Source organism: Salmo trutta, chromosome 33, assembly GCF_901001165.1.
Source record: "Salmo trutta chromosome 33, fSalTru1.1, whole genome shotgun sequence".
NCBI classification, from domain to species: Eukaryota; Metazoa; Chordata; class Actinopteri; order Salmoniformes; family Salmonidae; genus Salmo; species Salmo trutta.
In genome coordinates, this window is record NC_042989.1 from 13,269,366 (window position 1) to 13,339,865 (window position 70,500).

General features: G+C 41.7%; 6 protein-coding genes and 1 long non-coding RNA gene across 11 annotated transcripts in view; 4 read left to right on the forward strand and 3 right to left on the reverse strand.

Moving 5' to 3' along the window:
* The window catches only part of stmn4l (stathmin-like 4, like), a 5,037-nt gene extending 143 nt beyond the window's left edge, over positions 1–4,894 (forward strand). Inside the window, exons 2-7 of one of the 2 annotated variants that reach the window (XM_029729847.1) lie at positions 1,791–1,851; positions 1,997–2,086; positions 2,303–2,508; positions 2,763–2,954; positions 3,351–3,368; positions 4,253–4,894. In XM_029729847.1, coding sequence (XP_029585707.1) covers positions 1,839–1,851; positions 1,997–2,086; positions 2,303–2,508; positions 2,763–2,954; positions 3,351–3,368; positions 4,253–4,261 — 528 coding nt within the window. In that variant the 5' untranslated portion in view covers positions 1,791–1,838 and the 3' untranslated portion in view covers positions 4,262–4,894. Of the gene's footprint in view, positions 1–1,790; positions 1,852–1,996; positions 2,087–2,302; positions 2,509–2,762; positions 2,955–3,350; positions 3,418–4,252 lie in introns of those variants that run through there. The other variant, XM_029729846.1, reaches the window with a different exon arrangement.
* il17a/f1 (interleukin 17a/f1) lies at positions 4,884–6,647 on the reverse strand. The gene is made up of 3 exons (XM_029729848.1): positions 6,302–6,647; positions 5,768–6,006; positions 4,884–5,420 (listed from the first exon to the last, which is right to left on the reverse strand). The coding sequence occupies exons 1-3, from the start codon at positions 6,332–6,334 to the stop codon at positions 5,180–5,182; spliced, it is 513 nt and encodes a 170-aa protein (XP_029585708.1). The 5' UTR covers positions 6,335–6,647; the 3' UTR covers positions 4,884–5,179.
* A 14,116-nt stretch (positions 6,648–20,763) lies between these two features.
* Positions 20,764–22,458, forward strand: LOC115172421 (interleukin-17A). Its single transcript, XM_029729849.1, has 3 exons — positions 20,764–20,912; positions 21,442–21,617; positions 22,013–22,458. Exons 1-3 carry the CDS (start codon positions 20,880–20,882, stop codon positions 22,233–22,235), a joined length of 432 nt encoding a protein of 143 aa, XP_029585709.1. The 5' UTR covers positions 20,764–20,879; the 3' UTR covers positions 22,236–22,458.
* A 1,128-nt stretch (positions 22,459–23,586) lies between these two features.
* On the forward strand, positions 23,587–25,086 carry LOC115172422 (membrane progestin receptor beta-like). The gene is made up of 4 exons (XM_029729850.1): positions 23,587–23,897; positions 24,095–24,333; positions 24,421–24,636; positions 24,741–25,086. The coding sequence occupies exons 1-4, from the start codon at positions 23,621–23,623 to the stop codon at positions 25,074–25,076; spliced, it is 1,068 nt and encodes a 355-aa protein (XP_029585710.1). The 5' UTR covers positions 23,587–23,620; the 3' UTR covers positions 25,077–25,086.
* A 5,667-nt stretch (positions 25,087–30,753) lies between these two features.
* si:ch73-204p21.2 (uncharacterized) lies at positions 30,754–43,933 on the forward strand. 4 transcript variants are annotated; one of them, XM_029729854.1, is made up of 8 exons: positions 30,754–30,905; positions 32,165–32,228; positions 34,198–34,345; positions 41,459–41,525; positions 41,780–41,849; positions 41,956–42,063; positions 42,177–42,266; positions 42,860–43,933. In XM_029729854.1, the coding sequence occupies exons 3-8, from the start codon at positions 34,209–34,211 to the stop codon at positions 43,741–43,743; spliced, it is 1,356 nt and encodes a 451-aa protein (XP_029585714.1). In that variant the 5' UTR covers positions 30,754–30,905; positions 32,165–32,228; positions 34,198–34,208; the 3' UTR covers positions 43,744–43,933. The 4 variants fall into 4 exon arrangements, with proteins under 4 accessions (XP_029585714.1, XP_029585713.1, XP_029585715.1 ...); XM_029729853.1 differs by lacking the exon at positions 30,754–30,905 and adding an exon at positions 31,981–32,061; XM_029729855.1 differs by lacking the exon at positions 30,754–30,905 and adding an exon at positions 31,981–32,005.
* LOC115172424 (uncharacterized) lies at positions 34,087–36,966 on the reverse strand. Its single transcript, XR_003871434.1, has 2 exons — positions 36,564–36,966; positions 34,087–34,336 (listed from the first exon to the last, which is right to left on the reverse strand). It is a non-coding gene; the product is annotated as an uncharacterized LOC115172424 (long non-coding RNA).
* A 1,202-nt stretch (positions 43,934–45,135) lies between the features above and the next one.
* LOC115172425 (uncharacterized) lies at positions 45,136–50,917 on the reverse strand. Its single transcript, XM_029729856.1, has 3 exons — positions 50,029–50,917; positions 47,577–47,632; positions 45,136–47,179 (listed from the first exon to the last, which is right to left on the reverse strand). Exons 1-3 carry the CDS (start codon positions 50,563–50,565, stop codon positions 47,077–47,079), a joined length of 696 nt encoding a protein of 231 aa, XP_029585716.1. The 5' UTR covers positions 50,566–50,917; the 3' UTR covers positions 45,136–47,076.
* Positions 50,918–70,500: the final 19,583 nt, after the last annotated feature.

Sequence of the window (70,500 nt, forward strand, 5' to 3'; positions counted from 1 at the left end):
AAAAATATGAGATGTTGCATCCAGGATATAGTCCTATTATATTCATTTCAAAGCTGTTTTCTTGTATATTTTGCTAATTTAAGTGTGTATGTTGTGCATTCTCTAAAGATTGTTCTGTTTCATATCTGAAAAGACTTTAGCCACAGAAAACAGAGTGTATGCATGGGATGCCTCTCTGCCACAGATGATGGACATTCTCTGTGCAGCATTGACTATGACATCACCCGAGTTGCACAGGGAGTTTACCTCACCTCAGTTGTTCAAGTGTGTGCACGTGCACCGTGTCAGGCTGCACAGATTATCCACAGATAGGTTGAAACGTAGTGAAACAACAAGAAACAGTCTGTCCCAGATGATTTTGTAAAGTGGCTTCGGTTCACAGACGTGCAGTTTATGCAATTCATACAGTGTGCGTTACTAATTATGCATTTATTACAAAATGATTTACTTGTTGAAGAAATAGCTTAAAGTGAGAAAGAAGATGCTGATGATCAGTACAAGATGACTATGAGATGACTTTGGTTATGCAATGAGGAGATTGTGAGTCTAAGATTAGGATCGAGATATCAGTGATAACTATGGGATTCCTTTTTTATTGGGATTGACTGGTGATAATGAAATCTGTACGATGTGTGTATTCATCTACACTGTGGGAAGAAATGTGTTTGTGCATGCGTTCATGGTGTGTGTGTGTGTGTGTGTGTGTGTGTGTGTGTGTGTGTGTGTGTGTGTGTGTGTGCACGATAGTGTGTGGGCCTTTGGTTCCCTCCTACTCCTCCTACTCTCTCCCTGTGTGGTGCCTTCCTGTTCTTTCAACACGGCATGAATACTCACTCAGAAATATTGAGGAAACAAAATAACAGGCAACACACTTCATAGAAAAATTAAGCCACTGTAAGTCATAAAAGCATGTTGAATTCAAGTAGGTGAAGGATTGAATATATTGCAGACTCTTTCTACAGTCAAGCCTCACAGTAGGCAGGTTCAACAACAGCAATGTTCAATGTGGAACAGTAGTCCTGCAGTTAGTCATGACTGAAGGTTTTGAGTATGTAAGGGGAATGTATTGTGTGGCCTAGTGGCCTAGCTACTGTTGTGAGGTAGCTTTGTGTAAGTGTGTGAGATTAGGGGCCAGTGAGAAAGGAGTGGATGGAGAGAAAGAGAGAGGAGAGAAAAACAAAGAAAGTGCGAGAGAGAATATTCATATTCCCTGTGGGTGGATTCTTTTGTTGTCTTTGTGGTGAAGTGAATAGGCCACAATTGAGTCACAGCGATTGCTTGAAGAGCAGGAGCTAACACAAATGGAAAGATTATTATGATGCTATTATCAAGTATCTCTTTTTCTCTCCATCCATCACTTTCTCCTTTTTGCTGTAGACAATAAGGCCTGTATTTTATGTGAGCAGGATAGATAGGCCCTGCCTTGTTTAATTATATAACAAAAGCGTACCATCATGCTCTGGTAATGTGTGATCTGTCCACCTGATTATCACGAGGAGAGAGAGAGAGCTTAGTGGTTAGGTCACTTCTGCAGCAGAATGCAGATGGTGCTCTCACCCAATCCCCATCCTCCTCTCTATCTCTTCCTCACCCCTCCCTCTCTCTTTTTGTGACAAGCGTAAGGGCTCAAATGCTCTCTATGAGTGGGTTTGAATAAAGGCTTTACAGTAGTTCACAATGGCCCGTTTTATTGTAATGGTAATGGATTCTGTTGCTGTACAGGGATTTAACATGTGTTTGCAGATTGCAAGGTCTGATGTTAATCAACTTTTTTTTATCTCCCCTTTTAGGACTATCTGATTCACCACAGTGTCTTTAGAAGATCAACAAGAGGCAGAATGACTCTCGCAGGTAATGTATGTGTGTTTGCATGTGTGTGAGAGGGAGAGGGAGAGGGAGAGGGAGAGGGAGAGGGAGAGGGAGAGGGAGAGGGAGAGGGAGAGGGAGAGGGAGAGGGAGACATAGATTCATGCTAATGGTCTTCTCTCCCCTGCAGCCTACAGAGACAAGATACGGGAGCTCCCTCTAGTGTCCATCTTCTGTTCCTGCATCCTACCTGAAGCCAAAGAAAAGCCCACCAAGAAAGGCAAATATCTTTACACAATTTTACCACAATCCACCTGCAAGTCCCACAACACACCATAGAAGCCATTTCATTCAATGAGCCAGCAATCAGCTTACTATAATTATTGTTTTTGATGCAGCTACACAAACGGAACCCCGCCCCCTCATTGGTATTCTATTTCCTTTGGGTCCTTCCTTTATACAATGTCACACTTTTCTTAATCTCTACCCTCTGCAGATGTGGTGGACCTGAATCTGTGCATCATCAGGGACATGGAGGTGATTGAGCTGAACAAGAGGAGGTCCGGCCAGGCCTTCGAGGTCATCCTGAAGCCCCCCTCGTTTGACGGGGGTCCGAACCCTCTCGCCACCACACCTCCACGCAGGGAGCCCTCCCTGGAAGAGATCCAGAGAAAGCTGGATGCCGCTGAGGAGAGGAGAAAGGTGAGGGGTCAGAGGTCAGGGGTCAAGAGGGAAAGAAGGCCAACATTGACTGTTTCTAGATTTGTATGGTGGAGATGGGAATGTTCACAGAATGTTGGTCAGAATTGAATTTTTCCAGTTTGGTGGGGAGATGGAATCCTTAGAGTCAGGTGTACAGAGTTGAGCAAGACTGCTTTGCATCATTGAAGAGATAGGGACTCTGGTCTCTGATCATCCACTCACCCCTCCCTCTACCCTTCTCTATCGCACCCTAGTGCCAGGAGGCTGAGTTGCTGAAACACCTGGCTGAGAAACGGGAACACGAGCGTGAGGTGGCCCAGAAGGCCCTGGAGGAACACAACAACTTCATTCGGCTGGCCAAGGAGCGCATGGAGCTGCGCATGGAGCACAACAAGGAGAAACGGGAGGCACACCTGGCCGCCATGCTGGAACGCCTGCAGGAGAAGGTAGAGTTACACTCAGCTGATACCCAAGGCAGGATTGGGGTCTATTCCATTTCAATACAGGAAGTGCATTGATGAACATTGAAATGGAATTAACCCCAACCCTAACTCTATCTCCTTTGTTTTTTGTTTGTTTTTCATCTGTCATGGATAATATCATCAATATTCTGTCAGAATAGTTCTATTTGGTTAAGATATTTTCTTTTTTGTGATGTTAAAGTTCAGAGTGCTGTGTATTACCTCTATGTAATGGAGCTGGTTTGAAAAACAATCAAGACACATTTGAGATACACTCTACTGACTAGTCATCCATAGAATATCATTACCTCTGACCATTATTTTGTTGATATGAAACGGACGGGAAGTCTAAAGAGAGGTGTCTGTGTTTCTCTCTTTCAGGACAAGCACGCTGTGGAGGTGAGGAAAAACAGAGAGCACAAGGAGGAGAGCGAGTAGAGAGAGAGATGGAGACAAAGAAAGAGAGCCCGTGGTGCCTTTGTTTTGTTGCGTGAGAATAGGAGGGAAGAGAAGAGACAAAATAAAGAGACTAGCATGACAGGTTCTTAAAATGGACATGGGAGTTGAAGTAGGAGAAGTGCACAGAAGGCGGTTTCCTGGAGAGACAGAAAATCAAGTTGTAGTTTTGTATTGCTCTTGAGTGTAGCGGATTATAAGAGCGCTATGCATCATTTAGTAGCTAATTACACCTTCTGTAGGCTTGGTATTTATAATAGACCTTGAACACATCCTTATTTTCAAGAAATCAAAACATAGTTTACCTTTTTAAAGTTCTGGTCAATAAAATCACTGACACATACACTTCAATTTAAAGCATTCTACACATCATGTTTGTCACACTTTTCGCCACTTTTTGGCATGTTAGCTTATGTACAGTACATAAATAGTCATTGAATGGGATACTGATGCTACCGGCATCGCAATTTATATCTATTTCAAATAAGAAAGCTCCTTGATCTGAAGTGTTAATTATCTCCGTCTTTATTCTGTAGTCAATGGCTGTTGTGTTTCACTGCGGTGTGTAGTGTAGTGTTGATTGTGCACGGCTAGTTTCTTTGGTGTTTTTTCAGACATAGTAGATTTGAATATTAGAGGAATAGACTGTTTGCACTAATATGTATCAGTTACAGATGTATGTGATGTATCACTCAATATCAATTTAAAAAAGTACAACATCTGTATATGAGACCCTTGTTGTTTGTATGTTTACTTACATGTGCACTAGTCATGTGTGTGCGCTTGTGTCTTATCTAACTGTCCTATCTCTGAACTCTGTGTTGTAGGTGTCATGACGGCCTGATCACAACACGAGCTGAACTTATTTTGGAAGCCATTTTGAAGGGCGTTCGCCAGCCTGTTCAGACTGTAGCCCTCTGGGTTCAGTCGTTTGGAGAAAAGACTGAGACTATGAGATTCTAATGATGACACATGAGAGAGGTGGTTAAGTCAACGACTGAAGCGGATTGGTCAGTGTGCCCTGCTTTAGGAACTGATCAGTACAACCAAAAAGATATTAAAAGATCGAGCTGAAACATATGACAAAGGATGACGTCATTGCTACCTTCTTCAGTGTTCTGCTCAGGATTCTCTCTGTGCTTTGCTGACGTGCCAACAGTGCCAACGGTGGGTCTGAGTGTGAGTGTGAGCATTTCCGTAAGGATGAGCGTGAGCATGAGCGTGTATGCTTCAGTAAAAACACTTTGAGATCACACATTTTGCTTTGAGCTCACACCTGCAGGCAAGGTTTTAACTTAAATGTCCTTATGAGTTTGGTTTGTAAACTTGAGTCTGTCAGAGCCAACATCATTGTAAATCTACTGAAACGAATGGAGGTCAGGGAATGATGTGGCTGCTTGTTGATGTACAGAAATTGTGCTCTATTTTAGATGCCAAAAGAGAATTAAAGGAGTTCTGTTTTGAATTGATCATGTGAATTTCTTTATTCAATAAATACCAAAATATCATTCAATACATTAAATAACCCAAAAATAAATAGAACCACATACTGAATAAATACATAATTAATTTTGTGATTTAAAGCTCAATAGAAAATATATCCATACTAGATTATTCAAATCGATCTTTCAATGACATAGAGTCAAAGCTCCATAAAACGAACACACAAATACTTTCAATGAATGTGGGGATCGAACCTACAACCTTGGTATTGCCAACACTCCACCAGGTTTGACCTCACCACAATGATATCATTACTGTTGGTGCTCAATGCTAGGCCTGACACATGTGCAGCCCACCACAATGATCTTTGACTCCAGCCGGTAGTAGTATCTGTCCACGCTCCCCATCACCTTCCTCAGGACCAGGATCTGGTGGTAAATGGGTTTGGACTCCAGGCTCCTGTCCTCCTTACCCGCGACGTTCAGACAGCCCTCCAGAGAGCACCTGACCTCCGAGATGGTTTGGGGAAAGCGGGACTCATCATAGGTGGTGCTGGAGAGACAGAGAGAGAGAGAGAGGAGATAGAAAGAGAGGGGGAGAGGATGATATTAGAGATCACAATGTATTCAACAGAGCACAGCTGGGAATTCAGCCTTTTTTTAAGCAAGCTTCCTAAAGGTATGAAAGGCATATTTCATATAAGCATATAGCATGTTCCTATTTTATTTTATTCCTTACTCTGTAAGTGTTTTTAGGTATTTTGAAAGGCTCAAATAAAATGTATTATTATTATTATTTTGAAAGGCATATAAAAATATATATATATATCAAAAAAATGTTTGTCTGTGTGTATTGTGGTATTTCTATTGTGTCTATGTAAGCTCGTTGCAGGTCCTCACTTGGTAGTCCATGGGGAGATCGAGTGGTTCCCAATGGATCTGACGAGACGGGAAGGAATCAAGTCGCTAGGGTCCAGGTGCAGGGGGACAGTTATTGTGTTTGGAGCTGAAGGCTCTACAGGCTTCTTGTGTCCCTGAAGGTTTCTCTGTGAGCATCTCCCTGTCATCCCTGGATGGACGTGGGGGGCTGCCTCTGCACCCATCATCATCATCACCAATAACCCCATTAAGCACAGCACCTGAGGAACAGAGGGACTGTTGGTGGCCTGGTATCACCTCTGAATGAAGGCATATATAGGACAGTTTTGCTAAATTTGTTGCTAAATATGTTTGCTGATTTACACTATGAGCCAGGCAAATTCAACAGCAAAACATAAAACATAATCTTTACTCAATTATGAACCCAATAAGGTAAAATGGAAAATCAAAATGAAAGAACTGAACTTCAAAACAATTTCAACTTCTTGCTCAGCAGATACAGACACCAGTGGCAAACTCCGCTGATATCTTGAAGATACTCAAGTAATCACTTACCATCAAAAAGTGTACGTTTGAAGTAGAACCCATGATTTGTTTGTTAGTCTTGTCGTCCTCAGTGGAAGGTCGTTGCTGTGTTGTAGTCTTGGTCTGGTTGTCTCACAGTGTTCTGCTCGTCTTTTTCTGCTGCTGTGTTCTGGTTCTGTTAAGGTTGTCTGAGGTGATGCTGTAGGTTATATACTGTAATGGCTGTGTGTCTACTCAGGAGTTTCACTTCCTGTAATGCTGCGATTGCCTTTCATCCTCTGCTTAATGCTTACTCGCCAACCACACAGCGTGAAAAGTAGTACACGTAGTTACTGCTGTCATCTATGGAAATCTTGGTAACAGTTTACTTGACACCCAGCGTCATAAAACGTTATGGCACTGTCGTAACCATGTCATAACAGCTGACATAACTTGTCATAACCTGTTTTAATATGTTCATAATACTGTCATGACCCATATCTTTAGACCTGTTGTGAGATACTGTATATTGCGTTATTTTATGATTGGTTAGGACACACACCTACATAAGAGTGTCAAAACCCAGAAAACCTACCACACAAGGCAAAACATGGCTTTACACCATAGCCTACGTGTCAACAATACATTTATGTCATATAAAAAAAGTATTAATTGACCTAATTAAATGATCATTGTAATTGCACACACCCCAATGCTCTGTGGCTGATGACTGGGATGATCGCAGGAGCAGGAATCAGGAATCAGGAGCAGGACATGACACCCTCTTTTTGACTGATGATTGACATAAGGGCATGTACATGATAGACCTATCTGGCTTATATGATTATATGATGGTCATAATACTTAGTCCAAGTAAAGTGACACAGGATGGTCACAATGCTTCATGACAGTGTCATAAAGTGTATTTCCTACAAGTTATTTAAAATAGGATGAAAGAAAACCTGACTGTAAATAATTCATTACAACAACAAGAAAGGATTTAAGAAACAAACTTGCAAACAAAAGGGAACTTCTTGGTAGGGAAACATATTATTTAAAATAAATGTGGGTTTTGAAAACCCTTATATAGGTGTCATAACCAGACATTAAATAACGCAATATATGTTACAACAGTTGTGAATATATGGGTCATGACAGTGTTATGACCATATTATGATAGTTTATGACAAGTTATGTCAGCTGTTATGACATATTATGACATGGTTATGACTGTGTCATAATGTGTTAGAATACTGAGTGTCAAGTAAAGTGTTACTGAAATCTTATTGTCATATTCTGGGAATTTCACGTCCATTTTGGGGTCCATAATAGGCCAGATAACTTTGTTCCATGACAAAGTCAGTTGCAAATGACTGTTAATGACAAGTATTATCATTATTATCATTAGTGTTATGTAGGGCTCAACAATGCGTTTGCCAAGTCATTTGATACTGACATTAGCCAACCAGCCAGCCGTGGGAAGCTGTATGGTTATGGGCCAGATCGTGTCAATAGTTCTGATAGGTAGGAAGATGTCTATGTCACAGCAACAGTATGTCAGTTTAAACAGCCATTGTCAAGCCATGTGATTGTCATGGCCATAGGAGTCTACTGACTTTATGTTGTTGATTATATTATATTAGATCAACTCAATTAATTTGGTAATGTGCTTAAAATGATGTGTGTGGCAAACTGTGTGCTTAAAACAATGTGATTAAAATGATGATGTGTGTAGATAATGTTTTTCTGAAATTTGACATCAAAATCTTTGTGAGATTTTCACTGTCCTGGGAAAATAGCACACCCAAAGTTAAAATCGTATCACAGTAATAATACTACTATATGTATATAGACACTGCATACTTCCTCGCACTTGATACTCCCACGCTTCAACACTCAGAACCCAATAGAACCAGCAACTGGCCTGGATTGTCATGCCGATCATTATGTAACCATGGGTTCAGAGAGACAGCACTGTGAATTTTCAGCCTCACATTTCTTGCCTTGTCATGGTTTTGTTTTTTCCTCTTGAGATGATGAACATGACATCGAGACAATGCGGTTACATTTTGTATTATTTGCATTTACACAATGGCAGCAAGGGTAGATTCCCAACTATTCATGGTATATTATATCTACTAAAGGCATAGGATCCTAGTTTGATCACTCTTTTGTTGCTGAGAATTTCCCTGGACAGCAGGAAATGCACACTTGTAATATATTTGAGGTTTAAAATGGCTTCTAAAGTTTGTAATTCCCATTTTAAAATGTCAGACTTGATTTTCCTTAACGAAAACCCCTGCAAAATATGTCCATTAATTATAATCCACATTATAATTCACATTTCCTGTTGCTGCAGGATTATTTTCCTGCTTTAGAAGAATTGGCTCAAATTTAGATCCTACATCGGTAGATGTGTCTTGAATGATTAATTTCACCGTACAAGGTTGAACACTGACACAGTACGTCCCAAATAGCGGGCCTGGACATGACTAGTTCCACTAGGGTCACAGCAAAGAACTGAGTTCAGGCCAGTTACATTGGTTTGATTCATTTTAAGAGACAAGAAAAATCTTTAGGTGGGTCATTTACAGCCCTTTCTGAAATAAAGGGTTATATTCTCTTAGTTGCAAAACAATTTGATATCCAGTTCGTGATACATAAAAAGCTATGCTACGCTATCTCAGAGCTGAAGCAATGGAAAGCGAGGGATCTCGGCGCGAGTTCAGGTACTTCAGTAAGGCTTGACTGGCTTTGATGTGGCTCAGATCTTCTAGGACTTTGTTTCCCCCCTTTGTTCTGTCAACACAATCTAGGACACCACTGTCAGTCAAAATGTGGATGTCAGGCACAGGGTTAACCTACATGGGGTTTTTTAAACATCCAGGAATCTCTGAAGTTGTTTCCTCCTCTTCCGCTAACAGCCAACCAGTGTGGGCTAAGTAATATCCAGGAACCACGGGGGGAGACCCAAAAACATTTTATCGATTAACTTTTTACTGCACTGGGCTAAATCAGGGTCACACAGAGTGTTTATTGGTAGTCATAAACAAACCTACTTTGAAACAAAAGTATACACCTCACACACATGGTTATGGGCTTAAAAAAAGAAGACACCTATACCATAATTTTGAGTTTACATCCCAATTTTACACTTTATATACATCACAGAAGACTGAAATTTAACTAAACCGTTTGACATAAAAACACAGTTAAAAAAAATAAGTTTGTTAATTGTGAAATTATGAAAAATATTAAGAACATTCCACCCATAAGGCTACTAGGTCATTTGACTGCAGGAAAAGGCTACACGTGTGTATCTGTGGTGGACACTGGTCAATCAAGAGCTTAGAACAGGGCACAAATATATTTGCACTTTCCTGACTTTTGGTTAGAAACTGAAGATCTCGTACAACGCTGTGTACTACTCCCTTCACAGAACAGCGCAAACAGTCTCTAACCAGAATAGAAAGAGGAGTGGGAGGCCCCGGTTCACAACTGAGCAAGAGGACAAGTACATTAGAGTGTCTAGTTTGAGAAACAGACGCCTCACAAGTCCTCAACTGGCAGCTTCATTAAATAGTACCCGCAAAACGCCAGCCTCAATGTCAACAGTGAAGAGGTGACTCCAGGATGCTGGCCTTCTAGGCAGAGTTCCTCTGTCCAGTGTCTGCATTCTTTTGCACATCGTAATCTTTTATTTTTATTAGCCAGCATGAGATATGGCTTTTTCTTTGCAACTCTGCCTAGAAGGCCAGCATCCCAGGGTTGCCTCTTCACTGTTGACGTTGAGACTGGTGTTTTGCAGGTACTAAGGGAGCAGTACACAGCGTTGTACGAGATCTTCAGTTTCTTGGCAATTTCTCACATGGAATAGCCTTCATTTCTCAGAACAAGAATAGACTGACGAGTTTCAGAAGAAAGTCTTTGTTTATGGCCATTTTGAGCCTGTAATCGAACCCAGAAATGCTGACGCTCCAGATACTCAACTAGTCTAAAGAAGGCCCGTTTTATTGCTTCTTTAATCAGAACAACAGTTTTCAGCTGTGCTAACATAATTGCAAAAGGGTTTTCTAATGATCAATTAGTCTTTTAAAATGATAAACTTGGATTAGCTAACACAACATGCCATTGGAACACAGGAGTGTGTCACGGGTGTCATAGGGATTGGACCAAAATGCAGCGGGAACGTGTAAACTCATCTTCTTATTTTATTAAAGAAGGAAAACAAAAGAAACACGTATGCAAAAACAACAAATTACATTAAACAGTCCCATCATGTGCACAAACACAAAACAGGAAACAACTACCCACAAATCCCATAGAAAAACACCCCTCTTAAATAGGACCTTCAATTAGAAGCAACGAGGAGCAGCTGCTTCCAATTGAAGGTCAACCCAATAAACACCACATAGAAATAGACATACTAGAACTAACATAGAAATAGACTAACAAGAACATAGCCCAACAAACCCCGAAACACTCTAAACAAACACCCCCTGCCACACCCTGACCAAACTACAATAACAAACAACCTCTTTTACTGGTCAGGACGTGACAGAGTGATGGTTGCTGATAATGGGCCTCTGTATGCCTATGTAGATATTCCATTAAAAATCAGCTGTTTCCAGCTACAATAGTCATTTACAACATTAACAATGTCTACACTGTATTTCTGATCAATTTTATGTTATTTTAATGAACAAAAAAATAGCTTTTCTTTCAAAAACAAGGACATTTCTAAGTGACCCCAAACATTTGAACGGTAGTGTATATCATATTATTTTTCTATGTTGTGTTTTGTTGTATCATGGGTGGCAGTTATATCAGAAGCATTGTATTTGTCTACATACACACCTCCTCTCTCTAGATAGAATGGGGTCACAGAAGTGCTGATACACTTCCCACAAATAAGTCTCTCTTGAGTCACAGCAGCAGACTAAGAACGAAACCTCGACACCGTCCGACCAGACCACATAAGAGGACGCTTGGAACCACATCACACAGATTGTGATGTAACAGTTAGAGGCGGGGCCAGCAGGAGAGACACAGAAAGTTGGTAGGTCCACAAAAGGAAAGCAATGTAATGTACAGTACAATACTCGTCAGCTCCAAAAGTCCAAGGATAATGAACAGTAATATGCTGCTTTGTCTGTTTTAAAAGGTTGTAGTCAGTGGTGTAGTGGTGCCTGGAGAAGTGGGTATACTCAGATTTTTCCCAAAATGTCCTAAATGGCCTGCCCGGTGAAGGAAATGCGCCCTGTGTGAAATATTCTATGAGAAACAGTGGCATACACTCTAAATTATCTAAAATGATGAATCCCATATTGGTTTTTCACAGTCAGGCCAACCCACTTCTGCAAGTAGTGTAATACTATTGAAACAGATAAATGAGGTTATCAACTGAGTCGGAAGGTTTTTACTCTCAAAGTCACACTTCTTTATATAGAAACACAACACAATTAGATTAGTCCAATGTTTAAACCACATCAGGAGACCAGTTTTGAGGTCTGGGAAAAATCTAAGAAATGTAGATTTTTTTAGTGTAGTTACCCTTTAATTCATGTGTGCAGGCACCTACAGTAGCACTGTTGTTTGGTTAGCGTTTCTGTAGCACATCAGATTAAGTTTGAAAAACAAATGGCCACTTGGATTGATGCAAATGCCAGGTAGATTATATAATTTTGCCATGTAGGCATAGGTTACTTTGTAGCCAGTTAACATTTAATTGGGAAGGTTTTACCAGGTTAGGACTATCATTAGCATTTCTATATTTTTTATGTCCTTAATAAATTGTTTGAAACCTGGATGTTTTACTTCATATTATGAAGCATGTGTTATCTTGCTCAAAGTAGTCTATAGCCAAAATCCAACCATAGAAACGTGGAGGCAATTACTTTACGAAGACATCCTCATATGCGTTCTCCTGTTCTATTCTTTCAAATGTACTTAATTGTCTTGCAGTGAAAGGCATTATCCTAATCATATGAGCAACCCATGATAGTTGTTGCATCTTTATCTCTCCTCTTTCTACATTTCTAACCGATATTCCCATCTCTGTCCTCTTGCATGTGCGGAACGCATTTTAGAACTATGTTTTCCTGTGTTAGATTCTGGGTTAAACTTGGAACATTGTTATACTAGAGACATGATACATCAGGAGTAATACTACAGTATCTGAGGAGTGATAGAGACTGGTTTTTACATCAGAAGTTAAATGGTTATCTGTCGGAGCCAGATGCTTTGGAATGTGCTGGGTAGAGGGGAGGGTGTTAAGGGAGTGCTATGGGTGATATGGGTGGAGAGCTTTGGATTAGGCATCAAGGGGGTTGAGGTCAGGTCAGGTCACCTTAAGGGATGAGGAACGGTTTATTACCCCATCACTTCGTCTTCCTGTCGAACCATAACAGATGTCAGGGTTGGAGAGAAGGAGGAGTGCATCTAAATTGGAGTATATATACTTATGTTGGTGGAAACATGTTTTGTCTAATGCAGCTGTATTGATCCTCTGGGAAGAATAAACTTGGTTAAGCTTTCATAGTGTCCGTAGAGTTTTTTACTCTGAGAATTAGAACCTAACACCTGCTAATTGCATTTTAGAACATTCTCTCATAGGCCTACCGCCGTGTGCACATTGCTGGGCCTAAAATGTGAAATAATACTTTATCAAAATTTTGAGCTAAGCATTATGATCTGTTTCATCCCTCTTATTTAAGTGATACACGTATACCTCCACTACACTACTTTGATAAGCATCATGGGGATTAAGAAGTGAGTATATGCAATGCCCACTGAAAAATAAGTGAGTGGGAGAATACCTGTGCATAGCCTCCACTAAAGCATCTCTCTCTCTCTCTCTCGCTCTCTCCCTCCATGGGACAGCATCTGACTGTGTGCATGTGAACGTTTCCCAGGTTGAGAGCGTGGTGTATGTAACCTGTTTTAAAATGGGACAGTGTCTAGATACAGTCAGCCTTTCACTCATCTGTACAGTGGTTGGGTAGTAAAGAGCACATGAGGATGGCCTATCATTGGAGGCATCTATCTAGAACAGAGTTTCATCTCGATGGAGAGATAGTAAAACTGTTGTGTAGTTGTGTAGTCTAGAGTGTACAGAATGACTAGACTACAGCTGGGTAGGAGGAGGTAGGAGTATCTCACAACTGCTGCTTCTCTGTTATCTGTTCAGCCGATGCGGTTGATCGCTGAGATAAGAGATGCATGCAACAGGCTACAACAATGATCAACAAAGGGGTGTAATGGGTTGCGCTATAATGTCTTACCAAGCAAAAAGGCAGTAACTGTTCATAGCGTGGAACTGAGAAAAATGGCTTCAGTTTTTAATTGTCCCTGACATCTGAAATTACCTTTGACCCTTAAACGGCAGTTACTGCCTTTTTTCTTGGCATGATATGTTACAAATTGCAGGTTAATACCAAAGCAAAAAGCAGCATCTGCCATTTTCATTTGTTAGTTTATTATACTTCTCATTTATGCTATTAATATAAGAGCAGTGGAGTTACTAACAGTGTAATAGAGTTGAAACTGCATCCTTTGTGTGTCTTCCACTAAGATACCAGTTGCATTTATATGGAGATGTAGGTTCTGGTCAGTCACATGACATACTATGTTTTACAAGTAGCCCATGTGTTGTTTATAATAATACATGTGAAAAGCAGTCCTAATGCACCCTCACATAGCAACTTTGATCCCCATAGATACTATAATCATCTAGGCCACAGGGATTGGTGGAAGTTTGGCATGCCAAAGCTTGTTGTGTTAATAACATACGCCACCAACAAAGGTGATGGATACAATTTTGGATTTTAACTTTCCTGACCAGGACAGTCACTCAATACTGGAATATAAAAGAGAACCAGAAACCCTGGACATGTGACTAGATATATTATTAATGAGGTAGCAATGCTGTGTGTGCGCTCAACTAGAAAACAAGGGTGTGTGGCTTTTGACAATTCAGTCTACTGACTGTCAGCTGGCTAGATATCGTGTGTGTGGTGTAACGTTACTGATTCAAATAACCCATATAATGTCAGAATACAATTATAGGGATTATAGTCATTATAGGGATAATAGATTGAAGCTAGTATAAAATGCTGATTGTCTCTTATGGGAGCAGGTATCACAAATCTATTGCTTCATGCTAATGCTAGCTAGGTAGGTTTTTACATTTTGGTAGGGGCGCGTCAGTTCTAGCGTGGTGGCTGTCACAGGCTAGGCATCGTGTGTGTGGTGTACTGATTCAAAGAAACCTTCAGATGAAATGTCAGAATATAATTCATTATAGGGCTAATAGATTGAAGTTAGTATCATTTGCTGATCTTCTCTTATGGGAGCAGGTAGCATTATTAGTCTATGCTCACTAGCTAGCTAGATAATTCATTATGTTCTCAGATCTACTTAGCTAGCTTGTTCTTACCAGTGTCTGGGTGTCTGCGTTTCAGAGAAAGTTCAACCATCATTTCCCCCCGGGAATGCTGTGCCATGTTGTTGTGTCCCTAGAGCTGTCAGTTAGTGTCATACAGGTTTGATTGTATCACTATCAGAATAAAATGATATGATACCAAGGTAAAAGGCAGTAACTGTTGCCAAGGGCAGGTTGAAACCAAGCTAAAAGGCAGTAACTGTAGCCAAGGGCAGGTTGAAACCAAGCTAAAAGCCAGTAACTGTAGCCAAGGGCAGGTTGAAACCAAGCTAAAAGCCAGTAACTGTAGCCAAGGGCAGGTTGAAACCAAGCTAAAAGCCAGTAACTGTAGCCAAGGGCAGGTTGAAACCAAGCTAAAAGCCAGTAACTGTAGCCAAGGGCAGGTTGAAACCAAGCTAAAAGCCAGTAACTGTAGCCAAGGGCAGGTTGAAACCAAGCTAAAAGCCAGTAACTGTAGCCAAGGGCAGGTTGAAACCAAGCTAAAAGCAAGTAACTGTAGCCAAGGGCAGGTTGAAACCAAGCTAAAAGCCAGTAACTGTAGCCAAGGGCAGGTTGAAACCAAGCTAAAAGCCAGTAACTGTAGCCAAGGGCAGGTTGAAACCAAGCTAAAAGCAAGTAACTGTAGCCAAGGGCAGGTTGAAACCAAGCTAAAAGCCAGTAAGTTCAGTTACTAATATGACCCCAACTTTCCCCAAACACAACACAATAGAGGCAGGATACTTGTCCACATGACTAAGCATGTATTTAATGTAGCAAAAATTACATTAACTAATTTTCGACCAAATAGCAGCTACTGCCTTTTTGCTTGGTAGGGCATTCTAGCTGCTTTGTGTGAAGGCCTATGTTCCAGCCCAGTACGAATACATGTATGTAATTCACCTAAGTAAGACATTGATTATGAGTTCACTAGTTGAATCAGGTGTGTTTGTGCTGAGCTGAGCTGGAACACAATAATGTACACCATGTAGGTCCCCGGGACCAGCAATGAAGAACATACAGAGCCACACATAAACAAAATGATATGCTCTTATAATCAAGAAATTATACAATCTAGACTTCACTTTTGTTGAGAATGCACAATGTCAGTAAACCAGTCTTAAAGGGACAGTTCACCAAAATTACAAAATTAGGCATTGTTTTTGTTACCCTGTAAGTAGTATATGGTCTATAAAATGGTGCTGGAGCGCCAGTAGGAGGCACTCTTTTCTCTGGTCTAAAAAAATATCCCAATGCCCCAGGGAAGTGATTGGGGACATTGCCCTGTGTAGGGTGCCGTCTTTTGGATGGGATGTTAAACGGGTGTTCTGACTCTCTGTGGTCACTAAAGATCCCATCGCACTTATTGTAAGAGTAGGGGTGTTAACCCCGGTGTCCTGGCTAAATTCTGATATGGCGGCGGAGGTGATGGCTGCCGTTTTACGGGCTACTAACCAATAATTTATTTTGTACATAATGTTTCTGCCACCATCTCTTATGACCGAAAAGAGCCTCTGGATATCAGGTCAGCAATTACTCACCTCGTACTGGGCAAATATTTTTTCTTCAATGAGTAGGATGCAAAGTATTTACTTCAGATAACCGACAAGGCCCAAATCCCTTCATTTGCATGAAGAACAGACAGAGATATCGGGGACGTAGGTCGGGGTGCCTTGTAAGGATCCGACGGCGAGTGAGTAATCTGCCTTTACCATCAGTCCTATTAGCCAACGTGCAATCATTGGATAATAAAATGGATGAGCTCCGATCAAGACTATCCTACCAATGGGACATTAAAAACTGTAATATCTTATGTTTCACCGAGTCGTGGCTGAACGACGACATGGATAACATACAGCTGGATGGGTTTTCCGTGCATCGGCAAGATAGAACAAATGCCTCCGGTAAAACATTGGGTGGCTGTATGTGTCTATTTGTAAGTTACAGCTGGTGCACGAAATCTAATATTAAGGAAGACTCGAGATTTTGCTCACCTGAGGTAGAGTATCTCATGATAAGCTGTAGACCACACTATTTACTAAAACAGTTTATCTATATTTTTCATAGCTGCCTATTTATCACCACAAACTGATGCTGGCACTAAGACGGCACTCAACGAGCTGTATACGGCCATAAGCAAACAAGAAAATGCTCTTCCAGAAGTGGCACTCCTAGTGGCTGGGGACTTTAATGCAGGGAAACTTAAATCCGTTTTACCTAATTTCTACCAGTATTTTACATGTGCAACCAGAGGAAAAACAACTCTAGACCACCTTTACTCCACACACAGAGACACGTACAAAGCTCTCCCTCGCCATCCATTTGGCTAATCTGACCATAACTCTATCCTCCTGATTCCTGCTTACAAGCAAAAACTAAAGCAGGAAGTACCAGTGACTCGCTCAATAACGTGGTCAGATGACGCAATATGCTAAGCTACAGGACTGATAGCACAAACAGGAATATGTTCCGGAATTCTTCCGATGGCATTGAGGAGTACATCACATCAGTCACTGGTTTCATCAATAAGTGCATCGATGACGTTGTCCCCACAGTGACCGTACATACATACCCCAACCAGAAGCCATGGGTTACAGGCAACATCCGCACTGAGCTCAAGGATCCTCTATGCCCTCGTGAAACATCAGACAGGAAAAGTGTCAATACAGGACTAAGATTGAATCGTACTTCACCGGCTCCAGCGCTCGTCGGATGTGGCAGGGCTTGCAAACTATTACGGACTACAAAGGGAAGCACAGCTGTGAGCTTCCCAGTGACACGAGCCTACCAGATGAGCTAAATAACTTCCCTGCTCGCTTCGAGGCAAGCAACACTGAAGCATGCGTGAGAACATCAGCTGTTTCCGGACAACTGTGTGATCACGCTCTCCGCGGCCAATGTGGGTAAGATCTTTAAGCAGGTCAACATTCAACATTCGGATTACCAGGATGTGTTCTTCGAGCATGCGCTGAACAACTGGCAAGTGTCTTCACTGACATTTTCAACCTCTCCCTGACCGAGCCTGTAATACCAACATGTTTCTAGCAGACCACCATAGTCCCTGTGCCCAAGAACACCAAGGTAACCTGCCTAAATGACTACAGACCCATAGCACTCACGTCTGTAGCCATGAAGTGCTTTGAAAGGCTGGTCATGGCTCACATCAACACCATTATCCCAGAAACCCTAGACCCAATCCAATTTGCATACCGCCCCAACAGATCCACAGATGATGCAATCTCTATTGCACTCCACACTGCCCTTTCCCATATGGACAAAAGGAACACTTATGTGAGAATGCTATTAATTGACTACAGCTCAGTGATTAATACCATAGTGCCCTCAAAGCTCATCAAGAAGCTAAGGACCCTGGGACTAAACACCTCCCTCTGCAACTGGATCCTGGACTTCCTGACGGGCTGCCCCCAGGTGGTACGCATCTGCCACGCTGATCCTCAACACGGGGGCCCCTCAGGGGTGAGTGCTCAGTCCCCTCCTGTACTCCCTGTTCACCCATGACTGCATGGCCAAGCACAACTCTAACACCATCATTAAGTTTGCCGACAACACAACAGTGGTATGCCTGATCCTCGACAACAATGAGACTTTAGGGAGGAAGTCAGAGACCTGGCAGTGTGGTGCCAGGATAACAACCTCTCCCTCAATGTGATCAAGACAAAGGAGATGATTGTGGACTACAGGAAAAGGAGGACCGAGCACGATCCCATTCTCATCGACGGGGCTGTAGTGGAGCAGGTTGAGAGCTTCAAGTTTGTTGGTGTCCACATCACCAACAAACTATCATGGTCCAATCAGGCCAAGACCGCCGTGAAGAGGGCATGACAACACCTATTCCCCCTCAGGAGACAAAAAGATTTGGCATGGGTCCTCAGATCCTCAAAAAGTTCTACAGCTGCACCATCGAGAGCATCCTGACTGATTGTATCACCGCCTGGTATGGCATCTGCTTGGCCTCCGACTGCAAGGCACTACAGAGGGTAGTGTGTATGACAGCAATGCATGCTTTGTTTTTTTCCCCCTGGCACTGTTTCCATATGCTAACATTTTAGCATTTGTGGCACAAATCCTATTCACGTCCTGGTACCGATATTAGCATTTATCCCACATCTTGTTCAAATCATCAACAGTTGAAGTCGGAAGTTTACATACACCTTAGCAAAATACATTTAAACTCAGTTTTCCATAATTCCTGACATTTTATCCAATTAAATTCCCTGTTTTAGGTCAGTTCGGATCACCACTTTATTTTAGAATGTGAAATGTCAGATTAATAGTAGAGAGAATGATTTATTTCAGCTTTTGTTTCTTTCATCATATTCCCAGTGGGTCAGAAGTTTACATACACTCAATGAGTATTTGGTAGCATTGCCTTTAAATTGTTTATCTTGTGTCAAACATTTCGGGTAGCCTTCCACAAGCTTCCCACAATAGGTTGGGTGAATTTTGGCTCATTCCTCCTGACAGAGCTTGAGTAATTCAGTCAGGTTTGAAAGGCCTCCTTGCTCGCACACACACTTTTTCAGTTCTGCCCACAAACTTTCTATAGGATTGAGGTCAGGGCTTTGTGATGGCCACTCAACTTTGTTGTCCTTGAGCCATTTTGCCACAATTTTGGAAGTATGCTTGGGGTCATTGTCCATTTGGAAGACCCATTTGCGACCAAGCTTTAATTTCCTGACTGATGTCTTGAGATGTTGCTTCAATATATCAACATAATTTTCCTTCCTGATTATGCCATCTATTTTGTGAAGTGCACCAGTCCCTCCTGCAGCAAAGTACCCCCACAACATGATGCTGCCACCCTAGTGCTTCACGGTTGGGATGGTGTTCTTCGTCTTGCAAGCCTCCCCCTTTTTCCTCCAAACATAAGGATGGTCATTATGGCCAAACACTTCTATTTTTGTTTCATCAGACCACAGGACATTTCTCCAAAAAGTACGATCTTTGTCCCCATGTGCAGTTACAAACCGTAGTCTGGCTTTTTTATGGCGGTTTTGGAGCAGTGGCTTCTTCCTTGTTGAGCAGCCTTTCAGGTTATGTCAATTATAGGACTATTTTTTACTGTGGATATAGATACTTTTGTACCTGTTTCCTCCAGCATCTTCACAAGGTCCTTTGCTGTTGATCTGGGATTAATTGCACTTTTCGCACCAAAGTACATTCATCTCTAGGAGACAGAACGCATCTCCTTCCTGAGCGGTATGATGGCTGCGTGGTCCTATGGTGTTTATACTTGCGTACTATTGTTTGTACAGATGAACGTGGTACCTTCAGGCATTTGGAAATTGCTCCCAAGGATGAACCAGACTTGTGGAGGTCTCCAATTTTTTATATTGATTTCTTTTGATTTTCCCATAATGTCAAGCAAAGAGGCACTGAGTTTGAAGGTAGGCCTTGAAATACATCCACAGGTACACCTCCAATTGACTCAAATTATGTCAAATTAGCCTATCAGAAGCTTCTAAAGCCATGACATCATTTTCTGGAATTTTCCAAACTGTTGAAATGCACAGTTAACTTAGTGTATGTGAACTTCTGACCCACTGGAATTGTGATAGTGATTATAAGTGAAATAATCTGTCTGTAAACAATTGTTGGAAAAATGACTTGTGTCATGCACAAAGTAGATGTCCTAACCGACTTGCCAAAACTATAGTTTGTTAACAATACATTTGTGGAGTGGTTGAAAAACGAGTTTTAATGACTCCAACCTAAGTGTATGTAAACTTCCGACTTCAACTGTATTAGTGACTAATGCTGATATTTGTACTAGGTCTCGAATGGGATTTGTGCCACAAATGCAAAAAAATTACCATATGGAAATAGTGCAGGGAAACCAAACCAAAGTATGAATTGCTGTCATACCCTGTCCATTGACTGCTTACAGCGTAAGGAAACCAATATCTAATTTTGTAATTTGGGTGAACTTTTACACCTTTTTGCGGGGTGTTTTGACACCGAAGGCGCCTGGAAGTAGATTTAGTGATAAGGCCAACTATTTCAGATCTGCAGAATCCCCCTTTGTTTCAATAGGTCTACAAACAGGTCAGGTCAGAGATATTATCAAATTTTTATCCGTTTTCCATATTACGTGCAGATTTTCCACTCAAGGCATTCAGATAAATACTTCACACCCGGAGGCAGAAGTTCGACATAAAGACGTGACGGATAGACAGACAGAGATCAGAGATGGAGCTCAAAAGCAACGTGTCGAAGTACCTGGTGAGTATAACAGTCAGCGAGTGATAAAGCTACTACTAATGTTTTTTTGTTATACTGAAATTTGGATGTAACAATTGATTACGTGTAACAGAAACTCTTATCGAGAGAAATTAAGGTTAATTCAAAGGCATATCCAAAGATGTTTCACCTACTCGGCTCAAGGATTCAAAATTGCAACCTTTCGGTTATTGGCCCAACACTCTTAACCACTAGGCTACTAGCTGCCTAATCAGGAGGACCATACATATACTTATTTGCCATACTTTTTTTGCCATGTACTTGTGATGTACTAATTAATTTATCTCATAAATGAAAAGCTCTTTGGCTGCATCATCTCAAATGTATTCATTAGTATAGTCACATCCGATTTGGACAATTTGGTTCATTTAATTGATCTAAATAAAAAAAATAGAACCGTTTCTGTCCAATGGTTTTTGTTTAGCCTGTTTGTGCTTACGTTTTAGCACTATTCATTTGTTAGATAACTTGTAATATATTTACTTGTATTTCCATCTCTTCCTATCCTCAGGTTGTGTGCTGTGTGTCTATGCTGCTGGGCCTGACCATGGCAAAAGGAAAGAAGGGGACAAAGGAGAGGTGTAACGAAACACTGATCATACCTTCAGACTACTACAAGGTTCCCACAGAGGAATCAGAGGGAAATGGGAACATTCACACACGCTCTCTGTCACCCTGGACCTGGAAGTGAGTACATTTACATAATATAGCAGACACTCTTATCCAGAGTGACTTACAGGAGCAATTAGGGTTAAGTGCCTTGCTCAAGGACACATTGGTAGATTTTTCACCTAGTCGGCTCAGGGATTTGAACCAGCAACTTTTCAGTTACTGGACCAATGCTCGTAACCGCTAGGCTACCTGCCACAAATTTACAATAACACACACACTAAAGTATTTGATACTGTACCTAAAGAAATCATTTTCAATTTTTTTTTACCTCGATCTGAGTTATGTAACTGTCTTACAATCTTAATACAAGCTCTATGTAAAGCCTGTGAAAACTATCCCTTCAAACAGTAATTAGTATGTTTAAATATTTGTTGTTGATTTATTTTCTTCTCTCTCTGTTTAATCTCTAGAACCACTACAGTGGAGAACCGTCTTCCTCAGACCATGTGGGAGGCCGAGTGCAGCTCTATGTACTGTGTCTACCCCACCAACAGCAGCCAGTTCGAGCAGAACTCTGTACCTATCTACCAGCAGGTCGTGGTACTCTACACTTCAGCCACCAGGAAGTGCTACAGCGCCTCTTTCCTGTCTGTGGCCGTGGGGTGCACCTGTGCCTGGGCAAGGACCTCTTGATGTAGCCTGCAGTACACTACATCTATGGCCTTACTTTGTTTGGTTATTAATTTAATTCAATGAAAAAGTAATGTATTTTAATTTAAAGCAACTAGGGAGGTCCAACATTTGTTAATCCAACTAAGCCAGAAGAATTGACTGTGAATAGTTGAGTAGAATTCAAGAAAAAGATCCCCGTTGACATATGTTCTATTTGAGCAATAAAAACATTTTTAAAACCCAACTGTCTTAGACTTTTTGAAATATATTATTTTTTGAAGTAGAATAGAATGTCCAGTCCATTCATCAGAATTGAAAAATCCGCAGTAGAAGTTACTAGGGAAATCTCACTACAATTTAAAGAATGTCTCATGGCTGATTATCCTCGTGGTCTGCAGTTTGTGTTTGGGAGGAAAATAAGCAGAATTGGAAACAAATTCTTACATTCATTAAGAAAAGGAGACTCATTGTTTTATTAAGCTGACTAAGAGCTATGAGGTAGAACATACCGTCTGTTACCCTTGTGTGTGTGTGTGTGTGTGTGTGTGTGTGTGTGTGTGTGTGTGTGTGTGAGTGTGTGTGTGTGTGTGTGTGTGTGTGTGTGTGTGTGTGTGTGTGTGTGTGTGTGTGTGTGTGTGTGTGTGTGAGTGTGTGAGTGTATGTGTGCATGTGTGTGTGTGAGAGAGAGAGAGAGAGAGATGGCCAAGCAAAATAGATCCGTGTAATGAGGGAATGATGTCTGGGATCGGTGGGAGTGAAATGTTGATACACATAAAGTTGCAGTCAGTAGTCAGAGGTGGGAGATTCCAGAAAGGGAGAGTTTCAGGTTAGTTCCTTTTTCCTTCTCTCACCTCTGTGGAATAGCAGCCTATACTTGTTATATATGTGTTAAAAGGGGGCATTCAAAGTTCTGTTTTATTAGGGTTTGTTTCTCCTACATCCAATTTTAACGTGTTTCATCAGGGCTTTCTGGTTTAGTTTATAGTAGACATCTAAAAGTATGGATTTTGCTAACTGTTATGCACAAGGTTGAGTTCCTGGTTTGTCTTTATGATGGTCACTGTGAGCATATGTAACCAGATTAGTCAGCAGCGTGTTGATGTTGATGTTAATTTGAAAGAGGAGCATTATATGGCAGAGGATACACCAGAGGCATGAGAAGTCTAGTAACATGTTTGTCCAATGACAGTTCTGTCTGTAAATGTACAAATCATGTACACCTCTTACTGTGTTACCAATTTTTTGGGCAAAGCACGCACCTCAACAACTTCTACCAAACTCAGTATGACAACACAGTTACCGACCTGCTGTCCTTTCCTCTACAGACAGACCTCACCTCACCTCAAACCTCCTCACAGGTGCCCCATTCTCCTTAACCCCTCATTCCCTCTGCCCCCAATCCCACCATGCCCAGTATATCTGTCTCCCTCCCCCTAAAACCCATGAGTTCCCTCTCCTCCTTCCTCTCCTCTCTGTCTTTACTCCCTCACACCGTCAGAGACACTGAGGTCCCCCTTCTCTTCCGTGAGCCGTACATCCTGTCTGGCTACCGGCCCGTGGGCCATTCCTGGAGCTTCTACTTCCTCAGCCTCTTCCAGATACACAATGAGACAATCAACGTGTGGAGCCACTTGCTGGCCGGAGTCTGCGTTGCGCTGAGGTTCTCTGTGTTTGCTTTGATGTGTGGAGGGGTACTTCAATACTTTTTGTGTAATTCAGTGTGTGTTAGGGTTAGATTTAGATGCATTTTTTATGTATGCATTTGTATGTGCGTATTTGTGTCCAAAATAATGCCACACAATTACTGCAGATTTAAACCTTGTATTTAAACCTCATCACCCTTCCTAAGGGTCTCGTGGGCCTGACCCTGAATGGACCAGACGGGCTGGGTCTTTATCTGGACCTGGCCTGTCTACCGCTGGTCTACTACGTCCTGTCTCTTCTGGCCTACTTGTGCTGCAGCGCTACAGCCCACCTGCTCCAGTCCCACTCCGAGCTGGCCCACTATGCCCTGTTCTTCCTGGACTATGTGGGAGTGGCTGTGTACCAGTATGGCTGTGCCCTGGCTCTATACTTCTACAGCTCTGATCCCGCATGGAGACGCAGTCGAGTAGGAGAGGTGGGGAATGAGTGAATGAGGGAGTGAATGAGTGAATAAATGAGTGGACAAAGGAACAAAGTTACGAACAAACCTCTCCTCTGTTAGGTGTTCCTCCCTGCAGCAGCTCTCCTGGCTTGGTTGTCCTGTGCCTGCTGCTGCTTTGCCAAACTCAGTTACCGCCACCCGTACCCACTCCATCGTAAGCTGTGCCAGGTCGTGCCAACCGGTCTGGCGTACCTGCTAGACAGCAGTCTTGTGGCACAAAGACTGTTCAGCAGGACCTGGGGAGACGACCCTGCTATGACCCTACACACAATACAGGTGAGCGAGAGGGAGAGAGAGGGGGAATGAGGGAGAAAGAGATTGAAAAGATTGAGGTTGGGGAGAGGTTTCTGCACAGTCTGACACTCTGATGTCACACACAGATGTTGCTGTTCCTCCTGGCAGCGTTCTTCTTCTGCTGTCCCATGCCTGAGCGTTTCTTTCCTGGGCACTGTGACATCATCGGCCATGGGCACCAGCTCTTCCACTTCCTCCTCTCCCTCTGCACGCTGACCCAACAGGAAGCTGTGTTTGAGGACTTCCTGTCCCGGCGGGCGTCCCTGACGAGGGAGTACGGGGAGTGCCGCCTACTGGTGGCAGCAGTGTCATTTCCTGTCCTGGTGTTCTGTAGCGTGCTGACAGCTGTGGTCATGAGGAGATTGGTGGAGAGGAGGCTGAGGAAGGAGGACAGATGGGGGGAGGAGGTAGAGAGAGGATAGAGAGTGGGAGAAAGAGAGATCTGGTGTTAGGTAGAAAGAAGGGGAAGAGAGGGTAAAAGGGGAAGGAGAGAGAGATTTGGGAATTGTAAGATGAATTCTTATACATTATAACGATGACTTGATATCTAGCTTTTATGGTTACTTATTTGTTTTGAACATAATTCACTGGTGATCATACGCTTATGTATGTTGTTGTCTCATTTGTAGTGTGCATCTTTGGCCATAGGGAGGCAGTGTCTACTGTCATTACTATCTCCTGCAGGGAGAGTTGTGATTTGTGAAGCAAACATGAACACTTTTACTCCAAGCACATTCATGCTGGGATTATGTTCCTATTGAGAAGCATTTCACAATTTCACGCTGTTTAGGTTCACACTATTTAGGTTCACTCTGTTTAGGTTCACACTATTTAGGTTCACTCTGTTTAGGTTCACGCTGTTTAGGTTCACACTGTTTAGGTTCACGCTGTTTAGGTTCACACTGTTTAGGTTCACGCTGTTTAGGTTCACGCTGTTTAGGTTCACTCTGTTTAGGTTCACGCTGTTTAGGTTCACACTATTTAGGTTCACACTATTTAGGTTCACTCTGTTTAGGTTCACGCTGTTTAGGTTCACACTGTTTAGGTTCACACTGTTTAGGTTCACGCTGTTTAGGTTCACTCTGTTTCAAACATCATTTTTCAAACAATAAACTAAACTTTCTGACACATGCATCTTTCAACAATGTGATCCTCAATACAGACACAAATACAGACACATATACAGGTTTAGTAAGCCATGGCCACTGCGAACACAAAGGACATTCATGCATGGGTGCATGAGTGACTGTGTGTCAGTGAAGATAAGGATATTTTTAGGTTAGACCCTGTTGCTACAGTATGTTTCAGTCAGCACCCTGGGGTGATGTCATGCTAAAACTCCTCTACAACATTCTCACTCCGCCTCAAACAACCAGCCCTGTATTCACCAAATAAATCCAATCAAATCAAATTGTATTAGTCGTGTACACATATTTAGCAGATGTTAATGCGTGTGTAGTGAAATGCTTGTGTTCCTAGCTCCAACAGTGCAGTAGTATCTAACAATACACAACAATTAGACACAAATCTAAAAAAGTAAATGAATGGAATTAAGAAATATAGAAAAATTAGGACGAGCAATCTCGAGGTCCGGAGTATATATATATATATATATATATATATATATATATATATATATATATATATATATATATATATGATGGGATGTCTGGACATTATGGACAGTATGTGGATAGAAAATATAGTATATCTGTAGAATATGTAGGACAGAATAGTATATGTACAGCAATAGTTAAATAGGATGGCCTCGACTAGAATGCAGTATATACATATGAAGTGAGTAAAACATTATGTAAACATTATTAAAGTGACCAGCGTTCCTTTATTAAAGTGACCAGTGTTAGATGTTTATGTACATAGGCAGCAGCCTCTAATGTACAGGGTTGAGTAACCGGGTTGCAAACGGCTAGTGACAGCGACTAAAGTTCAGGACAGGGTACTGGGCGGAAGCCAGCTAGTGGTAACTATTTAACAGCCTGATGGCCTTGAGATAGAAGCTGGTTTTCAGTCTCTCGGTCCCAGCTTTGATGCACCCGTACTGACCTCGCCTTTTGGATGGTAGCAGGGTGAACAGGCCGGGGCTTGAGTGGCTGAGGTCCTTGATTATCTTTTTGGCTCACATAATGACACTGAACCACTCACATAATGACACTAGACATTTACTGCTTTTAAACTAGTACTTACTTTACACTGCTGTAAGTACAGTGCAATAATACTTAAAGAGCTTGTTGCACTGTATTCAGAGTAATAATTACCCAGTAATAAGGACACACTAATGTAAGGGTTGAATGTAAAGTGTTACCTAAATTTACAATATCTGTGCAGGTCTTTACATATAAAACATACACTTAACCTAATAACTTGAGCTGTGATAGTTGTGATTCTGAAAGCTAGGCAGACATGCTAACACTTATCAGGGTGGGAGAGCGAGATAAAGCATGTCAGAATATGACAACCCAGCAAACCAAAGTTGGTTCTGTTCCCAGAAAGTTCCAAGAACATTTGTTAGGTTGCGAAAAATGTTCTCATAACACAAAAACTGTCCAGTCGTGCTGATGATTATTGAATGTTTGTATTAAACATTTGCCTGATGTTGCAAGAATGTTCCCAGATCACATTTAGCCTGTTCTTTAAAGTTTCCCAGAATGTTTCAATAGGTTGTGGGAACAGTCTGGTGGGAACATTGTGGGGACATCACAAAAAATATGTGAACAAAACACAAAAACAGTCCAGTTGTGCAGATGATTACATAATGTTTCTTTAAGGGGGCAAAAACATTCACTTGATGTTACAAGAATGTTCCCAGAACACATTTTTTTGATGTTCTTTAAAAGTTCCTAGACATTTCTTTAGGTTGTGGGAACATTGTGGAGTTCCCAAAATATGTTCCCAAAACACTACAACTGTCCAGTTGTGCTGACATTCAGATAATGTTTCCATCAGGGTGAAGAACACACTCCATTGATGTTGTACGAACGTTGACAGAACAGCCATTCTGAGTTCTTTAAAGGACCCCAGAATATTTCATTAGGTTGTGGGAACATTACAAGAGATAAGTTCCCAAAACACAAAATCTGTCCAGTTGTGATGACATTCTATGTTTCTTTCATGTGTTAGTGTTATCTTACTGTTAAGGAAGTTAGTTGTACAACAATCCATGTAGAAAAACATATGGCAATTATTTGCAAACATAGTTTGAACCTACTTTTTTTTATTTTACCCCTTTTTCTCCCCAAGTTAGTGGTATCTAATTGAACTTTACAGTCATCTCATCGCTGCAACTCCAGTACAGACTCAGGAGAGGCAAAGGCCTAGAGCCATGCGTCCTCTGAAACACAACCCAACCAAGTCACACTGCCCACTTAACCCAGAAGCAAGACACACCAATGTGTCAGAGGACACCCTGTACACCTGGTGACCATGTCAGCGTGCATGTGCCCACCACACCACACCACACGAGTCACTAGAGCACAATGACATCCCTGCCAGCCAAACCCTCCCCTAACCCGGACAACTCTGCACCGCCCCATGGGTCTCCCGGTTGCAGACAGCTGCAACAGAGCCTGGACTCGAACCAGGATCTCTAGCGGCACAGCTAGCAACTGCAATGCAGAGCCTTAGACCACTGCACCACTCGGGAGGCCCACATTTTTACCTACTTTGTTGATAGTTGCAAGCGGGGATAGAGCCTTCGAACTTTGGAGCGATATCCCTTGAGTTAGTCCACCGTGCCACGGGGATGGGACGCAACACAAAGCTGTTTACACCTTTACTCTGACTCCAGGATGTGGTCTTTGTCTTTGCTAAAGAGAGAATAACTAAATCTCGAAAAATACGTTATCTCTATTATTTTGTACTCTACCAATCTTCTTTATATACTGTAAACTTGGGATGTATTGACTTGTATTTAACCTACAAACTTGGTAGAGTAAGAAATAATAAAAGACACTTCTTTTTCTAGATTTAGTTATCCTCTCTTTTGGATAACCACATCCTAGAAGTCAGAGAAAAAGTGTAAACAGCTAAATATGTGTGTTAGTTCCATCCCAGTGGACCAGTGGATTCATTCCCAGGATAACACTTCAAAGCTCCCAGGTTTGATCTCCGCTTGCGGCTATCAACAGAATACAGTGAAACTACTGTATGTTTGTACAATAAATGTCAAATAAATTGTCATGTGATTCCAAGTAAGTGCCATATGTGTTTCTGCATGGATTGTTGTACAACTAACTTCCTCGACAGTAAGATAACACACGGAAAAATAAACCACCATGGACTGTTCAAAATGTCATTTTATCATTCTGGGAACATAGGAATAACATTCTGAGAACATTGAGGGAATGTTTTGTGCACCCTGATTCAAACATTGTAAGAATGTCATCACAACTGGACAGATTTTGTTTTTTGGAAACTTATCTCTTCCAATGTCACCACACTGTTCTTACAAACCTAATGATGTTTTGTGAACTTTCCTAATAACATACAAAATATGCTCTGTTAATATTTTTGCAACATCAGAGGAATATTTCAACCCTAATGCCAACATTGTATAATCATCAACACAACTGGTCAGTTTTTATGTTTTGGAAACATATCTCCTGTGACGTCCCCAATATTCTGGGAACCTGTAAAGGACAGACAAAATGTGTTCTGGGAACGTTCTTGCAACATCTGTCACGTCCTGACCAGTAGAAGGGGTCATTTGTCATTGTTGTACGGTCAGGGCGTGGCAGGGGGTGTTGTTTTTGTGTGTTTTGGGGTTGGTTTGTTTCATGGGGATTTGTTCTAGTTTTCATTTTCTATGTTCATTTTCTGTGTGGCCGAGTGTGGTTTCCAATCAGAGGCCGGTGTCTTTCGTTGTCTCTGATTGGAAGCCATACTTAGGCAGCCTGTTTTTTTCCTGTGGGTTGTGGGTGGTTGTTTTTCGTATAGTCTATGTTACCTTACGGAACTGTCGTGTGTCGTTTTGTTATTTTTTGTTTAAGTGTCCACGTTACTCTAATAAAAGAAGATGAGCACTCAAACACGCTGCGCTTTGGTCTGTCCACTTCGACGGTTATGACAACATCAGCTGAATGTTTATATGAACATTGTATGATCATCAGCACAACTGGATAGTTTTTAGTGTTATTAGAACATTCGGTGCTACATAATGAATCTTCTGGGAACATTCACAGAACCATTTTTGATTTGCTGTGTGGTCATATTAAGATCCTATACCTGGGTAGATGTCTCGGATGACATCTCCATTAATGTTACTGCAACGTTCCAATTATGTTTTCTCCGAAAAAAATGTAATTGAATCCAGACATGATTGCTGAATAATGTTAAGAGAATGTTATTGGAACTATCATGTCATAACGTCACACTATAACTTTATGAGAGCATTGTGGGAATATTCCTTGCTTGTTGTTATCAGTCTTTTTAATAACATTTCAATCAACATTAGCAGAACGTTCCCGTAATGTTTTCTATTGTTCTGACATTTTGTTGCAGCAGTATGACCTAAAAACATTACTAGTACATTGTGCTATTACATTACCTGAAAACCTACTGAGAAAGTATGAGGAATGTTCTGAAGTTATTAGCTCCAAACGTTGTGTAAAACATTTTAGTGAATGTAAGTGAATGTAAGGAGAACATTCCGAAGATATTTAATTGAAAACATTTTCTGAAGAAAAAAAACACATTTTGCTATCAAAAACATTCTTTGAATGGTTTAGGATGTTATCATCCTTATGTTAGATAAAACCGTGACTGGAACTGGGAATCTTAGCTAATATCCTGTGAATGTTTCCGTTTCCCTGTGGCTCAGTTGGTAGAGCATGGTGTGTGCAACGTCAGGGTTGTGGGTTTGATTCCCACGGGGGGCCAGTACAAAAAAAAGAAATGCATGAAATGAAATGTATGCATTCATTACTGTAAGTCGCTGTGGAGAAGAGTGTCTGCTAAATGATGTAAATGTAAAAATGTATGTGTGTCACATTGAGTGAGAAAGAGAGAGAGAGAAAGAAAGAGGTGGGGAGAGAGAGAATGAGGAAGTAAAGTTCCAAAGTTACTTGCTGCTTAATGCTAACAGAGATCAGTGACAAGATAACAGAGAGTGAGACAGCGACAGAGGGAGAAAGGTGGTGGCTGTGGTGTACCATATTGACATGGTACATTTGTGTGAGAAGGTGTTACCGTCTGTGACAAGGTCAGCTGTCCGACCCTGCAAAATACTTTACTTTGTGAGTACTTATTTATTTTCACCTGTGTGTGTGTGTGTGTGTGTGTGTGTGTGTGTGTGTGTGTGTGTGTGTGTGTGTGTGTGTGTGTGCTTGTGGGCTTTGCACGAATACTGTATATACTCCATGAATACTGTATATGCCTGTTTGCATTTTTAAACTCCTCACGCTGTCATACACAATATCTACCATCTGCTAAGTGTTTATCGTCTCTTTTCTCTCCTTCAATTTATTGTGGCCTTTCTCTTCTCCTTTCTCTCTTTACCTCTATCATCTCAGTGGCACACACAGCTGGGGTCACAACACACTATGCACCACCGATCAAGGGTTAACCATCAGTTGGGGGCTTCTGTGCACTGCTAAAATAGCTGCCAGTTTGTTATCATTGTATACTAATCCCTTGTCACAGTATTGTACAAGAACAACAAAAACGGCTTGATCCCAATTCCCAGACCACAATACACACAAAAAAACAACACAACAAGAGTCTTTCAAAGGAGAGAGAAAGAAAGAGGGAGAAAGATAGTGTGTGCTTCAGTATTAAAGCCTTCAACACCTGTACAGTGAAAGTCATTAATGACCATATAACACAAACATAGCAGCACTGTTCGTACTTGCCCTTTGTCCTTGCCCTCTGTCCTGTGTGTTCAAGGCTGTCAATGAATAAACTGCAGAATGTAGAAACTTCAATTTCCACTTTTATTAACAACCCATTTGCCGTAGGCTACAGTCTAAGTCTTAGGCGGCAGGGGAAACCTGTTCATTGGCACTGTTCTTAGAGTGAGTTTTCAGGTGTGGTCAAAACAACCTGTTCCTACGTGCAAGCATACACTGTGTGTGTGTGTGTGAATGTGTGTTTGTACATTAGCATTACAGTATTTGCTCATGGGTTACCTGAAACAAAAAGTTACATTTCAAAATATCATTTGAATAGTTTGAACAACGTGTAGGCCGCATCAAGTACAGAGTGAGCAGTAGAATTAGCACATGCATTTTTATGAGCACAGGCTTGTATCAAAATGCTTTTCAATCACCAGCCCATTATGATTGGCTCAAGTCAACGCGTCATTGATTGGCAGTGGCAGTGAGACCTCTCCAAACAGGTGAAAGTGTTTCAGAGAACACAGAATGGAACTAACATGAAGTCATACTTAAAATGGTAGAATAGAATTCGAAACATTGTTAATGACATCAGTTATCAGATGTTTTAAATGTAAATTAAAAGCCTGTGTATTTTTCTTTCTGCTATTTGACACTTACAGGATGTTGACAGATGGCATTTGATTGGATTATAACAGTCAAGACGTTATCCCTGTGAATCACAAGGTAAGTCCTTTTATTATATGAAATACTGTTTCATATTCAATATGTAACAAGCTATCTGTAGAAGCCATATACTGAATGAACATGTCATATCATGATGTCCTTTGGGTGGTGGGTCATTCTTGATACACACGGGAAACTGTTCAGTGTAAAAACCCAGGTGCGTTACGGTTCTTGACACACAAACCAGTGTGCCTGCCCCTACTACCATACCCCGTTCAAAAGCACTTCAATCTTTTGTCTTGCCTATTCACCCTCTGAATGGCAGACATACACAATCCATGTCTCAATTGTCTCAAGGCTTTAAACCTCTCTGGGGTATGTGGGACTAGCGTCCCACTCGCCAACAGCCAGTGAAATAGCAGGGCGCCAAATTCAAAACAACAAAAATCTCATAATTCAAATTTCTCAAACATACAAGTATTATACACCATTTTAAAGATAAACTTCTCGTTAATCCAAACACAGTGTCCGATTTCAAAAAGGCTTTACGGCGAAAGCATACCATTAGATTATGTTAGGACAGCACCTAGACAAGAAAAACCACACAGCCATTTTCCAAGCAAGGAGAGGTGTCACAAAAACCAGAAATACAGCTAAAATTAATCACTAACCTTTGACGATCTTCTTCAGATGACACTCCCAGGACTCAATGTTACATAATACATGTATGTTTTGCTCGATAAAGTTCATATTTATATACAAAACCCCCATCTTACATTGGCGTGTAACGTTCAGAAATGTTTTGCCTCCAAAACCGCCGGTGAATGAGCACATCAATTTACAGACATACTCATCATAAACGTTGATAAAATATACAAGTGTTATGCATAGAATTAAAGATAAACTTCTCCTTAATGCAACTGCTGTGTCAGATTTCAAAAAAGCTTTACACAAGGTGTGTCAGTCTATCTACGTCATGGAAAGAGCAGGTGTTCCTAATGTTTTGTACACACAGTTTATGTCGGTTTTCTTTCGTTTCACTGTTTCTATTTCAATGTTTTACTTTTCTTAGAATGTTTCGCACACTTGTTGATAATTCGGTATTTAAGTGCAGTAAGTGATTCATTAATTAACAGTAATTAAGTAAGAGCAGCCTCTCAGAGAAAAGGACTTTTCCTATCACCAGTAAGTGATGTATTTGATGTGGTCAGGGAGTGAGTCATATGTGACAGAGTTACATTGTTGTCTCTGCTCTCTGCATTCATAATTACAGGTTTGTTTGTTAAATTGCATCCCAGCTATCTTCAGTGTCAGAGTTATCTTATTTGTGCTATAATTCTGTCTGTCTGTCTGTCTGTCTGTCTGTCTGTCTGTCTGTCTGTCTGTCTGTCTGTCTGTCTGTCTGTCTGTCTGTCTGTCTGTCTGTCTGTCTGTCTGTCTGTCTGTCTGTCTGTCTGTCTGTCTGTCTGTCTGTCTGTCTGTCTGTCTGTCTGTGCATGTGTGCATTATTCTTATAGGCACATTTTTGATAAATATCGGTGATCAATACTGCCAGCAATAGAAATCCCTCACTGTTTTGCATAAGATAGGAGCAACGTTTTTGCTAACTTACCATCTACTGTAAGGGTATAACCAGATCCCCTCACCCTCAAGTGGATAAGCAAGCAGCCTACACTTCCTTAAGTAGACATGGGTGCAGGCAGGGCTGGGAATATACAAAGAGTTCAATACTATACTGTAATAATATGTGCATACATGAACCCTCTTGAATTGTCTTTCAATGAGTAAGTAGATTAATCCTCTCAGTGCACAAATGTGTGCTATGCTTTGTTTTGTCAACTTCTCTTTGATCACGTAACCATAAAAGTACAAACTGACACCATCAATCACAACTATGCACAAACTAAACACTCCTTTCAGTAGATGAGCCAACGCTTTTATTTCACCCAAGCACACTCAAAAGCATGTATGCACCCACAAACTCTCTCTCTTTCTCTCCACCTCTCTCACTTGCTGTTTCCCCTTACAGCAACAGTTGCCATGGCGCCAGTGGGAGAGGTCATGGGGTCATGGGCAGTGTCAGTGTCGAAATCATTCTCTCCAGAGGTCATTGTTTTCTCTCTGCTCTTCCTCCTCCTCTCCATCATCCTCCTCGCCCTCTGCACTATCTGTGGAAGGTCAGTGATAGATTCACTTAATAACATTCTTATTTTGTTCCATTAGAGAAAGCATTTGACGCAGATGGAGGATCTTAATTTAATCACCCTGTAGCAGGATAACTTTACTGCAATGCATGAAATGTAAAACGTGTAGTGTATTTCAGCTTTAAAAATGCTTCTGAAGTTTGTAATTTTCACTTAGAAATTTCAGACTTGTTTTTCCCTTATGAAATATGTATAGACTCCTACAAACATGTAAATTCATTATAATCCACTTAATAATTCACAATTCCTATAGCAGCAGGATTTTTCTCCTGCTGCAGCAAACTGGCTCAAATCAAGATGCTACATATGTATGAGTATTGTACATGACCCTATATGGCATGCTTACAGGAATGAGGTGTAGGTAAATGTATGAATGAAATGTGCATGGAGCTCAGTGCTCCAGGCTACAACTAGTTCATCCCTCCATACAGTACACCACAGCCTCAGGTTAAAATTCCAACTCTTTCTGAGATTCTAGAAGACTTTGTCCCATCAACTGGGGCTAAGGAGAGAGTGGTTTTACATCTAAACCATGACTAGAAAAGTATTGTGCCTGTTGTATATGTAGGAATACTCACAGTGGCCACGGATTACAGGTAACATCTGCATCGAGCTAAAGGCTAGAGCTGCCACTTTCGAGAGCGTGAGACTAATCCGGACGCTTATAAGAAATCCCGCTATGCCCTCAGACGAACCATCAAGCAAGCAAAGCGTCAATACAGGATTAAGATTGAATCCTACTACACCGGCTCTGACGCTCGTCAGATGTGGCAGGGCTTGAAAACTATTATGGACTACAATGGGAAACCCAGACTCGAGCTGCCCAGTGACGCGAGCCTACCAGACGAGCTAAATGCCTTTTATACTGGCTTCGAGGCAAGCAACACTGAAGCATGCACGAGAGCACTAGCTGTTCTGGCTGACTGTGTGACGCTCTCAGTAGCCAATGTGAACAAATCCTCTAAACAGATCAACATTCACAAAGCCGCTGAGCCAGACCAATTACCAGGACGTGTACTTAAAGTATGCGCGGATCAATTGTCAAGTGTCTACACTGCTATTTTCAACCTCTCCCTGACCGAGTCTGTAATACATACATGTTTCAAGCAGACCATCATAGTCCCTGTGCCCAAGGAAGTGAAGGTAACCTGCCTAAATGATTACCGCCCTGTGGCACTCACGTCGGTAGCCATGAAGTGCTTTGAAAGGCTGATCATGGCTCACATCAACAGCATCCTCCCGGACACTCAACAGCTTCTGCCCACAAGCCATAAGACTGCTGAACAATTCATAAAATCGTCACCGGACAATTTACATTGACCCCCCCTTCCTTTTGTACACTGCTGCTACTCGCTGTTTGTTTGTTACCTATGCATAGTCACTTCGCCCCTACCTGCATGATTACCTTATTTGGCCTGTACCCCCGCACACTGACTCGGTACCGGTGCCCTATGTATATAGCCTCGTTATTGTTATTCTTATTGTGTTACTTTTTATTATTACTTTTTATTTTAGTCTACTTGGTAAATATTTTCTTCTTCTTGAACTGCACTGTTGGTTAAGGGCTTGTATGTAAGCATTTCACGTAAAGTCTACACTTGCTGTATTCGGCGCATGTGACAAATAAAGTTTGATTTGATTTTGATTTGAGTGTACTTATGGATCATTATCAATGTATGCTTGATCAATGTCATGATACTCTACACCTGAGACATTGTCTTTGAATGTCGAATTGTCTTTTGTCTTGTAGATAATCGTAAACCAAAATATGTCTATCTCAAACGCACGCATGCACACACACACATGCACTCGCACACGCACACGTACCCACACACACACATCAACACACATTCCAGACAGACAGAACGTTCAGGTTTGGTGGCTTCGGGAATTCCTGTGGTATGAGGCATAGGACTCTCTCTTCCCCTCTCTCTACATTACGAAACGACACACTTCAAATAACGTACATAATGTATAGTCCGACTCCACCGGTGAATGACTCAGATACTTCACTCTGTTTATCTTTCTTTTCCGAGCAAGAGAGAGAATATACATACTTTTGTTAGGTTCTGAACAAAGAGTAAAAACTCAAACGGATGACTAGAAAAAGCTTAAACCAAGTTTATTCACCCACTAGGTGCTTCATCTGCAGACACAACATACAAGTCACACAAGCATATGCAGTACTTACAGCTAGGAGTCCCCTCCTTGTATGTCCAAGATAAACACTCCTTTTCTGTTGTTTGGCAGAAACTCGGTCGGTTACTCTTACTGGTATTGTCATGGCCCTGCCCAAGTCTAGGACCCTCTTGGGCGTGGAATTGTGTATGAGATAGGACTTTGATCAGATGGTCTTTGAGGTGGGCCCCTTTGGCCCCCCTCCCAGCAGTGTCTTCTCTGCAACTGTTGACCTTAAAGGCTTCCCAAGTGGCACAGCGGCATAAGGCGTCACTACAGCCCTGGGTTCAATCCCAGGCTGTGTCACAGCTGGCTGTGACCGGGAGACCCATGAGGCGGCGCACAATTGGCCCAGCGTCGTCAGGGTTAGGGGAGGGTTTAGCCGGCCTGGATTTCCATGTCCCATTATGCTCTAGCGACTCCTTGTGGCAGCTGGATGTTGTTTCCTCTTACATATTGGTTAAGAGAGCAGTGCTGCTTGGCAGGGTAATGTTTTGGAGGACGCATGGCTCTTGACCTTCGTCTCGCCCGAGTCCGAGTTCAAGTAAAATAAATCAATGTAGGCTACAGCAGAACACACATATGAGAATATATACAGTTGAAGTCGAAAGTTTGCGTACACTTTAGCCAAATACATTTAAACTCAGTTTTTCACAATTCCTGACATTTAATCCTTCTTCAAATCCCTGTCTTAGGTCAGTTGGGATCACCACTTTATTTTAAGAATGTGAAATGTCAGAATAATAGTAGAGAGAATGATTTATTTCAGCTTTTATTTCTTTCATCACATTCCCAGTGGGTCAGAAGTTTACATACACTCAATTAGTATTTGGTAGCATTGCCTTTAAATTGTTTAACTTGGGTAAAACGTTTTGGGTAGCCTTCCACAAGCTTCCCACAATAAGTTGGGTGAATTTTGGCCCATTCCTCCTGACAGAGCTGGTGTAACTGAGTCAGATTTGTAGGCCTCCTTGCGCGCACATGCTTGATTTAATACTGATCGCTTTTATTAGAATGTCTACAGTGTGAACAGTGACATAATTAATAAATCATGCCATGAGAGCTACCAGATCTGGGCAATAGGTGCCGGCACAAACAAAGTCAAATCTGAGAGGTGCCATGTTCCGGCAGGATCCAGCTCAAATTAAGCACTGGACAAGACTGTAACTACCACTTGGATATCACGAAATTGGTGAGAAAAAGGAGTAAAAATACAAATATAAAACATAATAATAAACTGTTGTCCTTATCTCGAGTTGAGTTCCAGGTCCCTCATTGTCCTGGTTGTCCTCATTGCCCTCATTGTCCTGGTCCAACAGGCCTGCCTGTTGGAACTGAGACTAGACTGTTACTCTTTTCCTCCTTCCTTAGAAATATTAATATTCAGCAATAACATGGTTGAACAGAATATTAACTTTGTCTCACTCAGTAACTTACATACCATACACAAAGTTCCTATTCACCCTTCATTGACCCCCAACATACACAAAACATAATGGCGCCGACGGAGATGACAGCATCTCAACTAGCTCTTAGGAAACTTTGCAGTATTTTGTTTTTAATGTATTATTTTTGACATTATTAGCTCAGGAAATGTTTTGAGTCATTACATACAGCTGGGAATAACTATTGGATATTTGAGCGACGGTAACTCACTAGAACTAGCAGCATTACGACCAGGAATACGACTTCCCTGGAGCAGATACTTTGTTCACTCTCCCCAGAGCAATTGAACTTATTCCAGAGGCCAACCAAAAACATCGCCTGTGGAGGAGAGGCACTCAAGGCAGCCTGCTGGTTTGATTTACCCACCGCTTCCAAGTATATTACTTGCTAATGCAAGGATTTCTTTCCAGAGAGACATCGGGGCCTGTAACATACTTTGTTTCACGGAAATATGGCTCTCTCAGGATACTCTGTCGGAGGCAGTAAAGCCAACAGGATTCTCAGTACATTGTGCAGACAGGAATAAATATCTCTCTGGGAAGCAGATGGGCGGAGGGGTGTGTTTCATGATTAACGACTCATGGTGTAATTATAGGAACATACAGGATCTCAAGTCATTTTGTTCACCCAACCTTGAATACCTCACAATCAAATGCCGACCATATTATCTCCCCCATGATAATTCTCCTCCGTCATTACCACGGACGTTTACATCACTCCTCAAGCTGATACCATGACAGCCGTCAAAGAACTTCACTGGACTTTATGCAAACTGGAAACCACATATCCTGAGGCTGCATTTATTGTAGCTCGGAATTTTAACAAAGCAAATTTGAGGACTAGGCTGCCGAAGTTCTATCAACATATCGACTGTACTACTTGCCCTGCTAAGACTCTCGACCATTGCTATTCAAACTTCCGGAATGCTTACAAGGCCCTCCCCCACCCTCCTTTCGGCAAATCTGACCATGACTCCATCTTGCTCCTGCCTTCCCATAGGCAGGAACTCAAACAGGAAGTACCCGTGCTAAGAACTATTCAACGTTGGTCTGAGCAATCGGAATCCACGCTTCATGATTGTTTTGATCACGTGGACTGGGATATGTTCCGGGTAGCTTGCAAAAATAATCTAGACGCATAGACGGATACGATGACTGAGTTTATAAGGAAGTGTATAGGAGATGTAGTACCCACTGTGACTATTAAAACCTACCCTAACCAGAGACCGGCGTCTTGCTTCCGGACAGGCTAAACAAATTCTTTGCACGCTTTGAGGATAACACAGTGCCACCGTTGCGGCCCGCTACCAAGGACTGTGGGCTCTCCTTCTCTGTGGCCGACGTGAGTAAAACATTTAAACGTTTTAACCCTCACAAGGCTAACGGCCCAGACGGCATTCCTAGCCGCATCTTCAAAGCATGCGCAGACGAGCTGGCTGGTGTGTTTACGGGCATATTCAATCTTTCCCTATCCCAGTCTGCTGTCCCCACATGCTTCAAGATGGCCACCATTGTTCCTGTACCCAAGAAGGCAACGGTAACTGAACTTATCGCCCGCAGCACTCACCTCTGTCATTATGAAGTGCTTTCAGAGACTACACAAGGATCATATCACCTCTCCCTTACCTGCCACCCTAGACCTACTTTAATTTGCTTACCGCCCCAATTGATCCACAGACGATGCAATCGCCATCACTCTGCACACTGCCCTATCCCATCAGGACGAGAGGAATATCTATGTAAAAATGCTGTTTATTGACTATAGCTCAGCATTCAACACCATAGTGCCCTCCAAGCTCATCATTAAGCTTGAGGCCCTGGGTCTGAACACTGCCCTGTGCAACTGGGTCCTGGACTTCCTGACGGGCCGCCCCCAGGTGGTGAAGGCAGGAAACATAACCTCCACTCTGCTGATCCTCAACACTGGGGCCCCACAAGGGTGCGTGCTCAGCCCCCTCCTGTACTCCCTGTTCACCCATGACTGTGTGGCCAACCACGCCTCCAACTCAATCATCAAGTTTGCAGATGACACAACAGTAGTGGGCTTGATTACCAATGATGACAAGACAGCCTACAGGGAGGAGGTGAGGGCTCTGGGAGTGTGGTGCCTGGAAAACAACCTCTCACTCAACGTCAACAAAACAAAGGAGATGATCGTGGACTTCAGGAAACAGCAGAGGGTGCACCCTCTTATCTACATCGACGGGACCGCAGTGGAGAAGGTGGAAAGCTTCAAGTTCAGACAGTGTGGTGAAGATGCAACAGAGCCTCTTCAACCTCAGGAGGCTAAAGAAATTTGGCTTGTCACCTAAAACCCTCACAAACTTTTACAGATGCACAATTGAAAGCATGCTGTGAGGCTGTATCACCACCTGGTACGGCAACTGCACCACCCGCAACCGCAAGGCTCTCCAGAGGGTGGTGCGTTCTGCCCAATGCATTACCAGGGACAAACTACCTGCCCTGCAGGACACATACACCCGAGCCACTGCCTGTTCACCCCGATATCATCCAGAAGGCGAGGTCAGTACAGGTGCATCAAAGCTGGGACCGAGAGACTGAAAAACAGCTTCTATATCAATGCCATCAGACTGTTAAACAGCCATAACTAGCACATTAGAGGCTGCTGCCTATAGGCTTAGACTAGAAATCACTGGCCACTTTAAGGAATGGAACATTAGTCACTTTAATAATGTTTACATATCTGGCATTGCTCATCTCATATGTATATACTGTTTTCTATACTTCTATGGTATCTTAGTCACTTAATAATGTTTACATATCTTGCATTGCTCATCTCATATGTATATACTGTATTCTATACTATTCTACTGTATCTTAGTCCATTCTGCTCTGACATCGCTCGTCCATATATGTATATAGTCTTAATTAATTCCTACTTAGATTTGTGTCTATTGGGTATATGTTGTGTAATTTGTTAGATATTACTTGTTAGATATTACAGCACTGTCAGAGCAAGAAGCGCAAATATTTCGCTATACCCACCATAAACATCTGTTAATAACGTGTATGTGACCAATAAAATGTGATTTGTTTTGACATATACATTTTTTATATGTGTAAAGTAATCAATAGGTTGAAGTATGGTAACATGAATAAGTATATTTCAAGCCAGAATCAAACACCTTCAAACAGTGATTTGATAGCACCAATGTGTGAGTGCAAAAGTTCAAACACAGACTAATATATCATGAACACACCTTAAATACAGGTCTGTTATCAGCAAATAATCACTTTATATACTGTTTAGAGATACTGTTGCTGATATGCATTAGTTAATGGTGAACCACATTTATTGTTTGTGCACTTGATTCTAAAAGTAAATCATTTTTCATGCATTGTTGAATATTGGGGAGTGCACCAAATTCTTTGAAATTCTGTAAGCATCAGTAGATATCTGTTGTATTTGTTCGGATTCTCTAGTTTGTGTTGTGTTCCACAGGCAATCCTTTGAGCTCCAGGACGGTGGTGGGGAGGTGGAGAGAACCCAGTCACGGCTGATGAGAGTGGTGAGAGACAAGACAAGCAACAACAATGACGACAGCTATGTCCTGACCAGGGTTACACAGAAGTCAGTAAGAGAGGAGGCAGGGAGATACGGAGGATGGGAGGAAGCAAGGAAGGTGTAGAAGGGATCAAAGGGTTGAAGAGAGAAGGGAGGGAGGGATGCGGTGGATGGAATCCTTTTGAGAGTACTTTGTCCTGAGACCAATGACAGCGAAATTATGAACCCAGAATACTGTGATGTGTTTTTGATTGACAGGTAAAGTTGGAGGACACCCTGGCCGCCAGGGAGAACCCCATGATCAATGACATCAGAAAAAACGAGAGAGGTGGGAAACCAAACTCTGTGTTTCAGCCGTAAGCGAGGCTACCTCTAGATCTGCCAGAAGGGTTGTCTTATCGTATGTGTTCTGTTTTCATCTCCTCCCTGGTTAGATTTCAGTCCCATACCTGAAGACAGTGTCCCAGAGCAGCTTCCTGCTGAGCAGGATGGCATCAGGCTCAATCCCTGGAGGAGCCACAGGGTGGCACCAGATCAGCAAGGTACTGCCTTCATCACTCTCTCTGTATCTCCCTACGCATTTCTCCCATGTGTCTTTCACACAAGTGTGGTGGGTAGTGGGTGAGTATTACAGGTGTGTTTTGATGTCCTGCAGGTGATTCTCTAGGTGCCTTGCAGATTGCCAACGGAACCCCTGTGGCCATGATGACTATATCTCCTTCCCCTCCCACCACTGTCGACATCGGTAGGCTACGTCAAATCACCCATGTGCACTTCTCAAACTATCAATCAATCAAATCAAATGTATTTATAAAGTCCTTTTTACATCAGTCGATGTCACAAAGTGCTATACAGGAACCCAGCCTAAACCCCCAAACAGCAAGCAATGTAGGTGTAGAAGCACGGTGGCTAGGAAAAAAAGGCAGGAACCTAGGAAGAAACCCAGAGAGGAACCAGGCTCTGAGGGGTGGCCAGTCCTCTTCTGGCTGTGCCGGGTGGATATTATAACAGTACATGGCCAAGGTGTTCAAACGTTCATAGATGACCAGCATGGTCAAATAATAGTAATCACAGGGGTTGTAGAGGGTGCAACAGGTCAGCACCTCAGGAGTAAATGTCAGTTGGCTTTTCATAGCCGATCATTCAGAGTTAGAGACAGCAGGTGCGGTAGAGAGAGAGAGAGTCGAAAACAGCAGGTCCGGGACAAGGTAGCACATCCGGTGAATGGGTCAGGGTTCCATAGCCACAGGCAGAAACTAATGGGGCTCAATCTCTCTTTGGCTAAGCTTCAGGTTAAGTGACTCTCCTCTATTATTTACTTATTTTCTCACCTTGTAGGTGACCTGAGGGACGTCCTGAACTTCACACCCGAGCTCCACTCTATACCAGCCCCTATATCCGTGGTGGAAGATGACAGCCCCCTCGTGTCCGTACCCCCACCTGTCTCTTCAGGGAACACCCTGGACACACCCATCATGAATGTTCTTCACACCCTGGTGCTGGATGCCCCCATCGTGGATTCCCCCATCATGCACAGCTTTGCATCTGTGGATGTCCCCATTGTGAACAGCCTTGAACCTGTCGATATCCCCATTGTGAATGACACTGACCCCCTCAATATCCCCATCGTGAACGACCTTGATCTCCTGGAGGCCCCTGCAGAATTCAGCTCCAACTTTATCGCTCAGCTTGAAGAAGAGGGTCAGGTGGAGGGTAAGGACCAGAGGCCTTTCCTGGGGGTCCGACCCAAGCACACCTATGAGATTTTTGGGGAGCTCACTCCTGATGAACCCTCTGTGGAAGTGGACCTGATAACCCCAGGCTATCAAACCATAGCTGAACTGGTCCACGAATCAACCACACAGCCTGACAATGACACAACCATGGTCACAATGCCATCAGACCTGGCAAGCCCAGACTATGAGATCATAGCTGAACTGGTCCAGCAATTGAGCGCAACCACACTGCCTGACAATGAGCCAATAAAAACTACAGGCACAGACCCGGGGGAGGGGCTTGACCTGACAAGCCCTCTCTCATTGGTGGAGGAGGTAGAGGATGGTTTGAGTGACAGGGGGTGGAATCCAATGTACGCCAGGGTGAGCAGGAAGCTTAGTAAGTGCCCTACCCCACCCCCTGTGCCTCCGCCAGAGGACGAGGAAGAGGAAGAGGAGGAATCTTTACCTCCATTACCGGAAAGAAGTGGAGAGATGGAGGAATGATCATCGTAGAATATCCCTTCAGACTTTTAAAAAGCACTGCAAATTTGTGTTATGTACTCAATGCTATTTGTATTTATATGCAGTGCATTCAGAAAGTATTCAGACCCCTTGACTTTTTCAACATTTTGTTATGTTACAGCTTTATTTTAAAATGGATTAAATTGTTTTTTTCCCCTCATCAATCTACACACAATACCCCATAATGACAAAGCAAAATCAGGTTTGTAGAAATGCTTGTAAATGTATTAAAAATAAAAAACGGAGATATCACATTTACATAAGTCTTCAGACCCTTTACTTAGTACTTTGTTGAAGCACCTTTGGCAGCAATTACAGCCTCAAGTCTTCTTGGGTATGAAGCTACAAGCTTGGCACACCTGTATTTGGGAAGTTCCTACGATTATTTTCTGCAGATCCTCTCAAGCTCTGTCAGGTTAGATTGGGAGTATCGCTGCACAGCTATTTTCAGGACTCTCCAGAGATGTTCGATCGGGTTCAAGTCCGGGCTCTGGCTGGGCCACTCAAGGACATTCAGAGACTTGTCCCGGAGCCACTCCTGCGTTGTCTTGGCTGTGTGCTTAGGATCGTTGTCCTGTTGGAAGGTGAACCTTTGCCCCAGTCTGAGGTCCTGACTAGTCTCCGATCCTGACTAGTCTCCCAGTCCCTGCAGCTGAAAAACATCCCCACAATATGATGCTGCCACCACCATGCTTCACCATAGGGATGGTGCTGGGTTTCCTCCAGACGTGATGCTTGGCATTCAGGCCAAAGAGTTCAATCTTGGTTTCATCAGACCAGAGAATCTCTATAGTCACGCCCTGACTATAGAGAGCCTTTTTTTTCTCTATTTTGGTTAGGTCGGGGTGTGACTAGGGTGGGTGATCTAGTATGTTTATGTCTATGTTGGCCTGGTATGGTTCCCAATCAGAGGCAGCTGTTTATCGTTGTCTCTGATTGGGGATCATATTTAGGCAGCTATTTCCCTACTGTGCTTTGAGTTAGTGCATGTAGCATCTCTGAAGTCACGGTTTGTTGTTTCTTCATTTGTTTTGTTCAAAGTTTCACTTAATAAAATATGTGGAACTCAGAGCACGCTGCGCCTTGGTCCGTCTCTCCACACAGCTATGACAGGTGCATTCTTAATAAATCATGCATGTATATTAATACATTAAATTAACATCAACACAATATAATAGCCATAGCTAGTTTATTTATTTATTCAAAGCTTTCCATGTGAGAGGTATAATAAATCATTTAAATGTTTTTTTATTTTATTTAACTAGGCAAGTCAGTTAAGAACAAATTGTTATTTACAATGACGGCCTACCCCGGCCAATCCCTAACGATGCTGGGCCAATTGTGCATTGCCCTATGGGACTCCCAATCACGGCTGGTTGTGATACAGCCTGGAATCAAACCAGGGTCTGTAGTGATGCTTCTAGCACTGAGATGCAGTGCCTTAGACAGCTGCACCACTCGGGAGTTCATCCCACTTGGGATTTATGGACTATGTAAATCTGTGTTGTAAAATGTCTATTTTCATTATTAGAACATATAAGCAGATTGAAATATAAGAGGACAGATGTAATAAACAGTATTTAGTACATCCTGTTGACCACCATTTACTACGAAATACTACATTGCAAATCTCTACCTCATTAATTCCCTCAACCATTGAGGGAGTGAATGTCACAATCTGAAATTAAGCCACTTTGGAAATATCACATTGTGGAAGGGACAAATTCAACACATATATCAGTGTTCCAATTCAATATATTGCGTGTAAATGGGTATGTGTGTAGATGCAATTCCTGTATCTCACCACAGTGGGGTAGTAGAACTGAAGATCTGTGACTGGATTTCTCTCTTTCAGTGGAAAGTGAGTTGCCAAAAAAGGGGCCACATTGAGCTCCTCTAAAATCCTGCTGCCAATTCATCACGTGAGGCAGGTGGGGCGGAGCGCCACCAATATCCAAGAGATTTGCATGCAAATCTGTTATTTCCTGTCACAATAATATATCATATCCAAACTGTAACTGTGCAATAGATGAAGCGAAGCAATAGCGTTATAAATGTTGCATACTGTTAACCGGGTTATTTTTTAACAGGCAGGCAGACATGCAAAGTGTTGTTATATTGCAGAGCGATGACTAGCTAGTTTACTCCATAACAGTATACTCGACTACAGTGGCCTTCTGTGCAAAGAGCTAAAGATATGGGAAGTAGCCATACACTGATAATAACCCAAATGTTATAAAGTTTGTGTATGTGGCTCAAACCTCATTTCTCGGATTGGTTATAAGTGCATTCAATGTAGTGCACTGGTTTCGATGCATATGAGCTTTGTTGATTGAGTTTGGCCAGTCAATATCTGAATTTTAAAATCCCCACTGCTGCTGTATATTCCTTCTGAGGAAGGGTGGAAAGACCGCAGGAACTGTGGTCAGGAAATGAAACATAAATACACAAATCTAGCACATACCTTTCAAAAGTAGGCATGGAGAGAAAAAATATGCCTTTCCTTCTACTAGTATAGCATGCCCATAAGCCTTGTGGAAATGAGTACAACGTCCTTCAGCTGTTTTACTCTAACATTATGCAACAGTAAGAATACAAAACCACAAGTACATTGCTCAATGACAAATATTTATAAGACCGTGAAAAGAATTGTTTCTTCAGCATTTTTGTGGTCCGATTTGATGTTGAATTCCACATGGACATGGATGGTTCTGTCTATTAGCTATTGACAGACATAACCATGGAGATAATTCATAGTTTAGTAAATTAGTTGGTGGTGGGTGCCCTGCATGGTGCTGCAAATGCAGTACTGATTTTCAACTGACTGAAACAGCACCTATCATCAATTCATAACAACAACAAAACAACTCTTTGGTTCAAAAGTTATCCTGCCAATTTAGACTTTAAAGCGGCAATATGTACATTTTGGGGCGACCAGACCAAATTCACATAGAAATTTGTGTCATAGATCTGTCATTGTCATCGAAAGCAAGTCTAAGGAGTGGTAGATCTGTTCTATTTGCGCCAATTCTATGCTTCCCGTTCTTTAGTTTAGTTTTCGTGTCTTTTACTTGCGGTTTTGTACAGCTTCAAACAGCTGAAAATACTATATTTTTGGTTATCAAAAATATGTTTCACAGCGATTTAGATGGTACAATGATTCCTTACACTAAACTTGCTTGTTTTGACACAAACTGAAATTAGGCGAACTATTAGAATTTTAGCAACATAGTACATCTTTAAAATGAGCAATGTGCTTCTCCAAATGTGAATGCAGGAAATGTGAGCAGGTTGCCACCAGTCTCTCCTGTGGGGTCAACTAAACTCTCTCTCTATGGTCTCCATCAGGTCCACTTCTGATCCATCATACAGGATGACGGGCATGGAAAGAGAGGGGCCATGGCTATCGACAGGGACTCTGGGAAGGAACGGAGAGATATGTCCAAAATTGTTATAACAAGAAATTGACTCGCAGAGAGGGTTTCAGAAATGGTCCTAGATTAAAGCAATAGTTTTATAGATGAAACTTTGGACCAAATTGTGATGCATAATGGATACAGTCAGTGTGTAATGTGCACCATAGAGGCAATACAGCCTAGGCCTATTTCACAATAACTTCAAAGTGTAATTCAATATTTAATAATCTTTTTTTAGTAGCATTTTCTCATGTTGAAAAGTATCTTTATAAATTAGCCACAATAAAGCAGTTGTTTGCAAGTGGTTTGCTGACATGTAACTAATCTAATCTGCCCAAAGGTTTGGTATTTTGTTATGCTCAAGGTGAATTTGATCTTGCCCGATCGGCAGTTACTTACGAGTCTGATTCTATGCGAGGCACTGACTCCACACAAGTCCCCTTTGTCAAGAAGTCCTGTTGAGAGTTTTGACAATAGAGCTGTCAGAGAACACCATACAGTTCCTTCAGATAGTATTCACACCCCTTGACTTTTTCCACATTTTGTTGTGTTACAGCCTCAAATTAAAATGGATAACATTTAGATTTTGTTTCACTGATCTACACACAATACCCCATAATGGCAAAGTGGAATTATGTTCTTAAAAATGTTTTCAAATGAATAAAAAATTAATCGCTGAAAGTTCTTGAGTCTTTAAGTATTCAATCCTTTTGTTACGGCAAGGCTAGATAAGTTCAGAAGTAAAAATGTTCTTAAAGGTGCAATATGCAGAAATTGCTCTGCCATATCCTGGTTGTTAAAATCCTAATAGTTTGCCTAATTTCAGTCTATGTGACAAAACAAGCAATGTATAGTGTAGAGAATCATTGTGCCATCTAAAACGCTGTGAAATATATTTTCAATAATCAAAAATATTGTATTTTCAGCTAGTGTACAAAACTGCAAGTAAAAGACGCAAAAACTAAACTTAAGAATGGGAAGAATAGAAATAGCACACACAGAACACATCTACCGCTTCATAAACTTGTTTTCAATAAGAATGACAGATCTATAACACACTTTCTATATGAATTTGGTCAGGTCGCCCAAAAAGTTACATATTTCAGCTTTAACAAGTCACATAATAAGTTGGATTGACTCACTCTGTGTGCAATAATAGTGTTTAACATTATTTTTAAATGACTACCTCATCTCTGTACCCCACACATACAATTATATGTAATGTCCCTAAGTCGACTGGTGAATTTCAAGTACAGATTCAACCACAAAGACCAATAAGGTTTTCTTATGGTTCGCAAAGAAGGACACCTTCTTGGTAGATGGGTAAAAAAAAGCACACTTTGAATATCCCTTTCAGCATGATGCAGTTATTAATTTTACACTTTGGATGGTGTATCCATACACCCAGTCACCGCAAAGATACAGGCATCTTTCCTAAAGAGAAAGGAAACCACTCAGGGATTTCACCATGAGGCCAATGTCGATTTTAAAACAGTTACAGAGTTTAATGGCTATGATAGGAGATAACTGAGGATGGATCAACAACATTGTAGTTCATCCACAATACTAACATAAATTACAGAGTGAAAAGAAGGAAGCCTGTACATAATACAAATATTCCGAAACATGCATCCTGTTTGCAATAAGGCAAAAAATTGGCAAAGAAATGTACTTTTTGTCCTGAATACAAAGTGTTGGGGCAAATCCAATCCAACACAACACATCACTGAGTACCACTCTTCATATTTTCAAGAATTGTGGTGCCTGCATCATGTTATGAGTATGCTTGTCATCGGCAAGAACTACGGAGTTTCTAGGATAAAAAGAAACGGAATAGAGCTAAGCACAGGCATAATCTTAGAGGAAAACCTGGTTCAGTCTGCTTTCCAACAGACACTGGGAGACAAATTCACCGTTCAGCAGGACAATAACCTAAAACACAAGGCCAAATATACATTGGAGTTGTTACCAAGACGACATTGAATGTTCCTGAATGGCCTAGTTACAGTTTTGACTTAAATGGCTTGTTAATCTATGGCAAGAGTTGAAAAAAAAAAATATTGCGATTTTTTTGTTTATTTCACCTTTATTTAACCAGGTAGGCCAGTTGAGAACAAGTTTTCATTTACAACTGTGACCTGGCCAAGATAAAGCAAAGCAGTGCGACAAAAACAACAACACAGAGTTACACATGGGATAAACAAACGTACAGTCAATAACACAATAGAAAATCTGTATACAGTGTGTGCAAATGAAGTAAGGAGGTAAGGCAATAAATAGGCCATAGTGGTGAAGTAATTACAAAAAATGTCTGTCTAGCAATGATCAACAACCAACTTGACAGAGCTTGATACATTTTTTAAAGAAAGATTTGTCAATATTGTTCAATCCAGGTGTGCAAAGTTCTTCGAGATTTACCCAGAAGGACTCACAGCTGTAATCACTGCCAAATATGATTGTAACATGTATTGGCTCAGGGGGTTGAATACTTATCTAATCAAAATATATTAGATTATATTTTCTATTAATAATAAAAATAAAAATAAAAATTCTTCCACTTTGACATTACAGAGAATTTTCTGTAGATCATGCACACAAAAAATGACAATTGAATCCATTTTAATCCCACTTTGTAACACAACAACATTTGTCAAGGGGTGTGAATACTTTCTGAAAGCACTGTATATGGTTTGCAGAAAACTTTACAATAAAAACATTTAATCGGTTACCAATGCCATTGGTTAGGTAATTTTAACATTTTATATGACAGAAAATAATAAATCAAATGCTGTCATTTTCATTATGCTCGTCCATCACCACTGATCAGAATGAGCTAAAATAATATTCTTACATTTTCCTGAGTGCCGCTTGGGAACTGAATGTGTGTATCTTTGGAAAAGTGGTGAAAGACATTCTTGTCCTTGTTGATGACTCCTACAGAACCGTTATATGGACAATGTGCCCCCGTCCCTTCCGACAACTCACAACTTTGCAAGTGAGGGGTTAAATTGGAATCGCTTTCATTGTAGACCCGTCTGGAATTACAGAATCCATTCGTGTCTGACCCGATTAAAAGCATCTTTGCAAAAGTTTTCCTTTTGGAACGCAATTCCCGATTGTCATATTCCTCTAGAACCCGGTCCAGTCCCACATCAATGTCATCGTCCTCTGCTGAAAATTCCGAGTCGTGTCCTTCACTGTGGCAGTCTAGTTGTTGCGTTATGTTTCGTGACTGATTTAAATTCGTCAATTTGGGTTTCTTCAATGGTTTGAACAAGTGACTTTCCACTTTCGAAACATGGACTGTGTTGTCATCTCTTTTGAATGCGTTTATCTCGTTGACACTCGCAGGTGCAACCTTCTTTCCTCGACTACTACCGCTACCCATGTTTTTGTTGTCCCTTGGCACCAGGCTGTAAAAATGTACGAGGCACAGCAAAGGCACGCTCCCATTGCCAGTTCCCGTTGGCCCCCCACCAAGTAATCCAATAACTCAGAAGTTAGGTCAAAAATTAACTTGCCTCACTCAATAGATCACGAAAAAAATTGGTTCACTTACGCACTGGGGTTAAAGCGGTCCTTCTGTCTGTGGCGCAATGGAATCATACAAACACAAATAAAAAGTGTGGAATAATTTGATTCAATCTAGACGTCTACCCGTAGCTTGCAAAACGCAGTCAAGCCATCCGCGCTTCAGCCTCCTTCGGAATTTGTGTGCGCGAGTACACAACACTTTACGGTATCACGTCTTTCCTGACTGATTCGGATGCGCTCTCATGCGCAAGTCAGGTAGAGAGATACAGTAGGTACTGTACAAATCATTCCAAGCAAACAGTTTGAAGCACATTTATTCAATATTCGTTTTATTAATTTTCGGCCTTATCAAAAGCGACTTTGATATTATGGGTAGAGTGAGGCTGCAAAGGCTGCAGAAGCCTACCAGGGTGCTGTTTGCCAAATGTTAAATTGTGAAAGCAAAATGTGTTCACAGGCATGACACACAAATACAGTAGACACACACACTCACGCACTCACAACATTTTAAACTTTGATTGACCCCTATGTCCAAACAAATCACAGTAAAAATGTCTGGTATACTTTTTTTGAGATGTGTGCGACTAGTAGATCATTAATCAAGTGTGATGACATTGCATCGCATAAGAGGCCTAGTGCTAAGCAACTAAGTTAAATTATTTGAATCCCATTTCATAAAAAAAAACAGTGAGCGCAATGCACAGTTTCTGTAGAGATAAATCAGATCAAGCTGGAACTGTGCAATGTAGTAGAGAGTTGTAGTTTCCAACAGGCCAATATTCAACATAGTTTAGCGCCCAAAGCCTGGTAATTAACTTAGTTACAATGACCATAATCCATTGCGTGCCTACTTGTCTGGTCTGTGTGGTGCAGACAATAGAAATGATAGAGGCCTCTGGTCGCCAAAAGGCCATTTAAGCATTGGTAGCCCCATAAGGGCTTCCTCCATGCTTCTGCCATTTTAAAGTAGTCAACTGGGTGCGGATTCCTTTGGGTTGTAGCCTCAATGGCGCTGCCCATGCTGTCACAGATGCTATAATGGCACAGATATTAACTCTTACATCTAGACGTTCCGCTAGCGGAACACCTGCTCCAATATCCAATGATGGGGGCGTGGCGCGAAATACAAACTCCTCTAAAATCCGAAAACTTCAATTTTTCAAACATATGACTATTTTACAGCATTTTAAAGACAAGACTCTCGTTAATCTAACCACACTGTCCGATTTCAAAAAGGCTTTACAGCGAAAACAAAACATTAGATTATGTCAGCAGAGTACCCAGCCAGAAATAATCAGACACCCATTTTTCAAGCTAGCATATAATGTCACAAAAAACAAAACCACAGCTAAATGCAGCACTAACCTTTGATGATCTTCATCAGATGACAACCCTAGGACATTATGTTATACAATGCAGGCATTGTATAACTCTACTTGTTCAATCAAGTTCATATTTATATCAAAAACCAGCTTTTTTACATTAGCATGTGACGTTCAGAACTAGCATACCCCCCGCAAACATCCGGTGAATTTACTAAATTACTCACGATAAACGTTCACAAAAAACATAACAATTATTTTAAGAATTATAGATACAGAACTCCTCTATGCACTCGATATGTCCGATTTTAAAATAGCTTTTCGGTGAAAGCACATTTTGCAATATTCTCAGTAGATAGCCCAGCCATCACGGCTAGCCATTTAGACACCGACCAAGTTTAGCCCTGACCAAACTCCGATTTACTATTAGAAAAGTTTGATTACCTTTGGTGTTCTTCGTCAGAATGCACTCCCAGGACTGCTACTTCAATAACAAATGTTGGTTTGGTTCAAAATACTCCATTGTTATATCCAAATAGTGGCGTTTTGTTCGTGCGTTCAAGACACTATCCGAAGTGTAAATAAGGGTCACGAGCATGGCGCATTTCGTGACAAAAGATTTCTAAATATTCCATTACCGTACTTCGAAGCATGTCAACCGCTGTTTAGAATCAATTTTTATGCCACTTTTCTCGTAAAAAAGCGATAATATTCCGACCGGCAAAGCGTGTATACGTACAAAGAGAGAGAAAATTAAAGCATGGGATCCCCTCGTGCACGAGCCTGAGTTTCATAGTACTGTGACTGGCCACTATTCAAACGCGCTACTTTTTTTCAGCCAGAGCCTGCAAAGCCACGATTCAGCTTTTTGCCGCCTTCTGAGATCCCATGGGAGCCGTAGGAAGTGTCACATAACAGCAGAGATCCACTGTAATGGATAGAGATAATCAAGAAGGGCAAGAAATGGTCAGACAGGGTACTTCCTGTACAGAATCTTCTCATGTTTTGGCCTGCCAAATGAGTTCTGTTATACTCACAGACACCATTCAAACAGTTTTAGAAACTTTGGAGTGTTTTCTATCCAAAGCTAATAATTATATGCATATTCTAGTTTCTGGGCAGGAGTAATAATCAGATTAAATCGGGTACGTGTTTTTATCCGGCCGTGAAAATACTGCCCCCTAGCCATAACAGGTTTTAAGATGAGTCCTCTATATATCTCTATGGTGCAGTCATAGCCGGAGAGAAGAGACAGAAGAAAGCCAATCTAGAGGGATAGAGATCAGCTGCTTTGTGAGGTATCTCTACCTGAAAATAAGTTATTGATAGTTGGTATTCGCAGTCATAAAAGTATGCCTTATTTACTTTGAAGAACTACTAAAACAGTGATTTTGTCAGAGAGAATAGGCAGCAGCTCTATAGAGATGAGATTATGACTTGGAATAAAACAATAAAGTCATAAAATAGGCCTAAAACAAATGTAAGATATATACACAACAACTTAAATAGTTTACTAAAGTAAAGTAATATGAATAAATTATGGTTAATAAGTGACACACAGTAATGGGCAGTCACTACCATCATGCGAATTTCAATAATTGTTTTATTCTGTGTTGTTACAACATTCAACCCACATAATGCATAGTGCATTTAATGTCAATTTTTTTTAATCGAAAACCAGGGTGGTGGTATGTGTCTATTTGTAAATAACAGCTAGTGCACAATATCTATTATTAAGGAAGTCTCAAGGTTTTGCTCACCTGAGGTGGAGTATCTCATGATAAGCTGTAGACCACACTATTTATCAAGAGAGATGTCATCTATATTTTTCGTAGCTGTCTATTTATCACCACAAACTGATGCTGGCACTAAGACAGCCCTCAAAGAGCTGTATAAGGCCATAAGCAAACAAGAAAATGCTCATCCAGAGGCGGCGCTCCTAGTGGCCGGGGACTTTAATGCAGGGAAACTTAAATCCGTTTTACCTAATTTCTATCAGCATGTTAAATGTGCAACCAGAGGAAAAATAACTATGGACCACCTTTACTCCACACACAGAGAAGCATACAAAGCTCTCCATCGCTCTCCATTTGGCAAATCTGACCATAACTCTATCCTCCTGATTCCTGCTTACAAGCTGAAACTAAAGCAGGAAGTAGCAGTGACTCGCTCAATAAGGAAGTGGTCAGATGACGCAGATGATAAACTACAGGACTGTTTTGCTCACACAGACTGGAATATGTTCCGGTATTATTCCGATGGCTTTGAGGAGTACACCACATCAGTCACTGGCTTCATCAATAAGTGAATTGATGACATAGTCCCCACAGTGACCATATGTACATACCCAAACCAGAAGCCATGGATTACAGTCAACATCCGCACTGAGCTAAAGGGTAGAGCTGCCGCTTTCAAGGAGCGAGACTCTAACCTGGACGCTTATAAGAAATCCCGCTTTTCCCTCCAACAAACCATCAAACAGGTAAAGCATCAATATAGGACTAAGATTGAATCGTACTACACTGGCTCCGACGTTCGTCAGATGTGGCAGGGCTTGCAAACTATTACGGACTACAAAGAGAAGAACATCCGCAAGATACCCAGTGACACGAGCATACCAGATGAGCTAAATAACTTCAACACTTGCTTCGAGGCAAGCAACACTAAAGAATGTGTGAGAGCGTTAGCTATTCCGGACGACTGTGTGATCACGCTCTCCATAACAGATGTGAAGAATAAGACCTTTAAACAGGTCATCATTCACAAGGCCGTGGGGCCAGACAGATAACCAGGGCGTGTGCTCTGAGCATGCACTGTCCAACTGGCAAGTGTCTTCACTGACATTTTCAACCTGTCCCTGACCGAGTCTGTAATACCTACATGTTTCAAGCAGACCAACATAGTCCCTGTGCCCAAAAACATCAAGGTAACCTGTCTAAATGACTACAGACCCGCAGCACTCACATCTCTAGCCATGAAGTGCTTTGAAAGGCTGGTCATGGCTCACATCAACACCATTATCCCAGAAACCCTAGACCCAATCCAATTTCCATACCACCCCAACAGATCCACAGATGATGCAATCTCTATTGCACTCCACACTGCCCTTTCCCAGCTGAACAAAAGGAACACCTACGTTAGAATGCCATTTATTGACTACAGCTCAGCGTTCAACACCATAGTGCCCTCAAAGCTCATCACGAAGCTAGGGACCCTGGGACTAAACATCTCCCTCTGCAACTGGATCCTGGACTTCCTGACGGTCCATCCCCAGGTGGTAAGGGTAGGTAACAACACATCTGCCATGCTGATCCTCAACACGGGGGCCCCTCAGGGGTGCGTGCTCAATACCCTCCTGTACTCCCTGTTCGCTCATGACTGCACAGCCAGGCACGACTCCAACACCATCATTAAGTTTGCCGACGACACACAGTGGTAGGCCTGATCACCGACAACGATGAGACAGCCTATAGGGATGAGGTCAGAGACCTGGTAATGTGGTGCCAGGATAACAACCTCTTCCTCAAAGTGATCAAGACAAAGGAGATGATTGTGGACTACAGGAAAATGAGGAGAGAGTACGCCCCCATTCTCATCGACAGGGCTGTAGTGGAGCAGATTGAAAGCTTCAAGTTCCTTGGTGTCCACATCACCAACAAACTATCATGGGCCAAAAACACCAAGACAGGAGACTGAAATGATTTGGCAGTACTCAGATCCTCAAAAAGTAATACAGCTGCACCATCGAGAGCATCCTGACTGGTTACATCATCGCCTGGTATGGCAGCTGCTTGGTCACTGACCACAAGGCACTACAGAGGATAGTGCATACGGCCCAGTACATCACTGTGGCCAATCTTCCTGCCATCCAGGACATCTATACCAGGCGGTGTCAGAGGAAGTCCCCAAAAATTATCAAAGACTCCAGTCACCAAAGTCATAGACTGTTCTCTCTGCTACAGCACGACAAGTGATACCGGTGCGCCAAGTCTAGGACCAAAAGGCTCCTTAACAGCTTCTACTCCCAAGCCATAAGACTGTAGAACAATTATTCAAATTGACAACTGGACTGTTTACATTGACACCCCCCCCCCCCCCCCAATTTGTTTTTACCCTGCTGCTACTCGCTGTTTATTATCTATGCATAGTCACTTTACAAATTACCTCAACTAAGCTGTACCCCCGCACATTGACTCGGTACCGGTACCCCCTGTATATAGCCTTGTTATTGTTATGTTATTTCAGCATATTGTGACTTGCGGGCTGATGTGGCCTTTAAACCAGGAGTTTAAAAACTAAGCCATCAAAGTAAGGCCTAATGATATAAGTATTGTATTGTCATAGAGTACATTTTTTATGATAGCATTCACCTAGGTACTCACTTTGTGAAAGCCACCGGCTTTTAAAATGAAATAATTCAATAACCATGTCTCTGTCACTAACAAAAAGTCATTGGTGGTAACCCTACAATTCACTCAACAAGAAAAGGCTCCCTGGGAAAATGCAAATTAGGCTTTACACCATACAGTGTTAAAACAAAACCCAAAATGATTTACAGTAACACTACAGGTGTTAATTCCGTACACTGAGAAAGTGTAGCAGCATCAGCCACTGTTCAGTTAACTCTAAATCAAGTTTTATGTTTTACACTGCAGGTGTTGCCTATTACTCTACAGTAGAGCTATGCAAACACCACAATCAAGTTCATTTGAACACTGTAAGAATTGAATGGGAAACACTGCCACAGAGTTAAATCTTTAACACTTTTAAAAGTGTTATTTTAATACCAGTTCAGTGGGATGTATATGTTCACTGAAAATAGTGTACATTTAATACTTTCCGAGTTAAATGTACACCACTTATTTTACTGTGCAAACAGATCATGCTACTGTACCCACCAGTTGGCCTGACTCTTTTCCTGACTCTGAGCACGAACATGAGGATGATTAGTGACAAAAAGAATTAAGCAATTAGTTTGATATATCTTGGCCAAGTCAAGACAGCAACAATGGCCGGGCAATTGTCATGTCTGTGTTCCACTAATAGATTCTATTGAGGCAAGTGAGGACAAGACAAGACGGATGTGAGACCCTGTCACAGAGCAGTAGTGTGAATAACAGACTCAGAGATCCTATGGTGAGTGATTAAATGTCCAGTGCTGACCTATACAATGGAGGGGCATTCCATTCCAACAACACAGGCTTCCCGGAGATTCCCCAATAAGCCTTTGTTTGGTCCGCAGCTTGCTGGAGAGTTACCAAGTCAAAGACACCTGGCCTAGAGTCTTTTTGCTGGCTTCTCATCTGCTTGGAATAAAAATAAAGAAAACGTGTTGGCCTTTTCCCCACTTTTTTTTTTACATGAGAATGTTAAAGAACATTGATGCATTATCACAAGAGAGACAAAACGTTATCCTTTTCAGACCTTCACCTGGCCCAAAAGTTTCAGAGAGGATTCATATGGTTGTCAAATATGGATGAAAAGCCCATTGAATGTTGAGTGGAAATGTTTTACATATTGGGATTTTTTACATTCCTCCTATATCCTTAAATGTTCTGTTCTAGCCGTGTTTGTGTTCTTGAGCAGACCCCTCTCTGCTATTCACTGTTACATTTATGTGTCCCAGAAGGGTTGAGAACATCTGAATCTCAGCTCAACAGCTTCCAGACAAGAGAGAGAGAGAGGGGAGGCACTGCTGCAGCTGTGGAGTCCACAGAACAAACAAACCAGCTACAGAATGTGGTTTTCCCTACTCTACTCCACTCTGGCTGTGCTAGAAATAAACCCTTTCATGAAGACACTAGCTATAGGGGCCTTAGGGTTTGGAGCAGACAAGCAGTGTTTTATCAACTCTGAATAACTACTCCTGTTTTCTTCATCCTTTAGTTTTCTATTATCATTTTTTTGTACCCCTTTTTCTCCCCAATTTTGTGATATCCAATTGGTTGTTACAGTCTTGTCCCATCGCTGCCACTCCTCTACGGACTCGGGAGAGGCGAAGGTTGAGAGCCATGCGTCCTCCGAATCATAACCCTGCCAAGCCACACTGCTTCTTGACACATTGCTCGCTTAACCTGGAAGCAGGCAGGAGGAAACACTGTCCAGCTGGCGACCGCAGTCAGCCTGCATGCGCCCGGCCTGCCACAAGGAGTCGCTAAAGTGCAATGGAACAAGGAAATTCTGTCCGGCCAAACCCTCCCCTAACCCGGACGACGTTGGGCCAGTTGTGCGCCGCCTCATGGGTCTCCCGGTCACGGCCGGCTGTTAAACAGCCTGGGATCGAACCCGGGTCTGTAGTGAAGCCTCAAGCACTGCGATGCAGTGGCTTAGACTGCTGCGCCACTCGGGAGGCCCCTTCTATGGTTTGTTTGATGCTGTATCCCATTCCTCCTCCAAGTTCATATGAATAAGAGTCCCCCCCCAAAATGAGAATTATTGTCCTCAAATGTTGAAACAAATGTTTACTTTCCATTTTTGTGATATGTCAGACTCAAACAAGGATGTTATTACAATGGAATTGTGATGGATCTTCTTAATATAAATTATTTATTCTTTCTGTTTCACACATGGAACCAAAACTGCTGAGGCCATTTTTAACAAGGCAGCTGCCCACTGACAGGTATTCCATTAAAACTATGACAGGGCCTGTTCTCTCACCATAAGCTCCTCAGGTACACAAACCCATTCAATGTTACACATGACATCTTTATCTCTATCCCATCCTGCCTGAAGTCTAGTCTCCATATGTCTCTCCCTTAGTATGTTTATGTGTGAATGCCATCCCTTCACAGTTCATTACACAGGAAGGATAAACACGAAGCTGCAACAGCCTGCAGAACTGCCATGCTGTTGGTACTGGCTAACAGCCTGTTAACGATCTGTTTACTGGGATCAGATTTGCTAGCTATGCGATCTGTTGTTCAATGTTAATCAATTACAGTATTCTTATTTGTAATTTTGCTGTGTTTTCCGTGTTCAGTTGATCTACCCCAGATTCACACCTCAATACATTTGCAATAATTTCTAAAACATGTTTTCACTTTGTCATTATGGGGTATTGTGTGTAGATGGGTGAGGAAAGGCATCTATTTAATCCATGTTGTATTCATAATGTAACATAACAAAATGTGGAATAAGTTAAGGGGTATGAATACTCTCTGAAGGCACTCTATCTGTAATCCCTTCATGGCCCACACAGAAGTAGGACACTTCACTGTCAAACTTTGTGACCATCACCATCACTGCCAAACTTTGTGACATTCTATAGACTTAATTTTACAGATGGGCCTGGCTTGGACAGTATGTACGTTACAGTTAGTTGGGAAAAAAGGTTTTAGTCCCAGTGAAAGTCCTCCAATACATTTACCACATAATTGGCTGAATGGATGAGCAACGCAAGGCCCTGAAACATATTGTATCCCCTTGACTTAATGATATAAGGTTGTTATGGTAACCCCCCTCCCTCTCAGTGCAGCTTTGGTGAAAGAGAGACACTGACCTTTCCTCCAGTTTCCTACATTACAGCTATGTGAATTAGAGGGTGATTGATGTAATACCATTTTTTTGTGGTACTTTTACAGTCTTATCCCATCGCTGCACAGACTCGGGAGAGGCAAAGCTCAAGAGCAATGCATTCTCAAAAACACAACCCTGCTTCTTGACACACTGCTCGCTTAACCCTGAAGCCAGCCGCACCATGTGTCAAAGGAAACACTGTACAACTGGCGGTCAGCTTGCAGGCACCCAGCCCACCACAAGGAGTCGCTAGAGCGCGATGGAGCGCGATGGAGCAAGGACATCCCGGCCTACCAAACCCTCCCCTAACCCAGACAACACTGGGCCAATTGTGCACTGCCTCATGGGTCTCCCAGTCACGGCTGGCTGTGACACAGCCTGGGATTGAACCCAGATCTGTTGTGACACCTCAAGCACTGTGATGCAGTGTCTTAGACCGCTGCGCCACTCGGGAGGCCCGATTGATGTAATTCTAATGTTGGTACTCATGTCATTGGGACATTATGGGCTCTACAGGGGTCCCAAGAGGAAGTTGGCTTTGCATTCCTTGTGAAGGAAACTGAACACAAAAAGTGTATTTGATGTTGGGATAATGTTTATTGCAGACACACAGACCTTTTTAATACTCCACTTTTTGTGAAATGGCTGTGCTGCTGAAACCCCATTTGATATTCACAACCACCAGATGGAGCTAGCATGCAGACAGACTATAGCCTCTCAAAGAACAAGGAGGAAAGAAGAGTTTGACATTGTTGTCCATGTTATACGTCTTGATCTTGACCTGGGATGATGTTAATTGCACACGTACAGACCTTTTTAAGACTCTACATTTTGTAAAATTGCTGTGCTACTTAAACCCCTCAACATTCAAATAGTGTCCTTCTGAGGCAAAAACAAAGCATTACTTCAAAATATATATTTATTTCACACAACTCACCCAGTTAGACAGATATGCCTTTGATATTCATAACCACCAGGTGGGGCTAGCATGCAGATATAATATAGCCTCTCAAAGAACAAGGAGGAAAGAAGAGTTTGATATTGTTATCCACGTTATATGTGTCGATCTTGACCGTATTGTGTGCAGCTAACTTTCTTTTCAAAAGCTGGTACCAGAAGGTGTAAACTGCTTTTTCTGTCCCAATTAGTAATGCAGAATCACAAATATTTGACAAAAACAAACTTTTGAGGCTGTAAATACATACAGTATTATGGACCATTAAATGAAGTGGGTTTAGAGACATTTTGCTCTTTCACTTTGTGTGAGGAATTTTGTCTGATAGAGTACCAAGAACCCAAACAGCATTGCTTTTCTTTTCAATCAGTTGGCTAAAGGCAGAGAGGTCATAAAAACATTTTACTAAGATAACGCTATGAGCACAGTACTGTAGTAGTATACACAGCAGTTTACCAAGGACCTTGTAAGTAATCCTAATCAAATGTAGCATTTGTGTGCTAATAAGGCAACCCTCTCTCTCTCTCTCTGTGATGTTTCTGAGAGTGTGGCAGAGAGAGGAGGACACTAAAGGGACACTTTACCTCATTGAAGCATAGGGGGTATGCCATACATTGCCCCCTGTTATGTAATGGAGCAGTAATTGGCAAGCATCCTTATCTGTTCCTGCCAGTCTAAAAATACAGTTTGAAACTCCGACAGAATGTGGCATTTATGTAACTGACGAAAGGACAGGGTATTGGATCACTAGCTGTTTCTCTGCTCTGAGAAACAAGAGAAGTGACTGTGGGTGTATCCATGCTAGTTCCCCAGTCTTTTATATCTGGTAAGTTTGTGGTTTATGTAAGTTTGTTACACTCGAGTCTCACCTGTTCTTGCTACACGGTATGAAAAGCAATATGTTACATTTCTTCAAACCACATCCTTCAATATCCTCTAATGACTCTTACAGGTAATTGCATCATCTCTGTTCAGGTAATTAGTTAGCAATCAACATGCTGTTTTGTTCTGTGGTGTAGTATACTGCTGATGCTCCAGAGACTAAATCAACTCCACTATAATTACAGCAGCAATATTGACTAAATGTTTTCCTTTATTAACATGCAGTTAGTCTACTCCTAGAACTCAGTTTAAATTTGTCACTTCCATAAGGCTTTTCCTGGTCAACGTTTCTGTCACTGTTCCAGCATCCTAATGAGAGCTCGGCAGCGGCACCCAGCTGTGTGTGTGTGTGTGTGTGTGTGTGTGTGTGTGTGTGTGTGTGTGTGTGTGTGTGTGTGTGTGTGTGTGTGTGTGTGTGCGCGTGCGTGCGTGCATTTCTCTGTTTTAGAAAAAGCCCTAAATGGTACTGTACATTTTAACCTTGTTGATCCCTTTACAAGGAAGTGTACTACGCTTTCCCATCAGCCAACAGGGGAACTAATGACCGATTCCGATTCACCCCTGAACCAAAGTCATCAGGGATGATTCAAATGTTTTCCACCGTATGCATGGCTAGATAATGGGCCATGTGGACAGAGGTGTGTCAAGTACGATGCTTATGTCATTACCTCACACTCATACTTGCTGTTTGTAATAATGAAGTGCTTACTGACAGTTTAAATGCAGCCATTTAAAATTAGCAGCACATAACGCTAATCCTGAGGGCATCCATCAGCCAAGATGAGCCCCAAAGCCCCTAAGCAGTTCACTGTAATCATACAACTCACTTAGATACTTTACACCAAGGACCTAATGTTGTGACTAACCATTAATATCCCTGTGATGGGTTGAGCTCTGAGTAAGATTTCCAATGTATGTACTACATAATGGCACATAAACTTGAGCTTTATCCTTGGAGGACGGGTGTAAAGAAAGAGAACCGTATGTAACTGTGACTTTTTTTACAAATTACACAAGGTAAGCAACTTGAAAATGCGTTAGCACAGTGTTTGTGAGATTTATGTGCACGTCTGCACCCATACCTAATTTGTCTGGATCTGGCAGACAAGGCAGAAAGTCCACGACAGAAAGAAACCCTCAATAGATTCCCCCCCAAAATTGTGAGGACGTGTGCACTTCTCCTGTCGTTCAGAATGATTGTAAAAGTCAATAACCTGTGCGTGACTACATATCTGTAACATATGTGTGTTATGGTAATCTAACATATGTTACGGGTTATATAACTTCAGCATTTTCTTCATGTGACTTTATGACATTGTTCAGGTGGTATGTAAGGTGGTATTTTTTTTGCAATAAGCAAAATGCAAGCATGCATTTTCAATATGTTTTTGTTTATAATTGAATTGCTACTCAATAATAGGAAGGTGTTCCTAATGTTTGGTATACTCAGTGTAGTGCATTCTGAAAATATTCAGATTCCTTGACATTTTCCACATTTTGTTAGGTTATATCCTTATTCTAAAATTGATTAAATCATTTCCCCCCCTCATTAATCTACACACAATACCCCATCATAACAAAGGAAAAATTGTTTTTTGAAAGTTATACAAATTTGATCAAAATTATAAACGGAATTATCACATTTGCATAAGCATTCAGACCCTATACTCAGTACTTTGTTGAAGCACCTTTGGGAGCGATTCCAGCCTTGAGTCTTCTTGGCTATGACGCTGGAAGCCAGAGGTGTGGACTCGAGTCACATGACTTGGACTCACTGGAATTATGATACAGTGAATTATAAGTGAAATATTCTGTCTGTAAACAATTGTTGGAAAATGCACAAAGTAGATGTCCTAACCGACTTGCCAAAACTATAGTTTGTTAACAAGAAATTTGTGGAGTGGTTGAAAAACTAGTTTTAACGACTCCAACCTAAGTGTGTGTAAACTTCCGATTTCAACTGTATTTCTTAACTCCATTCTTTTACTTTAGATTTGTGTGTATTGTTGTGAATTGTTAGATATTACTGCACTGTTGGAGCTAAAAACACAAGCATTTTGCTACACCCGCAATAACATCTTCTAAATATGTGTTTGTGACCAATACAATTTGACTTGATTTGACCTATTAACTTTATGTCCTGAATACAAAGTGTTACGTTTTGGGCAAATCCAACACAACACATCACTGAGTACCATCATATTTACAAGCATGGTGGTGGCTGCATCATTTTGTGGGTATGCTTGTCATCGGCAAGCATTTTGTTGATAAAAAGAAACGGAATAGAGCTAAGCACAGGCAAAATCCTAGAGGAAAACCTGGTTCAGTCTGCTTTCCAACAGACACTGGGAGACAAATTCACAATAACGATAACCTAAAACACAAGGCCAAATATACACTGGAGGTGCTTACCAAGACAACATTGATTGTTTCTGAGTGGCCTAGTTACAGTTTTGACTAAAATTGTCTTGAAAATTGCAAGACTTGAAAATGACTGTCTAGCTATGATCAACAACCAATTTGACAGAGCTTGAATATATTTTTTAAAATAATAATGTGCAAATATTGTACAATCCAGGTGTGCAAAGCTCTCAGAGACTTACCCAGAAAGACTCACAGCTGAAATCGCTGCCAAAGGGGATTCTAACATGTATTGACTCGGGGTTGAACTCTTATGTAATCAAGATATATTAGTGTTTAATTTTTCACATTTTCTTTTTATAAATGATAGAACATTTCTTCCACTTTGACGTTACAGAGTATTTTGTGTAGATTGTTGGCAAAAAATGACAAGTAAATCAATTTGAATCCCACCTTGTAACACAATAAAATGTGGGAAAAGTAAATACTTTCTGAAGACACTGTACATAGAAAGCGGGTCAGGTACAACAGTGCCTCATACTGTAGATTGTGTTTGTATTACAAACTTTGTGGTATGAGAAGTAGTGTATGATCAACAACATTTTGGACACTGAGCCAGTAGTTAAACCCAAAATGAACAATCCTGACTGTCACCATTTACCCACTGCTCATAGCTCTCTTTTTTCATGCTATCACTGAATTTAAGAAACAAAAAATACCCTTTCAATCCATCCATGAGATCATCCTCTCTGCTATTGTGGAGTGATTTTCACTCTTCTCTTACCGTCTTACAGCAGGTTCTGCACCCCTGTTGTTATACTTGTCAGCCGGAGCTCAGTGGAGCGTTTGAATTATTCAGGCTGCCAGCAGCATCTCTCCTCTACATGGGCCCAGTTCACAGCCAGAGAGGCAGGGCTACTGCTGCAACACTCTAGCCTTGTTCAGACCTCTGGCTGCGATAGCAGAGGTTAAAACGTAATTGATATCCTTTGAAAAACAGTAAGATCATGCATCTATCATATTATCACATTAATCAACTACAGGTTTAGCACATGTTTAATGGTAGTTTTAATGTTTATTATTCTTACGGTGCTGTAATAAACTTAATCTTGCCCTGCTTGGCTACTTGACTGTTTCAAAAGCACAAACAGACCTACTACTTACTGTCATTGTGGCAGATATCAAACAAGGCTCATTGGCTTCCCCTTTGGAAGGTGTGTTTGTTTATACAGCCTCCATGGCGAGAGGAGAGGAGAGGCGTTCCGCCTTCTTAAACAGAACACCAGTTCATCTCAGCCATGAGCTCTACCTCTTACTACTGAGCTGGCCGTGATCCTTCTAGACAACTACTTCAAGGTCTCAGAGCGAGTGACATCATAGATGAAACGTTGTAGTGCACACCGCTAACTATCTAACCATTTCTAACCGGTTACACCGGCAACCTTGAGAAGAAAAAGGAGTCACTGTTAAGGAAATGCAACACAACAATGGAATGTTTTCATTGGAAATCAATACTGTCCCTCTCATTAATGTACTCATACCTCTGTGTTGATGACAGGCGACTCACAGAAAAGATACAGAAAGGGTTTTCTCAACATGCCAGACAAACGGAAATCGTTAAAAAAATGTGGAACTAAAAACATATTCATGTTTTGTGTAGTTGTACTATAGTAGAGCGATACATTTTGTCAGATAACTTGCTAATTCAAAACATGGGTGAAAACTGATCATAAAGGGTTGGTTGCCATTACAGCATACATAAATCATCAGAGAGAATAATATCCTCTTATTTTACGTGATGATGATGACATAGAATGATATGATTCCTGTGAAAGGTCAATGTCCGTTTGGGAATTAGCTGGAGAATGGACTCCATAGTTAACTGGCTGTGTCCTCTCACTCACTCACTCACTCACTCACTCACTCACTCACTCACTCACTCACTCACTCACTCACTCACTCACTCACTCACTCACTCACTCACTCACTCACAGACAGACGGAAAACCACCAGTTCTTTGACACTTCTATGCTAGCAATTGCCATTACAGATGGTGGAAATCCTCCCACCCAAAAGTTGTCAGACTTGACAAGTCGAGGCCAGAGCACAGAGCTTTCCTCTTGTCTCATTATTATCACATTTTTGTGTCTATCAGACCCTTTTGACCTATTCATGACACCCAACTAGCAGGTAACAACTCTGACATTAAAGAGATGCTAAAGACGTTTTGTATACTTTTACACTAGTAGTTTTGAAAGTAGCACTCAAGAGCCAAAAATGGTCACAATTCAGTACAACGTCACATATGTGTATCATGTTGTTGTTCATGAGCCAGAGTGTGCACAAAGAGAAAAAAAAACTCTGGTGTGCATGTGGTGTGCATGTGCTTGGGACCACCCCGTTACCTCATTGGACAATACTGGGCCGACTTGATTCCGCCAGCCACTTTAACCTTGCAATCTCATTGGACATGATTCCACCTGCCAATCAACATTGTCCATCATGTTCGGTTGTAGGCTACTGATTGTCTGGGCTACCACACTTTGTTGCATGTTCGGATCAGACTATGGCAAAATAAAATAAAATCTTAATTTCATAGGATGACACATACAGTATAGGCTAAAAATAATAATAATTTATTCAAATGTCTTCTTTTATTAGTCTAGATGGCACAACCACCAGAGAACTTCTGACCGCAAACATCCTAAAAATAATTTCATAATTGGAATACCTGTTGTGAGTTTATCAAGACAAAAAGGACCAAAAAAAACATTACAGTTAGGTATAAGTGGGTGAAAACAGTTTGCTGCTGTAGAATACACTCACATAATAAAAAGTTGTATGTGTGGCGAGCAGGGTTTCTATGAAAGTATGTTGAAAGTAATGTGAAATATAGTTCCCAAATTCAACAAGATAGCTAAGATATCTAAGAAATACGATTGTGACCAAGATGGTTTTGATCTGGTTGATCTAGTAATTTATTTTCAGCTGAAATTCCATCTGTAGACCATGATTTTTTTGTTGGATTTTGTATGAATTTTTTTGCCAGCACCAGAAGTATTTCCATTACTATTTTCATTACTATCAGTGAAATGCATTGAAAGAGAGACATAAAACTAACCAAGTAATGAGGTCTTGTAGATATTATATCTGTCAATTTGTAATGCTTCTAATTTCTGATGCATTCATGAAATTGTTTGTATTTGATTTACTCTCACTCTCATTTAGCTGGTTGTTGCATAGGCTTGTGTCTGCTTTTGGTTATAACTGTTGCTGTTTCCAAGCAGAGCACACACCTCTAAATGAAGGAACACTAAATCTTGTAAGAATTGAATGTAAGGAGTTTTGTTGATTTATATGTTAGAAGATAACTATGGTATACAATGCATGTCGGGACTATACATTGAGTCCAAAACGGGAGGTTTTTAAAAAAAGAACAAGGTCGTTTTCAGTCCTCTGTAGCATCGCTTTAACATCTTTGCAGTTTGGGTCAAAATTCAGATCACGTCTCAGCTTTGCGAAGTATACCTTGGCAAGTTTCTCTATAAATTGATTTAAGTGAAAAGAACACATTACGCAACAAAGATATTTGGACGAGTGCAGTCTAAAACATTATTTTTTCTGTGGTTTTATATACAGTTGAAGTTGGAAACTTACATACACTTAGGTTGGAGTCATTAAAACTAGTTTTTCAACCACTACACAAATTTCTTGTTAACAAACTATAGTTTTGGCAAGTCGGTTAGGATGTCTACTTTGTGCATTTTCCAACAATTGTTTACAGACAGGTTATTTCACTTATAATTCACTGTATCACAATTCCAGTGGGTCAGAAGTTTACATACACTAAGTTGACTGTGCCTTTAAACAGTTTGGAAAATTCCAGAAAATGATGTCATGGCTTTAGAAGCTTTTGATAAGCTAATTGACATAATTTGAGTCAATTGGAGGTGTACCTGTGGATGTATTTCAAGACCTACCTTCAAACTCAGTGACTCTTTGCTTGACATTATGGGAAAATCAAAAGAAATCAGCAAAGACCTCAGAAAAAAATTGTAGACCTCCACAAGTCTGGTTCATCCTTGAGAGCAATTTCCAAATGCATGAAGGTACCACATTCATGTGTACAAACAATAATACGCAAGTATAAACACCATGGGACCACGCAGCTGTCATACTGCTCAGGAAGGAGACGCATTCTTTCTCCTAGAGATGAACGTACTTTGGTGAGAAAAGTGCAAATCAATTCCAGAACAACAGCAAAGGACCATGTGAAGATGCTGGAAGAAACAGGTACAAAAGTGTCTATATCCACAGTAAAATGAGACCTATATCGACATAACCTGAAAGGCCACTCAGCAAGGAAGAAGCCACTGCTCAAAACCGCCATAAAAAAGCCAGACTACGGTTTGCAACTGCACATGGGGACAAAGATCACACATTTTGGAGAATTGTCCTCTGGTCTGATGAAACAAAAATAGAACTGTTTGGCCATATGACCAAAACATTCTGTTTGGAGTTCTGTTTGGAGGAAAACTGGGGAGGCTTGCAAGCCGAAGAACACCATCCCAACCGTGAAGCACGGGGCTGGCAGCATCATGTTGTTGGGATGCTTTGCTGCGGGAGGGACTGGTGCACTTCACAAAATAGATGGCATCATGAGGTAGGAAAATTATGTGGATATATTGAAGCAACATCTCAAGACATCAGTCAAGAAGTTAAAGCTTGGTCGCAAATTGGTCTTCCAAATGGACAATGACCCCAAGCATACTTCCAAAGTTGTGGCAAAATGGCTTAACGACAACACAGTCATGATATTGGAGAGGCCATTACAAAGTCCTGACCTCAATCCTATAGAAAATGTGTGGGCTGAACTGAAAAAGTGTGTGTAAGCAAGGAGGCCTACAAACCTGACTCAGTTACACCAGCTCTGTCAGGAGGAATGGGCCAAAATTCACCCAACTTATTGTGGGAAGCTTGTGGAAGGCTACCCAAAATGTTTGACCCAAGTTAAATAATTTAAAGGCAATGCTACCAAATACTAATTGAGTGCATATAAACTTCTGACCCACTGGGAATGTGATGAAAGAAATAAAAGCTGAAATAAATCACTCTCTACTCTTATTCTGACATTTCACATTCTTAAAATGAAGTGGTGATCCTAAATGACCTAAGACAGGGAATTGTTACTAGGATTAAATGTCAGGAATTGTGAAAAGCTGAGTTTAAATGTGTTTGGCTAAGGTGTATGTAAACTTCTGACTTCAACTGTATATATATATATACTGCTCAAAAAAATAAAGGGAACACTTAAACAACACATCCTAGATATGAATTAAAGAAATAATCTTATTAAATACTTTTTTTTTTACATAGTTGAATGTGCTGACAACAAAATCACACAAAAATAATCAATGGAAATCCAATTTATTAACCCATGGAGGTCTGGATTTGGAGTCACACTCAAAATTAAAGTGGAAAACCACACTACAGGCTGATCCAACTTTGATGTAATGTCCTTAAAACAAGTCAAAATGAGGCTCCGTAGTGTGTGTGGCCTCCACGTGCCTGTATGACCTCCCTACAACGCCTGGGCATGCTCCTGATGAGGTGGCGGATGGTCTCCTGAGGGATCTCCTCCCAGACCTGGACTAAAGCATCCGCCAACTCCTGGACAGTCTGTGGTGCAACGTGGCATTGGTGGATGGAGCGAGACATGATGTCCCAGACCCAGATGTGCTCAATTGGATTCAGGTCTGGGGAACGGGCGGGCCAGTCCATAATATCAATGCCTTCCTCTTGCAGGAACTGCTGACACACTGCAGCCACATGAGGTCTAGCATTGTCTTGCATTAGGAGGAACCCAGGGCCAACCGCACCAGCATATGGTCTCACAAGGGGTCTGAGGATCTCATCTCGGTACCTAATGGCAGTCAGGCTACCTCTGGCGAGCACATGGAGGGCTGTGTGGCCCCCCAAAGAAATGCCACCCCACTCCATGACTGACCCACCGCCAAACCGGTCATGCTGGAGGATGTTGCAGGCAGCAGAATGTTCTCCACGGCGTCTCCAGACTCTGTCACGTCTGTCACGTGCTCAGTGTGAACCTGCTTTCATCTGTGAAGAGCACAGGGCGCCAGTGGCGAATTTGCCAATCTTGGTGTTCTCTGGCAAATGCCAAACGTCCTGCACGGTGTTGGGCTGTAAGCACAACCCCCACCTGTGGACGTCGGGCCCTCATACCACCCTCATGGAGTCTGTTTCTGACCATTTGAGCAAACACATGCACATTTGTGGCCTGCTGGAGGTCATTTTGCAGGGCTCTGGCAGTCCTTCTCCTGCTCCTCCTTGCACAAAGGCGGAGGTAGCGGTCCTGCTGCTGGGTTGTTGCCCTCCTACGGCCTCCTCCACGTCTCCTGATGTACTGGTCTGTCTCCTGGTAGCACCTCCATGCTCTGGACACTACGCTGACAGACACAGCAAACATTCTTGCCACAGCTCGCATTGATGTGCCATCCTGGATGAGCTGCACTACCTGAGCCACTTGTGTGGGTTGTAGACTCCGTCTCATGCTACCACTAGAGTGAAAGCACCGCCAGCATTCAAAAGTGACCAAAACATCAGCCAGGAAGCATAGGAACTGAGAAGTGGTCTGTGGTCCCCACCTGCAGAACCACTCCTTTATTAGGGGTGTCTTGCTAATTGCCTATAATTTCCACCTGTTGTCTACTCCATTTGCACAACAGCATGTGAA

What these genes read in the sequence shown, in the direction of transcription:
- il17a/f1 (XM_029729848.1), bottom strand. Translation starts at nt 6,334, where the DNA reads ATGGGTTCTACTTCAAACGTACACTTTTTGATG. An exon ending in CAAACGTACACTTTTTGATG is followed by an intron (nt 6,007 to 6,301) that starts GTAAGTGATTAC and finishes TCTGTTCCTCAG; the next exon opens with GTGCTGTGCTTAATGGGGTT. An exon ending in ATCTCCCCATGGACTACCAA is followed by an intron (nt 5,421 to 5,767) that starts GTGAGGACCTGC and finishes CTGTCTCTCCAG; the next exon opens with CACCACCTATGATGAGTCCC.
- LOC115172421 (XM_029729849.1), top strand. Translation starts at nt 20,880, where the DNA reads ATGGAGCTCAAAAGCAACGTGTCGAAGTACCTG. An exon ending in GCAACGTGTCGAAGTACCTG is followed by an intron (nt 20,913 to 21,441) that starts GTGAGTATAACA and finishes TCCTATCCTCAG; the next exon opens with GTTGTGTGCTGTGTGTCTAT. An exon ending in CTGTCACCCTGGACCTGGAA is followed by an intron (nt 21,618 to 22,012) that starts GTGAGTACATTT and finishes TTTAATCTCTAG; the next exon opens with AACCACTACAGTGGAGAACC.
- LOC115172422 (XM_029729850.1), top strand. Translation starts at nt 23,621, where the DNA reads ATGCCCAGTATATCTGTCTCCCTCCCCCTAAAACCCATGAGTTCCCTC. An exon ending in CTCTGTGTTTGCTTTGATGT is followed by an intron (nt 23,898 to 24,094) that starts GTGGAGGGGTAC and finishes TGAATGGACCAG; the next exon opens with ACGGGCTGGGTCTTTATCTG. An exon ending in GACGCAGTCGAGTAGGAGAG is followed by an intron (nt 24,334 to 24,420) that starts GTGGGGAATGAG and finishes CTCCTCTGTTAG; the next exon opens with GTGTTCCTCCCTGCAGCAGC.
- si:ch73-204p21.2 (XM_029729851.1), top strand. Translation starts at nt 34,092, where the DNA reads ATGAGCCAACGCTTTTATTTCACCCAAGCACACTCAAAAGCATGTATG. An exon ending in AGTCACGGCTGATGAGAGTG is followed by an intron (nt 41,526 to 41,779) that starts GTGAGAGACAAG and finishes TTTGATTGACAG; the next exon opens with GTAAAGTTGGAGGACACCCT. An exon ending in GGTGGCACCAGATCAGCAAG is followed by an intron (nt 42,064 to 42,176) that starts GTACTGCCTTCA and finishes GATGTCCTGCAG; the next exon opens with GTGATTCTCTAGGTGCCTTG.
- LOC115172425 (XM_029729856.1), bottom strand. Translation starts at nt 50,565, where the DNA reads ATGGGTAGCGGTAGTAGTCGAGGAAAGAAGGTTGCACCTGCGAGTGTC. An exon ending in CAAGCGGCACTCAGGAAAAT is followed by an intron (nt 47,633 to 50,028) that starts GTAAGAATATTA and finishes AACTCTCAACAG; the next exon opens with GACTTCTTGACAAAGGGGAC. An exon ending in CCTCGCATAGAATCAGACTC is followed by an intron (nt 47,180 to 47,576) that starts GTAAGTAACTGC and finishes GTTCCTTCCCAG; the next exon opens with AGTCCCTGTCGATAGCCATG.